Raw genomic sequence first — 67780 nt, forward strand, 5'->3', positions numbered from 1 at the left:
GGCGGAAACTACGTCAAGAGATAGGAACTAGCTTTAATAATACATCACTCATGCTGGGAGGAAGGGAAGGACACGGACGGAAGAAGGTAAGTGGCTCTGCCCAGCGCAGCACTGTCAACGCAGTGCTGGACTTTGCAGAAGCATCCCAGAGGTTCCAAAGCCGCGTCCAACAGCAAGGATAACGTCATAGGCCGTGACGAGGCTCCAAATTCGTCTGCATGTAATTGGCCAATGTAGATTAGACAAGGATAGGTACAGTAGTTGTAGCCTGCATATCCCCCAGGGGAGAGGTCAGGGTAAATGAAATACACACACACATACTGTAGCTTGCGTGGGGAGAGGTCAGGGTAAATGAAAAACACACACACACACATACTGTAGCTTGCTTTTCATCTTGTGACTTCCTAAAAATGCTGGCATTTGAGAGAAGTTACTGTACCTCTGGCACGACAGATATCTCCACTGAATCGGCTTGGTAGCCTAGGCGCACTCTTATTATATTAACCAGTCAGATGTGACCCCTGGTTGGCGCCCCTCATGAGGTTAAGTTAGTGAGTTAAGGCTGACTGACACCTTATGGCACTTACGCTAGGGTTCGGCAAATTTCTATCATTTCGGGAATGGCCTTAACTCTACTTGATGGGCATAAGTCTCAAGGTCTTGATCCCTGGGATGACTTCCAATACGCTCCCACTCCGGGCTACTTGGGCGAAATTTGCAGGCCATCTGTGTGTAGCTCTCCGGGCCAGGTACGGGGTACTTGTCAAACAGTTTAATACGCCAGCACAGGCACAAACCGGCCAACTAGGTTTCATCCCACAGGCCGTTTGGGGTAGGGAAGGGACGTATGATGAGCAGCCACAGAACTGTATACACTACCTGATTGATTGCCCGACGCTCGTCGACGACGTCGGTGACTGGGTTGAGCGATCGTAGCTGGATGGCGTAATTTAGTTTTAGGCAGAGCCTGTGTTAGATATTTTGTATTGAAGCTTGATTCGTTATTTGCACTCTTCAATTTCAATTTCGGCCCTATTAGCCAAGCAAATCTGTATTTAGGTTACAACTTCATTATCCTGGTTCCATGGTCCAATATCATTATGTCACGTGCCAACTACGCCCCGCACTTCTCGACCAAAATATCCACTTCTTACACTTCAATGACAAGGCTACCATTCCATCACCAGCGGATACTATCATTCCAGCCCAGGATAAAACTCTACCACCTCGTCCCAAGATGTCAGGTTTGGAGGTGATCGGCGGCATCTCCGCGGTTATCGCTATCATCGACGCGTCGATCAAGATCTATAAGAGTGCGAAGAAGGACACAAAGTTATCCGAGACATTCAAAGCCACGGGGCGCCAACTACCCATAATCCTCGATACTCTTCAGACATGCAAAGAACAGCTCGAACCGAGTAAAGACTCCATACCCGCTGACGACTGTACTGCCTTGGAGGGGATTATCTATTCCTGTGAAGAAACGGCTGAAAAGTTGAAAAAAGTATTTGACAAGGTCATACCTGGTGAATCCGACACGTGGGAGAAGAGATACACCAAAACTATCCAGAGACTCGGGAAAGGGAGCGAGGTCGAAGAGCTCATGATATCAATCACTCAAGACGTCCAACACATTGTCAACAATCGCGTGGTTAAGTCTGTCAAACCAGAGCAAAATGCCGAGCTTGAAAACATCATCATAGAGATGGAGACTCTCAGGTCTTCGGTGCCCGAGGTAGGAAGCTTGGGAAATACTTTCAACAGCAAGGGCCCAATGACGAACAGTTTCCTCAGGGACAATGCGCAGCAAGTTATCAACAACGCCCGTATTGGAACGCAAAACAATACTTCCGGTAAGAGCTAGCCGTGATTGCGCTTTTCTTTGTTGCTAGCACAGGACCGGGAGGTGATTTGGTCGTGTTTACGGTAGCCTATACATGATGTTTTACATATGTTAATGACGATCGCCCATCGATATTTCTCTATTTTCAATTCTAGAGTCTATTCACTACTTTTAGCAATTTTTATTGTGCTCTTTTGAGCTCATTGTTATTTTGATTCTACTATATAATTCTAAATGCACTCCTTGATAGTTGTTTACAAGCAGAAGGAAGACTTCAGCTTCCGGAAACCAGTGGGAGTCTGTCTCGGTCAGGCACCCCATATCGACCCGGAGCTATTCGTCGGGCGTAATTCTGAGCTCGATCAGATGAAAAGGATTTTAGAACCAGAGGATAATCCCCGAGAGCAACGCCGTCTAGTTCTCGGTGGTGCGGGTGGTATGGGCAAAACACAGCTTGCTATTGCTTACGCAAAACGGTACCGCACCCTTTATACATCAATCTTCTGGCTAAACACAGCAACCGAGACTACTCTCAAGGATAGTTTTCGATTGATTGCCAAAAATATCTTTGATATACAGGACCCTGATATTCTCGAGCCGGATCAAACGATCGTTAGCATATGCCGATGGTTATCTGACGCAGAAAATACGCAATGGCTATTAATCTTTGACAACTACGATGACCCAAACCAGTTTAAAATTGAACAGTACTACCCTCTTGCCTCCCATGGGGCCATTATTGTTACTACACGACGTCCAGATCTCGTTGCCGGAAGGACTGTCCAGATGCAGCCTCTCAAGGACATTGGAGACAGCCTTATGATACTGCAAACCAGGTCGCAGAGGCAAAACACTACATCCGGTATGTTATCAGCGAATACAACTAATATCTACTAACAGCCATCGTTAGACTCTCATGCAAATCGACTAGCAAAGCGACTAGATGGTCTTCCACTAGCTTTGGCTACTGCCGGGGCATATCTTCGACACAGTTCCTTCACTTTCGAGAGATATCTCCAAGAGTACGAGAAACGCTGGAATATTAACCCATGCAGGCCACCCACGCTCGAGGAGTATCAGAATCGCACGCTCTACACAACTTGGGATCTGTCGTATGCTACTCTGGGAAGGGAGGATCCGGACGCAGCCAAGTTACTAAAATTGCTAGCTTACTTCGATAACCAGAGCATTTGGCGCGAGCTTCTGTGTGCTGGTTTAACTGATAGCACTCCAAGCTGGCTGCATGAAGTTATGGACGATGTTGCCTTCGACGGTGCGATGGGAACGCTAACAAAGTACTGCTTCTTGGAAGTTCAGACGGTGGATGCTCAAACGCAGCTAGGGTTATGGAGCATGCATTCCTGCGTGCACGACTGGACATTGGCCACACTCAATAGAGATATTGACGCGGAGAAGTATTGGTACACTTTTGACTGTGTTGCTGGAATAATTGGCTCAGCTGATGATACTGATAATTTGAAACACCTCTCTTATTCTCACTTGGCTGCTCACGCAACACGGCTAGTACATCAGCGCTTCCACCAAAACGATCTCATGGATAACATTGCTATAGGCCGACTTGATGGAGCTTCAAATATTGCACTACTACTTCAGGTGCAGGTACACCTTGTGGCTGCAGAGCAAGTGACTCAACGTGTACTTCGAGGATACCAGAAGGTGTTGGGTGCTGGCCATTCGTCAACGCTCGATACAGTTCATAATTTAGGCAATCTTTATTCAGATCAAGGCAGGCTGGCCGAGGCTGAGGTGATGTATCGGCGCGCTCTGCAAGGAAAGGAGAAGGCGCTGGGTGCTGACCATTCGTCAACACTCGATACAGTCAACAATTTGGGCAATCTTTATTCAGATCAAGGCAAGCTGGCCGAGGCTGAGGACATGTATCAGCGCGCTCTGCAAGGATACCAGAAGGCGCTTGGTGAGGAACAGGTCAAAAGTTTTGTCCCTGCGCTCATTGCCCATCATAACCTTGGCTTACTATACGAACGACAAGAGAGGAAAGATGCCGCCAAGGTAGCCTATCTTGTAGCAGTACAAGGGATTGGAACTATTTTTGAAACTTTAGACAAGCTGTATCAAAACGTCAAGGCTCTTCTATCTGCGCTAGGTAGTTAATAAGTGCGAGCGTAATAGACTTGAGGACTACTAGTGACACCATTTCTGGTTAGATTTCATCAACCGTCAACCCTACATGCCGAAAATGACCCTGCGCGCTTTGTTCTCTTCCACCTATCACATCAACACAGCATTCAAGGAAGCTATCAAAACCTTGACTATGATCTTTCTCGTAGACTTGCCAGTTTCGCTTAATGAAAGCCTTCAGTTTAGTGAAAATTCTTCAATCAGGTTAAGATCTAGTGAGTACAGCCAGCAGTAGGTAGATTAAGTTCACTTTTGCTATCAAATATATATGTTCGATCCGCTCGGAGTAATAAAAGAACGCGTTATCCATCACAAGCACAGAGTTTGATTCTGGCTATCTCCTATAACGTTCGAGAAGCAGCTTAATAAAGTCTTTGAAGGCGGCTACATTGGTCCAACCCTCGAAGACACGAGAGAGAACGATGCTATCCTAAGTTTATATAGGTAGATACTGTATTAGATATTGTCGGATATTGCATCACGTGACCTCATACGGCCCCTAGCATATCCACTTATACACGGCTCATGTAGGGTTAGCCCTCTTACACACACATATATAGAGGCCCAAAATGGCCTGTAGACTTAGATATCATCATCATCATTCATCTATTTTGCGCCCATTTTGAGCTCCTGATCGTAGCGTTCCGGGTTATACAGCATTTCGTTGCTGTTCCGCTGTGTTTCGTAGAGACGCCACCCTACCCGTTGATTGGCCGCCTCTGAGAAAAAAGCATCAAAAGGCTTGGCGAGAGACTGCTACTTATTTAAAATATTCCCTTTGCTCCGAGACAGCCAGACAGCCTGAAAGCTAGAGAGCTAGAGAGCCAGGAAGCCAGTAAGCGACGAAGCGAAGGACTCGCCCGGGTGGAATTATCATAGTGCGGGCTACATGGGTGACTCACCAGTTTGTGAATAAATACATGGCTCCAAATTTAATCCCTGTTCATTCTAAGCGCTCCGACGTTGTTATTTTTAGCGGGAGGCAGACATTACGTCTGGCAGAAATGCATTTATGTATATGTAGACAAATAGAGGCCATGCTTATTATAAGAGGCCCCTCTTCCACGTCCGGAAACTATGTATAAACCACGACGGAGAAGGCCTAAGCAGACGAGCAGTTGGGAAAGAAAGTAGGAGACAAGGAAACTAATATGTAGATAGAAAAATCACATACATGAGTATTATGAAGGTTTCATGAATATAGGCGTCTTAGATGACTGGGTGGCTCTAAAGGCCACCGGGAAAAACGACCACAGGGTCGAACGAACAGATGGATATGTGTAAGGGTTTCAACAGAGCTGGTCAGCCAGTGCAATCATATTGAAATTAGGGGTTGGTTCTAGATACAAGACATAACACGAAGAACGGAATATGTCGGATATGTTGCATCACGTGACCTCATACGGCCCCTGGCCCCCTGACATATCCACCTACACACGTCTCATCGTAGGGTTAGCCCTTTACACACACACATATATAGAGGCCCAAAATGGCCTGTAGACTTAGAGACCATCATCTTCATTCAATATACGCCCATTTTGAGCTCCTGATCGTAGTATTCCGGGTTTTACAGCATTTTGTTGCTGTTCCGCTGTGTTCCGTAGAGACGCCACCCTATCGGTTGATTGGCGCGCTCTGAGAGAATATCTACAAGAATCAAGGGACACGCATATAAATAAGGTGATCACGTGAGCAACGCGTGGTCCCGTGACAGCAACCACAGGGACGAATGACCAGGGGGCTCTGGAGACCACCGGGGAAGTGACCACAGGGTCGAGTGAACAGATTCTGAGGGCATGGCAAGGGAGCTAGGAGAAGGTATACATATACTAATATCTTTCTTTCAATTCAAGATCAAAAACCCTCGAAGGGACGGTCCTGAAGGGGTGGATCTGAAGGGGCAGGCACCACTCCCATGTTATATGGGTTGGCTGGCGGCGGACGAAAGCTACCAACAATAAGTGAGTGCAGTTTGTTGGTGGTAGAAACATTAGTGGAGCAACGCGCGATTAACAAGAGGCGGCATCTTACGTGGGGACTCTGGGCCTCTTTCCTATCTCTTTCCGCCCCTCGTCTCTAGTCCACTGGCGACCGCCGAACGCTTCACGGATTTTCTATTTCTTACAGGACCTCAACCTTTGACTCGCAGAATAAATACTTGGCACACCCATATAGAAACTTCATCTGGTGCGACATGACGTCTAATGCTAGGAAGAGGTGCACTGCTTTCCCTAGCAGTATCGACATTCACGGTGACAGCAACCCAGGGACCAACAGTACCGTAATTCCCAACGAGCAACCAACACTTACTGAGAAGAGGTGTACCACCTTTCTTTCTAGCAGAGATCTCGAACAAGACTGCCTTCTAGAGGGTAACAACACGCCTGAGCTACAGCACAAACCCTCTTCTAGCCTCATTACTGAACTCCCGCTGGAGCCAAAGGAGCATACCAGCGCTACCAAATTCCAGAGGCGCCCAGGATGGAAGCCTCCTCACTTACCCATCTCGGCGAAGCGCACTTCCGCCGAAAGGATTGACGGTACAAAGCGATTTGCCTCCCACTTCCCCGAGAGTGGCTCTCTGTGGGCAAAATATAAGCAGTTTACAAAAGCTCGAGGCCCGGGGAAGGTGGTACTTGCCTACGAGATCAAATCACCTAAAGTAATCGTCGCGATAAAAGAGTGTAAGGCGGCAGACACGGAACGAGCACAGCTTCTCTTCAGAACGTCGCATCCAAACATCGTCAACCTCCAGGACGCCTTCATCGATGAGCGTGATGTATATCTGGCGTATGAGCGTATGGATCTCCCTCTGGAGCAACTGCACTCTGATATAAAGTTAGAGGAGCGCCACATAGCTACTATCTGCAGAGAGGTGAGATACATAGCACGCGACCGAGATTTATTATTTGAAGACCCTCTCTTGATAAATTCATCCTAGGTCCTCCTCGGGCTTTCCTACATCCACCAGCAACTGCAAATATGCCACCTTTCCGTGAAATGTTCTACTATCTTCCTTTCCACACAAGGACATATCAAAATCGGTAATCTGTCCCCGCAGTTCCAGCCAAGTGATAGGCTGACCTGTAGAAGGTGGCATAGGGTCCGCCATGCTCCTGCAACACCCAAAACAAGAGGGCCGGGATATAAAATCCGTTGGCTGGATGATGACGGAGATAATGGAACCAGGAACTGCATACCCTAATCCAGAATCTATATTGCTTGAAAGCCCGGGAAAGTGGAGCCACGATATTCTCGACTTCCAAAAGAATACCGAGCACAGTGTATCCCAGAGCTCCTCTCCGTACGTGAGGCAGTCCCCGAGTCCCAAAAGGAAACATCGCTGACAAAAATTAGCACGTCTTCCTCGCCATTGCCGCATCCTCCAATGCTGGCTCCCTTGTACCCTTGGTGTTGATCGCGATGAAGAATTGGGAGGCCTGACTTGAACGTCGCTATTATATATTTATATCTTAGGTTCTATGCCATTTAAATTTAAATTTATCATAGATAAGCCATATTGACGAACATAAAGGACCTTTAATGCTGTGAGTCTATGAAACGGTAAAAATCCTCCGCCGTGCCTATTACATTCCCTGTATCCAAGCTGGAAGGGTTAGACTTAGGGCAGGCTACCACCAGTTTACAGTCGAGTGCAGCTTCCCAGAGCCCACGTAGTTTTTGGACGACAACTCTGTCGTCGTCTTTAATGACGGTAAAACGGTAGTCCTTGTTGACCAGGGACTGTGCAGAGCTTTTGAACACATCTTGTTGCTCTGGGTTGCTTGAGAACTTTGCGTATAGCCTTAGTTTCGGAATAAAGATTACCACCACTTCTCTGGCTAACCTGAACTGCTTTATCACAGCGGAGGGTGCTTGGTCGCCCTGAATGGGGTAGAACTCATTCATCCCCTGCCCCAGGAAGCCCTCAGACCCCAGGGCGCTGGAAGCTCCATCAAGAATTTCATGCGCCCCGCCAGCATGGTTGGTAGGGTCGACTCGATGCATTCTTCCCAACGGGTCGGGCTTGTCCCCGATCCCGAATGCCGCCTGTCTGGTGGTCCTTCGTCGCTTAGATCCGTAGGAGCACAGCTCCCCGCTATCTCATACCGCCCGCCGTAGTCACTACTGGTATCTGACGCAGGTCTGCCACGGGGGAAACTCGTGTGCGCTTGCCCTGCCTCCTCGGGAAGGTCGAAGTCTCCAAAAAAGGATAGAAAGATATCACGCCGGATAGCGAGAGACGTCACGTGTGACCGCGTGACCGTGGCGTTGCGGTTGCCCCAATGTGTTCGCCAACATACGTTGCAAGCTCGTCGGTACGCTCCTCGTCGACATCATAGCGCTCAGCAGGCCTCAGGTGGCCCAGTAAGTTCCGGGCGACGCCTTTCTCTGGATCTCTTCCAACGAGCGCCCTGATCTCCCGGGTTCGCTCGGTTTCAAAATCCAAGACTGTATGCAAGGTCAGCAAGCCGGTGCAGTCGCTCGAACCTCGAGCCATTGTTTACCGGCCGGACACGCCTTGAATCCCGCAGGGGCGATCGGTCGCTCAAGAGGGGAAAATCACGCATCACCGCAAGGAAGAGCTGCCTGTAACCAAGACGGACGCTGGCCTCCCTTGTGCCTGGACGGCTGAGAAACTCGGTTTCACCGACCTGTATCCGACAATTCCCAGGTGCCTGGTTGACCCCGGTATAACTACGAGAGAACATCTCACGCATCGCCCCCTCGAGCGGTGTGGGTAAGAGCCCGCGCAGGACAAGAGCGCAGGCTTCGAAGTAGAGGAAGTCTTGGAAGAAAGTATGGAACGACAAGATCCTGCCGCGTACGCTGAGAATTCGATCCAAAATCCGGTCTCGGTGGTCCTGCGACTGGACAGCAGGGAATATCTGTCTTCGACTCATCATCTGACGAGCTCGCGCAGCGTCGTGAGATGAGAAGCTTGGAGTCAGTGTCTCGATCTTCGACACCGTCTTCGGATCAAGAAGGCCAGGCTGATACCCCCCAAGGATATGAGTGTATATCCGGTGGATGCGATCGAGATAATGGACCAGCTCCTATAAACGTCAGCAATGGAACGAGCCACGGAATCACAGATGGCTGGCTACCTCAGAGCTCCTCAGCCTAAGGAGGCGACCCAGGTACCCCAGCTTAAGGGCAGACCACAGGCCCTTGAACGGAAGGAGCCGGTCGAAGGCCCTTCTCAATCGCCTCGCCTTCAAGTCCATCCGGTCCAGATCGTCCCGTTTCCCTGATGATAGCCTCGCCCGCCACTTCTCCTCTTCATTCTCGCTTTCACGACTCTGGTAATATCGCAGATTCCGATAGATGTCTCCATCGCAGAATTGGTGGGCGTTGGAATGCTCTTCACGCATCACGGCCTCTACCCATGGCGGTAGGTCTGCCGCGAGTTAGCTACTAGGTGCAGCTCACAGGCGCTCTCACAACGTACTGTCAACGTAGAGGTCGGCAATCCACCATTTATCCCACAGAAACCGCTCGGCTGCCAGCAAACGGTGCCGACCGTGCAAGACCTCTACGAAAGCGTCCGCCGGAAGCTCCAAGTCTCTGGGTTCGGCGTCCCCTAACAGATCCTGGCGCTCCAGCCGTTGGGTCGCCAATGCATGCTGTAGCACATCACTGCTGATAAGAGCCTGCACATAGTTGTCTGGTTTTAGTCGATAGCAGCCATGGTGCCGAAACCCGTTGACCAAATTCTCTACTTGCTTGTCGCTGATAGTCCGAACTTCAGATAGGTTTCTTTCAAAACGAAAGTGTCGCAAGTCAATCTTCGCTCTTCCAACATAGTGGCTTGCCTTCTCCAAAAAGAGTCTTTGGTCTGACATTAGTGTTCGGTGATATTAGAGGCTGCTTGATTGATTGATTGATTTATTCATAGACTGTCCCAGCCGCCTTGTGGCAGCTATGCAGCGTACAACTATGATACAGATGCTCTCGCCAGAAACCAAGCCCTCCCTGTAGGAATTTTCCCCGGTCAGAAGGTCATTCCTATAGGGGGTTACTTCTTTTCTACTCGAGCTCGGATGTCCCTATACCCATAGTCTTTCTACCTGTTCCGTGTCTGTGCACTTGTTAGGCCTCTCTTGGCCTTCCTCTGCTTCTGTCTACCGTAGTCCCCCTGTCTGTTCTGTTTCTCAGTGTCTATCAGGCCTCTCCTGGCTCTCCTCTACTTCTGTTATTACCAGAATTCACTCGTTAACGCTAACTATATTGGAGTAATGTGGACGGGACAGTTTGGAATTGACCCAGGAGCCCGGTCCTTAAGATCATCTTGGAGTTGGAACCCTGAACTGATATACAAGTGTGATGATATTTTCTACTAACTATCGGGAGAAGATACAACTATTTATACTTTTTAGACAGGTGGCTGCCTAATAGGCAGCCACTGTAGTAGAGTGTATATCACGTGACATGGGATTCAACTCTTGGCTGCTTGCACTGCCATAGATGGGCTACAGAGAACACGCTTGATATCCACGCATGGGAGCTTGCCTGCCCACATCCGGTGTCGTTCGTCCGCCCAGTTTCGGCATTCCAGGAGGATGTGCCGCACAGTCTGCGGCCCGTAGCCACATTGGCATTTGTCGGTGTCGGCTTTGTTAATGGCGTGGAGGTATGCGTTCAGGCCGATCTTGCCTGTACGCATCTGTGTGATAGCCGAACTGATCGCTCGGTGTGTACCTCTATGGGTGTCGAGGATCCCTTTTCCCGGTCGGACCCCAAGATTGAAGAGGTCCCTGCCGTGGTTGGCCGTTTCCCAGGCCGTCTCCCATTCGCGTTTCATCGTTTGGCGAATGGTGGTCTTCGTGGTTGCCATCAAGACCCGTAGCTGGTCTGACTCTGGAGGCTGTCCGGTGTCTATTCCTAGGTTCAGGGCGACGCTCGCGGCTTCCTTTGCCAATCGGTCCGCCTCTTCGTTGCCTAGCACCCCGACATGTGCTGGTATCCAGCGGAACTGCACCCACCCAGATGACTAAGCAGCGCTAAACCCAAGAGGTAATATATTTGGTTATATACACCCCTATCTATATCGTAGAGCAGGCCTGCCTGCCTGCACCAAATAAATAATGAAAAAAACGTTGACCTGCCTGCGGTTCGAACCCACGCCCCTTTTACGCCGAGCCCAGGCGTATTTACCGTGGTGCTGGACCTGACTCTGGATCTGACGCCTCTATAGAACTGCCAGCATACTAGGTACGAAAAAACAGGCAAAAAAAGGTGCCAAACGCCTACAATATCTAGCATCAGAATGTGTGCAGTTTCCTCCCAGACTAACACCACAGAGGCGTCAACCTAATGGGTTCGTAACAAGGTAATATGGCAGTATCGTTATATACCAGATATTTTGGGCGGAAGTGACCAGGAGGTTAACCAACTAGGCCACGGGCACGTGATATAAATCACGTGCCTCCTCCGGAAAATATAACCTCCGTCCCGGGGAACCAATCAACCTACGCGCTCCTTTTCCACTTCAAACTTTAACGTGCAAACAAGAACATCACCACCACCAGCACTACCAATACTACCACCAGCGCGCATTTAAAGATGGAGCCTTCAACTACGATATTATCAAGCGATGACATATTCTACAGTCTCCCCGATGGATTGGATGGAGTTGACCACCCAATTAATACCCTTGATCCTGAAGAATCCATGGTTCCTACTATTCTGGATGATGATGAAGATATTCAACAAGATAGCGAACCTGTACCGGCATCTCTCCCAGCATCCCCTTTAGGTTTACCTCCAGTGAGGCTATCTATGCCAGGCCCACTACCAAAATCCTTCGAGAAATTTGAACAAGCAAAATTATATACACAAACGTGGGCCCAGGAGCATGGCTATGCTGTTATTATTAGTCGATCGAATGGGAAAAAAATTAGGGCATTACCGAAGGGCTTATATGATATGTGATCGGGGGGGGACATATCGCAAGTATCAACGGCTTTAAAGCCAGGGAACTCCAGCACAGAGGCGTAAGTGCAGTACCCGCAAGACTGGCTGTCCCTTCCGCGCCAGGCTGGTCTTTTGAGACGGTCAATGGCACGTTGATTGTGTGAATTCTTTCCATAACCATGGAATATCTGCTCCTATTGCCCATCCGTCCCATCACCAAAGAGATATACAGAAGGTTGTCCTAGGCCTTACCACCTACGAAGACGCGGGCTTAAATGCTAACCAAAGCTTAGTATTGGTCCAAAGTACTGCGGAGAGACCTCTTTATATTATACTTCGGGATGTCTATAATATTCGACAGAGACTACGGAACCAGTAGTTAAATGGGAGACTTCCTATCTAAGCAATGTTACTAGAACTTCCGGATGACTTTCTTACCTTCAACGAATACGATGATGAACTCCAGGTTACTCGCCTGGTCTTCTTCTATAAGAGATCATTAGAATATCTTCGCCAAAGTCCAGATGTCCTTATAATTGATGCTACGTACAAGACAAATCGCTTCTATTTCCTATTGGTTAATATAGTTAGCCATACTTCAAACAACAAATCATTTTATGTTGGCGGTGCATTTATTAATGAGACTACAGAGGGATTTATCTGGCTCTTCCAATATATACTCTCTCTATACTAGCCTCTGTCAATCGACTACCCAGCATCTATCATTACTGATGCTAGCCCGGCTATTATCTCAGCTCTTGCCTAAACTCTACCTAATACAAAGCATCTTCTTTGTATCTGGCATGTCAAGAAAGATACTCGAGCCTATATTCGGAAGGAAATCTACAGCTAGGGAGTACAATATGGATTTTCAGGGCTTGATCTTATAGAGCATACGGATAGGAGATGGGAAGAGATAGAGCAAGAAGTTAACAAGGTCTTTAATGCTATAACAGTCCCGGATTATGAAGATAAGTGGCAATCTCTAAAACTACAGTATGAGGTCGAGCTCCCAGTATCTATAGCCTATTTATCAACCCAATGGCTTCAGCACAAGGAGAAGATCATCCCTGCCTGGGTTAACCAATATCTACATCTTGGGAATCAAGCAACGTTAAAGGTAGAGGGATATCATAGAGTTATCAAAGATTTACTACCAAATTCCAGTGGCCATCTCCGAGATATCCTGCGCTCAATTGCTCGCTATCTTCCTACTCATTTTGACAAGCTTAATGCAGAGATCGAGGCTTGCAAGGTTCAAGTCTACCATGCTCATAATATAGCTCTTTTTACAGCATGCCACGGAGTTATTGCCCCTTTTGCCTTCGATCTTATCTTAGAGCATCTAAGATACTTCAATATGAACAGGACTCTGCGACCATGTACCGGCAGATTTACTACATCAATGGGGTTACCTTGTGCACATATTATACAGCCACTACGTGCTACCAATCAATCTCTAACGCCTAACCAATTTATTCCCCATTGGTATATTCAAGCTCCTAGAGACTTTGAGCCTGTTGACTATCGATTCCTTGTTCGGGACCCTGAAAGAATTCGCCCAGTAGGAAGACCACCTAGAGGACAGGCTGTTGGTCCAACTGGTCGAATTCTCTCACGGTTTGAACAGGTGGAACAAGAGATAGAGGCAGAGAGGCAGGCAGAGAGGCAGGGTGGCAGAGGCAGGGGCAGAAGCAGCAGAGCAGGCCGCGCGCGAGGTGGTAGGCCAACCCCTGGGATCACACAAGTAGATGGAGGTGCACATGTCATCTTTCGCTTGTGATAATTATATAGATTGTAACATTTTTACTTAGATACGTTATATAACTCCAATTGTACCCTCTTGAAGCCTTATTACTGCCAATTTGTGACGTTATATCGATTTGTACTTGTTATATGCCTCTATAATATTCAAGCAACGGAGGGTGTATATAACCCTTAGATATATTGCCTGTTGTCAGAATCTTCGTGTGTACGGCGGCTTGGCAGTATCAGGCCAACGCCACCCCCCGCCCTGCAGATCTGTTTGATTACGGCTCATACGTACGCTACGCTTTCCCCCATATATATAGAGGCCAGATATGGCCTGTTTCCCTAGTCATCATCATCATTCATCGATATTAGGCCTATTTTTCGCTCTTTGCTATTGTATCTTGGGCTTATAGGCATTGATTTGCCGTTCCGCTGTGTCCCGTAGAGACGCCACAATCGTACCGATCATTAGCGCGCTCCAATATATAGCCACAGGGGGGGTGCAAATATCCACTCCCTTTGATTTTGAACGAAAGAAAGGTATTAATATATACTCATATAACTTCCCCTGGCTCCCGCGACCTTAAATCTAAATCCAATCTCTCAATCTATATCCAGTCCCCCACGCATCAAGTTTCCAAGTCATAAGTCCCGCACCCGTCAGGATACTGAGATCATCCTCGCCATCGAGAAACCTCATTGCGAGGCAATCTCCGTCCAGCTCAAGGCTCATCGGCTTTAATGCTACAACCAAACCTTGATGTGCATTAGCATCACGCTTCACTTCACTGGCATTGCCGTTGCCACTATTATCGATAACGTCACTTTCATCCCGATCGGCCAGGCGGCACTGCATAGTAGGCGGATAGTATCCATCAACATTCCTCTTGAGGACCTCATTCGGTTCAAGGGGCCAGATATGCACTCCCTTCCCACTTGCGACGGCAATTCGAGTCCCAAGTCTCGAATAACAGATCAATCCACCCGAACGCGAGCCAACTTGATCAAAATCTAGTAGCTTCGCAACGACAGTCCAGCAAGGATAAACCTCTCCATCGTCAGAATGGCTGTAGTACCCGAAGTTATCTTGTCTGCATTGACCGTCAGATCGAAGTAGATACGCTGTGGTCAACATGGTATCATTCGGTTTGTACGCCGTAACGCCAAAGGCAAGACAACACCACCCACATTGCGCCCCTATTCGTGGCCCTATTCGTAGATGAGCCCGGTAGAAAGGGTCACCGACTTCAAGCTGCAGCGTTCTTCGGCAGTTAGGAATTCTAACGGCGAATATGTTGGGTGAGATACGGCTCACTTTGAATTCGTCCCAGTGGTGGAACGTAATGACTTGAGACTTGTTGTGTATAAGAGACGATAAGTGAAAGTAGTACAATTGGGATCTATCGTGGTCATAAAATATCCGACTAATGGGCTCGGGGGTCGCGCGGTTGGAGCCTGACCAGGCCAGCCTTTCCTCTGGCCGAGACGTCGGGATACCCCAGTACCCTTTGTAAGAAATTTCACAAGAGAGGTATTGCATGTCTTGAGTGTATTGGAGTTAGCTTCCTAGCAAGCGCGAATTTCAGGATCTAAACATACATTTGCACCCATTTGAGTTCATAACCCTGCCGTAATGTGGGCGATGCAAGAATAGAGCCCCATGAGTATCATCAAATTTCGGATGTTTCCAGGATATAGCCACGACATCCTCATTCAACGGTTCCATAGCACATGGCAAATAGTCGAAGCCCCAACCGGGGAAACGAGAAAGTGATTTAACAGACCAACTTTTGGCACATCTGCTCCATTTGTAATGCACGAGGTGTATGTTCGAATCAAAAAAAGCCTGCATCGGATCATCTTCACTCCCCACAGGTTGATGGGTCTGACAATAACTCATCTCGTTGGCTGGCTTGTATCGCTGCAACACACAAATCACACGGTCATCAAAATGACAGGGAACAACATGTTATTCATTTAACGGAGCAGTTCACGTTCATCGTGGTGATGATGTCATATCCTCACACGCTTGGCTGAATTCTAATCTCCTCTGCATCATTTTTGGGTTGCGGCGTGGTCTTGAGTTGCACGGCTTTTAAACGATAGTATTTATCAGCCAACCGGCATATGTAGAGATATATAAAACAACCACTACGGCTGCGGCCTTAAATGGTTGAAACTGCATGGCGTCGATGACGAAAGCTACACAGGAGCTTTTTGCATCCACCCTGGGGTTACTTCCATGCACTTGTATACCGCAGGGAGCCGGAAGTATTATTCGAAAAAAATACATAAATAATCTGCATAGTCTGATGGTAAGTTTGCAAATGGTTTCGCCAAGCAAGTGTGTCAAGAAATACATATACGTGAGGCGAGGTAAAGTTACATATGAGTCACCATCACCTAAATCAAGGGTGGGCGGCATGGTTGACAAAGAGGAAAAGAATAAAAGGCGCGAGAGTACCTTGAACGTTCATGTTCTGAGTATTCTACCTTTAGACTGACTTGCTCTACCACTCGCAGTTCATTCAAAAGCTCATCAATATGACCGAGAATCCACGGACATCGACAGAGTATAATATGAATGTTTCGGAGGAGGAAGCGCGGCACCTAACAAAATCCGGTGAAGCGTCTCAATCATCCCGAGGCAAGAAGCGAGAAAACACTCTTACATTGAAACTTCCAACCGATACTGAGGTTGCCCAGCTCGAGGCGTCTGGCGAATCATCGCAGAAAAGCCGGCCTATAACTGGGCAAATTTTGAAAGAGTACGAAGAAAAGCACACATCGTGAGTACCCCACGAATAACCCTTGAACTTTGACTGAGAAGGGTAGTAGTGCCAAATGAGGTCAGTTGGCGTGGATGCGCATTTCCAAGTACCGTGCCCCATCCCGAACGAAATGGCTGCCTCTTTGTTCATGGGCTGCCTTCTCCAACTACGTGTTAGATTGCGATAATGACAGAATTTGACTTGGTATCATATGTGTATGTATTAAGGTGCATAGAGCTTCACCGCATCTGAGAAACATCACCGGCTTGAGGCCAGTTACTTTTATCCCACTCGTTTTGCGCCCTAGTCTCGGATTCCCTTAGCTTTCGTTGAACGAAGGCATCCATTTCCTTATGCTCATCGTCGGTGAATTGGATTCTACTCGCAAGCAAGGCTATTCTCTGCTCGTGTGTTTCTTCCCCGCCGAATATCTTTCGGTCAATGTAGGGCCAGATGATGTCTAGAGCCCAGCTTTTTCGTAGACCGTAATTTACCCAGAAAGCACCACTGTTCCAGCTATTATACATCCTTTCCGAGAGTCGCTCTTCCTCAGATAGTCGTCCATCGCGAATCGCGATATCTTCATGAGACACCATTGCACGAAGAAAGATCTTAAGTCGTGAATCGTAAGTGGCCACCCAGTCCGATATCCCCGACGGCCAGTCTTCTGGTGTCTCCAAAAGTAGCCACCATGGAGGGCTGTATGTGAATTCGGAGGGTGCAGTGTACGTAAATTCCCAGTCAATCACGGCGACGACCTTGGAGTTCTCATCGAGAAGTATATTTGTTGGCCGGAGATCGTCACAGAAAAGCTTGAACTCGCGGTGATCCGGAGTATCCTCGCACGTAAGCTTTGACTTTTCTGCGAGTTTAAGCAGTATCTTTCTGATGGTGTATTTGTTGCGGCAATCCTCCTCCGACTGTATGGCATCGTTACGCTGTGTAGATAGATGTGTATAGTTAGATTCAGCGAGGCTATAGAGATAGTCAGATGTGGATGCAAACGTAGATGACGGCAGCGCATTCTTGGGGTAGCCGCCGAGTTGGACAAGCTCGTTCATATTCATCGTCAAGGGACGTTTCGTGACAACCCAGTCGTCAGGCCCAGCAGCCAGGCAGCCAATCTTGCTAAAGGACTGCCTGGACAGCTGAAGCATGATGTCTGCCATCTGCCCATACAAGAGCTCTAAAGTCGGTTCATCAATATCGGGGTTAAGCATTGGCCGGTCTTCTCTAGCATAGCCGGGTTTCCTCAACTTTGCCGTAAGGTTGGATGCACTGCTGACGAACTCCATTAGGATATACGGGCCCATCTCACAGGGAGCTTGCATACCCCAGTCAAGGATATTTGGAACAGGAATGCTGGTATTTGCTTTGATGAAGCGCATAACAGCAACCTCTGCTTCGGTCTTCTCCTCTGGAAACATGCTTCGTCCGGGGGACGCGAGGCGCAGAAGGGAGGCAAATCCATCATCGAACTCCATGCGGTAGCAGAAATTAAAGGCACCAACGCCTATTATTCGAGCACGATCGTTGGGCCGAGACGACGGGTATTTCTCTGCCATAAATTCGGTGATCGCCATCAGAACGTCCGGACTCGACGCTTTCTTTTTAAAAGCGTCAAAGACCGCGTCGCTTTGTTCCCAAGATATATCGTCATATAGCATTTGCATTTCGGCGGCTATAAAGCAGTCAAAAAATTAGCTTCTAGATTAAGGGATTGTTCTCTAATGGATGGGACGTTCAGAAAGTAAGTCGATCGAATTTTATCACGTGAAACAACCAGCGATATTGACCAACGGGAAGTTTTCCGTTGCAGTCAGTCAGTCACGTTATTCGCAAACACATGGATCTCTCCTCAGCTAACACGTGATTATCTTATTGGCCGTTTCAGGAGAGCCCACGGAGTGATTCCACCAAAAGCGATATTGATCGTTGACTACAAGATTTCGCGGTCTGAAGGAGTTTAAAAGTAGATTCTATTAGTCCTTTTTGGGTAGCGATTGCAGTTTGACGATGGTTTAAGCGGAATTACTGAAGATAAGGAAGCTTTTATATAATCTAGGGCGGGGAAAGTATCCTATGCCGCTGCCCATGAGTCCTGGCTTAGCCCCCAAGATGATCCCGTTTTACTACGAAGCATTGATTAGAGTTGGCTCCGATGTAATAACCATAAGATATGGGATACTAGATAACGCTAGCACGGAAATAGGATTCGCAACAAATTGTCATTGTATAGGGGCAAGGGTTCTGGATTAAATTGGCTGGCCATCAATATACTAAGCACTAGTACATCCCATTCCCAGTAGGGCGGAGAGTCCATGTCTGCATTTGGGTCGTATATTTGAATCAATTTTCCTTTTCCAGTTACTTGTCGTGGGTATTTCGTTTCCTTGAATAGCTTCGTTTTGATATATTCCCACTCTCCCTTCAAAGCCAAAGTCCCCATCTAGAGTTATGCGTTGGTCAGGTTAAGCAAAAGAACAAGTTTCTAGGTCACATACCTCTGCCATGATAATGAAGAGATGATTTATCTTAACTACCTGCGGCGTATGTGTGAAATTGATAGTAAGGCTGTTTTGTTCACAATGGGAGGGTTTACAATGCGGTGTGAGACAAAGTAATGGCGAAGTGATCGCAAGGTCGAGGCGACCACGTGTATAGGCTTGGCCGGTTTGCACATTTAAGTAATCAATATAACGGAGTGTCAATGAGCTTGACTTGGTGGATTTTTATCGTTATAGTGGGCTCCTAGACTTGATAGCGCAATGCGGACAGAAGTGACAGGATACAATGTGATCAATAGGCGGGGAGGCGAATGGGAATTAGATACCAATGCGTTAGGTTTGTCGAGTAATGAATGGGTTGCTCCCAAGGCTTTTTTGCAAGAGTTGTTTTAGAGGTTATTGACCCGTGACATTTTGCCAAGGAGTAAAATATTACGTAATTAAAGCCGGAAATGAAAAGAACTAGGGGTAATTTTAAAGGTGGAAGGAGAGTAAAACTCTAGCTACCTACCTAGGTATCTAGCTACATGTTTAGTTGCTCTTGTAACTTGCTTCGCAAAGCCATAGCCTCGGAGGCTATCTCTCCATCCACCAACCTAGCACCCAGGCAGTCCCGTGACTCAAACGCCCTCTGGCAAAAATCATCATCGAACTCGTGGCTCAGATCCTGCCAGGCACGAATCTCATCATATTCGGTATACTGCTGGTCGCAAGTTTTATCCGGCGAACCGTTCACTCTAGCCTCGTGCCATTTTTTCCACTTGAGGAACTTCTCCACTCCACTCGACTGCACGCGGCTCAGGAATGCTTTTCTTAAGCATGCTTGTTGTTTCACACCGCACTTGAACCTTTTTGCCGTCACAGATACGTATAAATACCTTTACCCTGCACGGTCAGTGCCAATCAAGGCCAACGTGAATAGAATGCGGAGCTTACAACGTCGGGTCCGTCGGGTCAAAGCTAGAACGCGCAGAAGGGTATAAGCAAGGTGACTTCGCTGCGGGGTAGAGGTTGGAGTTAATAATTACTAACCTTGGTATTTCTATAAGATACGCTGCGTTAACCGCTATATTTGCACGGCCAACGACCTCCATTACTTGGGCTACCGGTTCGCGGTACAACGATTCGTCTCCGAGCTTATACCATGTATGCTTTGAATTCCCTAAGAGGACGGTTCCTTCCTTATCCACGACGGACCAGAAAACCTTGAAACTATGGGGGTTGGACCCCGTGTCTCGCTCCGACTCGGATAGGCGGTAGGCAGGCATGATGTGCAATTAGTCTGTTTTTAACCCGGTGTGTTGATACAGGAAGCCATCGAGATAGGAAGTCGTAGGGGTTTATATACAAGAAAAGGGGGAGTACTGGTTAACCACGACGGATGTTTGGGACAAGGCTTGAGGCCCTCGTTTTGCAGTCGTTCCACCTCAATCCTATAACTAGGGTTCCACCCAACTCGTTCACGGCCTTGTACTCCAGCCTCGACGCGAGCTTCGTTTCCTTGTCCGTCTGCGTGTCCGGCCATAAGGAGTTAGTGAAATACTCATTAATTTCTGTACTAAGCCGCTGGGCCCAAAAGGATGCGCCCTCTGGGTCTCCGAATAATAAGTTACTCGTGAATTCCTTAGTAACTCATCGGACCTAAACAGGTTTACTTGATATTTTCTCGTTACATAGAAGCATGAAGAGAAATTGGATAATGTATCTCTGCTCAAGGACCACACAGTGCAAGTACCGGTAGGACTATCGGGGAGGCCGCTTGCGCTTGTCCCCTCTCTCCTAAAAAGTGGGTGACGGAATCTAGAGGTTGATTTGAAGAGCAGTCGTGTAAATTTGTGTTGTCTCAGAGTACCGGGAAAGGAATCGGGCTCTACTTCACAAAAACTTAAAAAGTAAGAGGACAATATAAAAAGTCGGCCGGTATACAACAACAAAAGTATATGGTCTGCAGGATAACCTTGTTGAATCTGCTGCTAGGACAAAAAAGTGGGAAAGGTTTATGGGATCAGTGATAAGGAAAAATCCACAAGCAAAGGATCTCCCTAAGCTGGACAAAAGGCAGAGGATGCCCAGCAAATGGAAAATAATTTATAGATTGACGCTTCTCGCGGCTCGCGCCATATACACAAGGGATGGCCTGTCGTTCACCTGCTATCTAGGCATGCACAATGACGTCCTTCCAGGGGCTTAAGGGTGGAAGTGTGTAGATGGATTCCCAGATTCTCCAGCCCGCATATGTCCTTCTCCAACACCCATACCCGTAGTCTCATATCGCGTTTCATATTGCTCGTGTGTAAGAACACCGTAAAATCCAACGTGTATTTCATCTTGCCTTCGCGAGGAAAGCGAGCACGTTCAAGTCGGCAGTCGTAGAATGTCCCATCCCTGCTATGCTGGTACTTGTCGTCAAGCTGTATTTTCCGCCTTCTTCTCAGGCAACCAGCAATGAGGCATTGGCCATAGTATCTCTTCATGTCGCCGCCAATTTCCCTCTCGTTTTCCAACAGCATGGCTCTGCGGAGACTGATAAACCGTAGCGGGAGATAAGCACTCGACCAGGACTTTTGGTATTTCTCCAACACCACCGCCAGCAAGGGAGCGTCGACGGTCAACCCGAATCCTCCCCTTTCAAGAAATTTTCGGAATGAGGCGCGGTTGGCCACCACCATGTCTCGTGGATCAGACGGATTATGCCACAAGGTGAACGGTTGGTCGATTAGGAGAGTGCGGATGTATGGGGCGTCGTCTACCACTGTAGGCGGGCCAGATGTTGGAGAAAGAGGGCTGTCTTGACCATCATCGTGGCGGTCTAAGGATAGGAACTGCATGGGGAATGAATTATGTGTCCGGCAAAGTATCACCGCGCGAGTAGGAGAGTTGAAGATTTATCATAGGCTGATATTTTGCCTTGTGGATAAACTGGGCGGCATTTTGCTCCCTTTATGCCTTGAACGATTCAGTAGCTTCAAGCTCATCGCCCCTTTGAGACGTAGGATTTTTTCCATATGGTGCCTTGCAGGCTTCTGCTCTGCATACTTGGTCTGCAAATCTCAATTGGACGAGTTCAAAACATGACCGCCTTCCGCCTGATAAGGTTTGTCAGAATGTGTGGCATTCGAGCCGAAACATTAAGGGCGACGCGACTGACCCGCAGCAGACAGATTGGCTTCAAGTACCAGGGGGTAAGTGGTGCAGATAGGCCAGCGATTGCATCGAGGATACATATTGGCCGATGGAAAGGCAGAAATATGTTAGGTATCGATGCGTCAGGCTTAGATGGTGGAATTTTTGAGACGGACAACCACTATTTGGCAAAAGTCGCTCAACCGACCCTACCATATATGATCTCCAAAGCAGACATGCCAAGCCGGCAAAACGCACACGTGCCTCGGAACCGCCCCTCTTCCCCCTCCATAAATTGTCTCGAGAATAATAAATACCTCCCTAACCGCAATTTCTAAAATATTGCCATCAAAATGGGCTTACTACCATCAATCGATCACCTTGAACAGAGGAATCTCGCTAAATCCGGTGATGAAACGATAACTGACTTGCTTCTCAAATTTTCTATATACCTTCGGGGAGCAAAGGTAGAGGAAAGGAAAGAGGGGGAGGCTGCCGCGAAGTTTACCCCGACAAACGAGCTACATGATGCCATTGCGCCACTATTATTTGCCCTAGGTGCTATACCGGTAAATCTAATATTCTAAGAAATAATAAACCCGGCTAACCCATTACCCCAGGGCAAACAGGAATACAATGTGTGGCGCATATACCAGCCAACGACAATTATCTTTTCTCCCAGCTCGGCAGACATAATCCCAGCCAACGTTGGAAACGCAGCATATATCGAGAATAAGCCGCTAAGGTTTGGAGAATATACGCACCTTACAAGAAAGGAGTTGCTGAACCCTGGTGCTGAGCCAGCAGATATTATTGCTCTTCTCTAATCGAAAATATCTGAAGGGCCAAGTATACCCTGGATAAAAATCGATGGTGCAGTTGAAACGTCGGTTTCAAATTTACCACTGAGAGTTAAAGGCTTCAATGAAATGTCTGTATCCTTCATGAGATTTGGCATCAAGATACCAGTATCTGAGTTCTCTGGGTCGTTTTGTATTGTATCTACCATGTCAGTACCATAAAGCTTTAAATCAACTGGGTTACTCACTTTGTTCAGCGAATAGAGCCACCTCACGTGCTCTTGCTGAATTTGCCTCACTTTCACTGGCATTCAATTCTTGTGGATTGACAATAGAAGGATCCAATGCCCGATTCGTTTCCCTTCCGGCACAGGTCACAGTTGCATTTACACCCGACGCAGCTAGCGTATCGTCTAACTATAATTAGCCAAGATGCACAATGCATGAAGAATGTATTATTACCTCGCTCCATCTGCCCATCCACTCTATGTCCTAACGGATCTGGGCATTCGTGCCGGCCGGTTTCTGTTGCCGAACTTTCCTCCATAGGGGGGTATGTGGGAGTGCCGCTGGCGGAAAACTCGTCGCCTACACAACAGGTTAATTGATTCTCTAGGACGCTTGTATGGGCTCATTACCTTCTGTCTCCTCGCTTGATCTCCTTCGCTGCGATACTCGGCGCTGGCTACTATTGCCCGCCGGGTAGGGTCGTTTCTGCTTGTTCGTCTCCTTCGCGCGAGTCTCGGCAGCTTCCGCAAGCGCCTCCAGCCCCCGGGGATTATAGGTGTTCGGGTTCATTTCGGGGGATGGGGTGGGGAAGGCTGCCTCGCTGCGACCTCTTGAGCCGACTTCAGGGTGAGGTCCATAGCCACTAGGATCGGATTCGTACCCGCCTGATGACGACGAGGGCGAGCACTGAGCCTCTGCGGTGCTTCCAGGGCTGTCGTTGATGCTGGAGCGAGCCGTCGTCTCCCCCTGTGAAGGGAGAGGAGGATCCTCTGCAGGTGTGTTCGCGCCACTTGACGCATACCCGGCAGATGGTATTTCGTAGGATGGCCCGCCTCCATCTCCTGTCGAGTTGACCCCCTCGGGGCTGGGCACATAGTCGCCTGGACCATTGGCCCGGTGAGGGTTGCGATATGCCGTCTCCTTGTCCGACCTCGGAGCGTAAAACCGCTCGTATGTCCGGAGGGTGTCGTTGTAATTGTGGGAAAACCGCTTACAGATATCCTCAAGCCTTAAGCACCGTTAGTTCAGGATCATAAGGTGAGGGAGCCGGACATACGAGACAAGTTTCCCAACCTGGCGCTTAACCAAACAAGGAATGGAAATGCACATCTGATCGTCACCCAATGGTACAGGTTTTCCTTTCGCTTTGACTCCCATGATAAAAGCTTCCACGCTCTTATTGTTTGCACAGATAGTTTTGTATTGTGCGGGGGTTTGACCATCTATCCGTCATTAGCTATCTAGCCTTGAGCCATGTAATTTGCGGGATGGAGACATACACCTGTAGAAAAGTTCAGCGGCCCTGTCTCCCCAACCTTGCGCCATAAGTTCCAGCATACATTTGAAAGCCCAGCTTCCTCCTCTTCGATACTCCACGAGAGTTATATCGGTTAACTCTGCGCCATCGTCGCAAATACAAGCCCTTTGTATCGAGTTGACACTGTTGGGTTCGATCCCAGCCTCCAACAGCACAACACACGTCAAGGATACGATGAGAGCACGGAATAATAGTACGTGTCTGATGGTGGCGTTCTTCCTTATCGCTCGGGAGGTATACGCAGCATAGTCATATATCTCTTTTTCGCACGAGTGGTTAAAAGTAGGAGCAGCAACAACCCGAGCTTTCCCATCTTGTTCGCCCCCTTCATCATCGAACAAAACCTCATTGTGAAGCAGTAGCCGGTTTACCTCCTCGAAAGTAATGGCTCCAGACGTGCTCCAAGAATCTGCGTTCGGAATATCGGAGAGAAAGCGATTCAGCTGGGCTCTCCACCTACCGTCATCCCGCGCGGGTTTTGGCGGGCCGGGAGAGATAGTTGGATCGTAAAAAATGAATTCCAGAGGAACTTTGTCTCCCGCATCGGGCTCGTTTGTGGTAATAAGGCTACGTTCGGTTCGATGGTAGGAAGCTTGGGGAGGGCGATTTGTTTCGATCGCAGAAATTGAACCATCTTGAGCTAGGCGGATCTGCTTGCCTGGAGTTGCGGTAAGATCGGAGAGAAATTGCAATGGAGGTCCAAGTCTCATAAGTAGCATTCGCTCTAGAAATCCGCAATATTGATCCACGTCGCCCTCAAAGACAAAGAGTCGCTGTGAAAACATGTCCAGAACCTGTGGCATGATAATATCGCTGCGCAGTAACTGCGCACCAAGCGATGAATCCTGGAGAATCAGTTTTGGCGTTAAACCCAAAGGAGGCCTGAACAAGTTCAGGCCTCCTTTGGGTCTAGTAAAGGGGTAAAATAATCACACGGGAGGGCGGGCCGGGGGGGGCCGGAATATCCACGCACAAGTGGCCCCGCCACCAAACCCAAACTTACATTGAATCCTTGGTCTGGCTTGCCTGAGATGTGACTTGGGCAGATCATCAACGAAATAGCAGCTAGCACACAAATTCAAGGCCACCTTACGAAGCCTGTACGAAGCCCGGCCCAGACCATTCTGCCGACTCGCAAACGGCCCAGCACTTTCGGCTTTACTATCAAGAAACGGCAGATCTATCTATCCATGATCTTGGATGCGATCTATAAAGCAAGTTCACCGCTCTCGGGTTTTTGGACGCCTTTCTGCCTCGCATCCTTCCCTCGACGGTGCCTCCCAGCCTTGCGCCCACACATGATCTCCTATCTTCGTCGCCTGGCGGTCCAGTTGACAAGATGTCCACATTTGATATCTTCTGCTGCTTTCCTTGGCGGGCCGAGCAGCCTCCATCCCCTTACGCTATCCAATATCGACATGCCTTTCCATCGTTAGGGTCGAACGAAAGATCGTCTTTCCTTTCGGACAAATACTGCCCTCCGCCACCCATGTCTACCGGCGGCTGCCCATGCGACTTTACCCCCTACTTTGAGGCGAATTCGGAACGTACAGCTCTACCCAAACCGCCCCCACCTTCCCCAAGAATGGACGCACTATCAACAGATGTGGTGCACCTCAATAGCTACGCCCCATACGAGTGCGAGCAAATCGGTAGCTCCACACCCGATCCACGTCACCCGCCGAACCCACCAAGCGCGGACGAAAGAGCACAGGCGGCGCACGGTTCTTTTATGGACCTTCGAAGCTCCCGGCAGGAAAAATGGGATAAACTTTGTAATAAGTTCTCGAGGCAACCTACCCCGTCGGGCTGGCGGTATATCTCGTGAAGTGGCACGTGTATTTTTCTTCGTTTGTCTGTTTTAACAGAATGGTTTCCGATATCTCTTGTTCTTTACTACCATCCAGCCCGGTGGTGTTCTATTTCGGGGAATACTACAACCCTTACTGCTATACGTACTGCGAGTGAAAACGTGTTATTGCTTGCTTGCCTTCAATCCTCTCGTTCGTTACCGTCCTGTGTGACAAAGATGCATGTCCCTCGCCGAAGGTTTCCGATGAGCCTCACTTCGTGTTACGTAATAGGGAAGGCGTCGATCTGTCATCTGACCCACACGCTTGACTTCCGGGCGGTTAAATGCTCCATAGCGTCCGTGAATGTGTCTTCCTCTGCGCATTCATACGTCCTCTATATCAAAAGTTATCAGCTCCCAGCTTCTCTACCAACTATCCACGCTCAACGTATTATATATCATACAAGCATCCTCAGTCAACTTTGTATGAAGCCGCTGTCATCTATATTACATCCCGAAACAACTGACAGATCCACGTATATATGCCAACCTGCTCGCTGGCCCTTCTGCTACCTACCACGCCGAGAACCCTGTGTCAATCCAGGTATCGCCCTCGGTGCTGACGCTCGAGCTCTTTCGACACCTGGGGTGCCTCTCTTTTCTTTCCATGCACTGTGGATTTCGACAAATACACTCATTGTTGTTCCACCGCTCAATGCACATAGCTAGACGCATTTCCCCAACCATTTCGTTTTTGAGGAAGGCTTTGCGCACGTCTTGTGGGGCCGATGGCTTTTTCGCAGCTACGCCGTTGAATCTTTGGCTAAGCCCAAGACGCGTGTTTTCTGCGTCGTCTGGGTCCAGGAACACGGAACTATCGAGAGCGGGCTCGCTTGGGACCTCGTTGCGGTTCGGAGGCCTGCGGGATGGTAAAACACATTCTATCATTCCAGGCATGGAGCCGTGCAACTTTGGCCGGACACGACGCGTTGGTAGCTTATTGCGGCGCTTTGGCGGCTGCTTCATCGCTTTGGCGGCGGTTGGGGCTTGGGTACGCCGGTGGTATCGTATGCTCCGCGGGCGTCCTCGAGAGGATAGGTGTTTGGGATCATAAGTATAGATGCTCGATCGGGAGGGAGATGGGATTGGTAAAGCACGACGACGGCCAGAAAATCCACGGCCTTTATATCCCATTCTAAAGAATCTAGACGTGATTGTCTCTAGAACTAGACTACAAGGGAAGTTGCACCATAAACCGGTGATCATAAGTAACTACTATCCAAAGCTTCAAGCAAGCAAATAGGGACTGCAACCGCAAACGCCAACACCCCTGGGGAAGGAGATTCCAAGGCGCTTCCCCGGTCTGGGACCCTCGTGTCCAATATGGCGGAGTGGACGGCCCAGGGCTGTATACAAAGCCACAGCAACTACAAATGGCTATTGGCGCATTGTGTTCGAGATCATCCCGGACCGCCGAGTGAGACCAGGGCAATCTAAGTCGGTACCTTGCTTCTGCAAAATGGCTTGATGATATTACTCTACAGCCCCATTGAGGGAGGCGCGTGTCATTTGGGGAGCACCCTAGCACACGATGCTCGCCGCGATCGCCTAAGGCTAACAAGCCAGGATCATCGTTTAGCAGTCTACTTATTTAAAAGATTATGCCTCTAATTCATTTGCCTTCAGGAGAGTAAGTCCGTCTTTTCCACATGTGTACGGAGTACCCATCCACAAACCACAGCGCCTTCGCTCGACCTGTGCCTGAGTGCGCTGCGATTGGCTTTGACTCAGTTCCCAAGGTATGTTTGCCAGTCACAGACCTTTGGCTGATCGGTGGCCCGTACTAAGCTACTTTGTTTCGGACCACCGAAGTGCCAGCATGGACGGATATTCCTACGAGCAAATGGCGGCCCAAGTTTCGAGGAACGATCAGGAGACTCAACCCAAGGGGTATCCCTGTCACGACTGCAATCAATTGTTCACCCATGCCAGTGGTCGCCAAAACTATATTAATTACCACAACAGGCGGTACACCTGCAATATCTGTAAGAAGCCGCTTTATTCAAGCCGAAACTTGGAGAGGCACAAACGGATTTGCAATGATTGGAACCCTAAGCACGGGTATAGGTGCTGCAACCAATGGTTCTCGAATCTAAGTCGTTTCAGCCATCACAAAAGGCGCCGTTGCCCTAAGAACAGACCTGAGGAAACGACCCTGGATCAACCCGTATCGACCTCCGTACCGGCCCAGAGGCCCAGAGGCGGCGACGACGGGGTGATTCAACCTGTTGACCCAGCTTCCGAGCGTATAGCCGCGTCCCCGAGTCCGTATCCACCGGGTTTGAAGGACGGCTCCCGCCGCCCGCCTCCCCACCCCGATCCGAAGGGTGGAAAAGGCACAGAAATGGGCCTGATACCTTCCCATACCAGCTTCCAGTACAGTTGTTCTCCGGGCGGTGTCCCCCAACATCTGCCCCCCCCAGAGCGTAATCCCCGCGCACAAACAACCGACCCTCAGGCATATCAGCTGCGTGCGCCACTGCCTTTGCGCGTGAATACTAACAGACGATATCGGGAGGTAGTACGGCCACGGGAATAGGCACAGGAAACGGTGTGGTGGGGGCTGGCAGGTTGATGGCGTCGGGGGAACGGCTTTTCATCAAGAGCTGCCAAGAGATAGAAAGTATCATGTAGTTAACTAACCTACCTTAACATTCTATGACGTTGCATATGTACCTGCCCTGCGGTTGGATGCTTGGGATCGCTTGTGGGAAGCTGTCCAATTGGGGACTCAGACGCCGTATAACGTATATGTTCTCAAGCCACATTTCCGCTGCCCATCCGGATGGCGCTTGAATATCCGCATCAAGGCATCCGTAGGGATTCGAGCTTGTAGCAAGGGTTGGCCTCTGCAGCTTTTCTTTTTGGTCCAGGCCCTTGAATCTTTGCGTTGGTTGGTAGCTTGTTTCTCTTCTTCCTTCTGCCAACCGTTTCTGTATCGTACACCATGACCGACCGGACTTCTCCGTACAATATCTGTGCTGCTACATGGGCCTTTTACTCATGCTGGCACCACCTACTCCTTGCCATCTCGTGGAATACTGCAAATGACCGGAGCGTGCACATAGGAATGCACAATACGGAGTAGATCAGCAAGGGAAGGGCCGCATGCCAGCTTTGGTTCCGGGCCATTGTGCGTAGCTAGAATCCTGCGGAAGCAGGGCTGGCCGTGTATATAATGCGGCATCCTCCTGCTCCTTCACTGCCCACGATTGAGTCAAGCCTTAGACTACTTTCCCAAATTGAATCAAACTAAATTTTTTTCGAAAATCTTCACCATGGTCGTCACCAAGGTCACTATTGAAAGGGGTAGCGGTGATTTCCCTACTGAAAACGACGAGGTGAAGGTCGCATATACTTGCTACCTTGAAGATGTTGGAAATCCAGAGAACTATTGTAAAGGGAAGCAGTAAGTTCCCTGCTACCGACACTCTTCGAAGACATTATTGACCTTTCTCATAGGGTTGTCCTCCCAGGGCAGCCGGGCGATCTCATATTTCGCATTGGGGATGAAAAGGTTGTTCCCGGTATGTTGACATCGACCACCCGATTAAGTACAGTACTGAAGATGGTCTTCTCTCCCTAGGGTTTCAAGAGGGGGTTTCGCGTATGAAACTTGATGAGCGGTGCATCTTGACCATTCCTAGGTAGGTTGTGTTCCCATCTATGTTTGCAACGGCATGACTCGTTAGCTGACCCAAGGTATCAAGTGAATGCGCATATGGTGACAGGTAAGATGCTCCCCGGTTCTGAAGGCATCATGCTTATACTTTTAGGGGATTCCCCGGGTGTATACCGCCCAACGCGGCTCTAGTTTGGTATGAGTTCCAATACTGTGAACCTTTGGCTGAAGCTAACGGTTTATAGTGAAGTCCGCCTTTGGCAGATCGATAAAGCGCCAGCTCCAGTCTATGGCTGCACGTATTGCCGTAAGCTCTTCGATGCCAAGGATGACTGGAGTCGCCACGAGTTTGCCCACCTAGATGAGGATGATAATATCGGCGAGAGATGGCGGTGCCGCGAACCCAACGAGGCCGGTGGAGACTGCGCCAAGAAACTTCGCTCGATGCACCTTTTTGAACAGCATCGCCGGGATGAGCATGGTATGGACGATACCCCGAGGGAATGCGGCGTGGAAAATTATATGGGGGGCGACTACCACACTCGCTATTGGTGTGGCTTCTGCAAGAAGCTTGTTTCCAATACCACGAAGGGTTTCGAAGCTATATCAGAAAGAAATACTCATGTCGCGCGTCACTTTGAGAATGGGAGTACGATCAAAGAGTGGGTGCACTAGTAGTCTGTTAGTTAAATAGTTCAAGTGGATAATGTGTCATATTTCGGTTTTAAAGCTTGAGAATGGGAAAGGGGAAGCCGTGGGAATAATTCCGTGCCAATGTACCCCATTGAAGGGTCGCCTGTGTCAGCGTATAATCTTGAGTTCAACAGACGGTTCTGGAACCTTTTGCACGTGATCACGCACGACGGTGCTTTCCTCGCGACGCTTTTGAATGTACGACATGCCTATCTATCCTTAATCAAGTCGTTCGCCTGTAACGGCTCCAAGCCAGATCCCTGGCCTCGAATATCTTCTATACCCGCTCGTTTCATCATCTCCTTTTGGCCATGGAACCTGGAACCTGCGAGAAGTGCCTAAGCCGCAGGACAGACCCTCTGCATGACGCAGCCAGGTTTCTCTGCATCTATTGCTGCATGGTATGATTACTACGTGCATGTTGGGTGATCTCTTACTTTGGGAACCGAATATTCCTCCTGAGGCTAGCCAGTTCATTCTTAAAGATATACTGCTTGAATTGGACTTAATTACAGAAACAATGGTTCAAAATCGCCCACCTCCCCAGCTGCCTGAATCCGAGGACATGCTGATACCCTGAATCTATGCGAGCCCGGTCGCCGGAGGAGCTATCTATTCCTGGGATTTGACAATTCGTTCCTCAAGTCTTCTTATCGAAGCCTTGACAGTGACAGACCAATCGTCAGTTACGATGTTGCTGGCGCGCACTCCTTTGTGCGGCCCAGACTACAAGGCATGCATCTGAATCTATAATAGTCAGTTTTTCGCCGTGAAGGGATGCTTGATGGGAACACACAGCTCTACAGAGTGATTGTTTTTGCAGTTGCACACGCAGTTGCATTTCTTATGGTTCCATTGAGTAGACGGTCTTGAAGACTCGGTAGCTTCTATAATATCCTCGTCAGAAGCCAGCGTTGTGATAAAAAGACCTTGTAGTCTCTCGTGAAGGCTCTCAATAGAGAAACGTACCATCGTCAGCGATAGCAAGCTTCTTTCCAGAGGCTCTCTCTTCGGATTCAAGGAAGTCTTGATACTCTTGCGTGCTGGTATCTGTTCCCTTTATCGTATCGCTCTGCATGTCGCCTTTACTCTTGTCAAGGTCTCTAATCCGTTGTATCAACGTAATCTTTTCCGTGGTCAGCATAAGTGCTTTTAGGGGGATTCATATGACGTACTCTGATACTATCAAAATTGATAGCGAACTCATGGGCCGTTTCATCACATCCAGACATGATCTCCCAACTATCCCTTGCTCCCTGGAGATAAGTTTCTCTATCTTCGTTTTTAGCTGCAGGCCCAGACATAAACTGGATCAGCTCCGCAGAAGGTTTCTCTTTGGCAAGATTTGCGCCAAACTGGCATACAACCGCTTCGAGCCGCATCATTCTATCACGGGAAAGCTCGTCCACGATGACTTTCAGCTCTTCACGTTCGATCCGGAGGTCAAGGTGAGTTACAATTGCTTGCAGTGCAGGGACGGCGAGACGATAAATGCGTCCAGATTCGGATATTGAAATTGATGCGGGACGCATCATTGTCCGTTATAAAGCGAGATACCCAGCGAGTTGTTGACAGTAGGGAGATTGGAATTGATCTTGTTGAAGGTTTATCTCTGGCCTCAGAACTTGGGGGGTATCTCGTCCCTTTTATGTCTCGAAAACACCCCCCCTCATCCCTCCGTCCTGTGCTATTCCGTTGTTGGCAAACCATGATAGTAGCGGCATGCAGGCGCCTCAAGCCCGGATGCAATCAAGTTCTAGCTTCGACTGTTATCTAGGGGGTAGGGTACATTCCTGTTTGTTTCCTATATTTTTATTACTAGCTGTTATTTTCTATATTATTTTGGGCTATCATTGTCTGGGTATCAGGGGCCCTATGCGAGACATGTGGCGTGGTAATTAGTCGCAATTCAATAAACCGTGTGAGCCATTCCAGATATCCAGCCTAGACAACTCGTTTCCCCAATATATAAGGGGTGCCCTTGGACGATATGCCTCCAAGGTACGACCCATCATTCGTCCGCTCCTGAGCTCAACGGCCGCGGCCCGCATGATAACGAAGAGATGGTAGACAACACTTACCGGTTGTTCGAGCGCGATACCCGCCTCCAGCCAACCGGCCACTGCTTCTTCTCTATACTCCCCGAAAATCTGAAGACCGAACGGGTGAGCGTGGATTCATCGGCTCCTCCAGAAGAGACCGTGGCTTGGATGCTGATGGACCACGATGCCGTTGCGGTAAGACAAGAATGGACAACACGGCGGATCTATACGGATAGGAAGCTCTGCGGGGTTCCAGAGTTGGTGTCGGTGATATTGATTCAGCAACCACGAAGGTCGGCGGTTATCGTTCCTCTTCTGAATCATAGGGATCCTGGACCTAGACCGGAGAAAATAGACGTTCTATACCTGTGAGTGGAAAGGGTCAAAGGTGTTACCAGCGAATATATCCCTAACTGATAACGATAATAGAGTTGTTGCAAGATCAGCGATAGGTAAGGACCCGGATATTGTGAGCATCAACATATCTCACCTTACCGATCTCATGAGGCTTGCCATCCACGTGATACAACATAGAGAGCTAAAATCTCATCTGTGCGATCTCTACACAAAGTCATCCGAAACACGCGCTGCTCGACTTATTATCGCAATGGTCCGAGGGTACCTCCGAATCAGGCGCTGTAGCACCCTCCAGTTTGCTGCCTCGCCCCGGGTATCGGAAGCAGCAGCTACAGGGAATGACGGTCCGCACCCGTGCGAAAAATGCTCTGAAATATTTGGTTCAGAGGAAAATCTTCTACAACATCATACCAGAGTTCACCGCAAGGAATATTTTACCTGCAAAGTGTGTTTGAAAACCTTTAAATTTATGTGCTATCTTCGACGACATACCGAGGGGGCTCATGGAGACAAAATATTCAAGTGCAGACAGTGCGATTCAAAGTTTTCAACCGCAGAAAGATGCCAGATCCATATCCAATACGCTCAGGGCGCGAAAATGTTTCCGTGCGACAGATGTCCTAAAAGTTATAGTTATCAGCCACAGCTTCGACGACATGTGAAGAGGGCTCACTCATAACGAGGCACCGTGCGAGCTGTGTTCTGCGAAGCTGCCCGAATACGGCCTGAAGCGATATCATGCTACAATCCACGGCGGAGAGTATTGGTCAATCGAATACTCTGTCGTCTCATCTTGTTTACACACAGAGTGGCTAATCGCTAGAGATGACCTCCATATATCCTAGTGCCTACGCGGAGCGTTATCTGGACGCGCTTGGTTTTGATCAGCATGGCTACAAGCTTATTTTGTTTACACCTCTACAAGATCCAAGTTCCTTTCTCCGGGTCATATCCTGTACAATATACTTAATTGCTTTGATAGCCGAAAACTATTCACCTATACTTGCTTGGATTTTTGGGGCTCATGGAGTCCCAAATCGGGTGTGGACATATTCACAGTCATGGACTATATTGAACGGTCGTTGGACACTCACGCTTAACACGAATCTGGAAGGGTGTATAAGGAGCAGAGCTGCCTTGCGGGCGGTCTGTACGAGAAAGTCGGTGCGGCTGGGGACCAAAGTGTACCTATGATACCCCCCTCGTAGAGAGAGTTAGTGACTCGCACCGGTCGGCAACGGCGTCTGGGCGGCCGAGTGTAAGGAGTAAAGGACGGTGAGGCCGTCGAGCCTTGGATTGTCTGCGTTAGACCAGCTGCCTTCGGTGAGATGGCCGTGCCTGGTGCGTCCATAACGCTGGTCAGGCCCGCGGTGGCAGCATCTAAGCTCTTGACGGGTTCTGCGGCGGGTTTTAAGCTGGCGGTACGCGCCGGGTTGAGGGGTTCTGAGGCCTTGGCAGAGCGCTCTTTAGTCACTGGTGGGCCCAATGTGGTGGAAGGCACATACCCTACAGGGAAAGACAGCAAAACTAGTCGACTGAGATTTCAGCATGACTCTATTTAATCTATTATAGGTAGCTTTGAACTGACGGATCTCAGCCAACTGAACCAGGGAGCCAGATGTTACCCTCTAAGTTACGTAACTCAAAGGGCAAAAACCCGTCCTTTCGTTGGAAATTTCCGAAGAGGACCCCTGCAGCACGTGACTGAACCACCAGCACTGGTTGTATGAAACGGAGGCACCTTTATCTGACAAGGCCACGCTTCTACTCGGTGTACCATTTCAATAATGAGGAGTCACATCCTATAAGGAGCTGATGATGGGTACGGCCGCAGCATATTTTGTAGTATTGTGTCTTTCAATAGAGAATCAGATAGTGATCGCCCTCAGTAGGCCCATCTCATATTTGTCTGGGATACCATTCAACTCTTCTCGTTGGATATGATTTTGGAGTTGATTCTGCTGGTTAAGGCAAATCACAATTGCTTGTAGTGCAAGGACTGCGTGGCACATATTTCTCAGCCTTGGTTATAGGGTAATGGTGCGTAGATAAGGGGTAGAGAATGTCTGTCTCGAACAAATAAACCGCGATGTTTCTTTTCCCCTTTTACAATCCCTGGGAACTTATTCTCTTGGCCCTGCTGTCTTCAGCTTCATCGACTATGCACAACCTTGCACTAATTTATTTGTGGCGTTATAAGCAGGTGTAATTCAAGTCAATCTAAGCTACGGAATACGCATGCCCCTACTTTTATAACCACCATACGGGCCGCCATGTCCTAGAACCCCGAACTGGGTCTGGGTTGTTACAGTGTAGGAATATATCTATCCCCCCATCAACTGGGCGTCCAACGCAAACTTTCCCTTTCCCTCATGCTCTAAAGGTTCCAGCGCCTTCAACCCATATGACTTCGAGTACGTACGGGCGTACTACTATTATCCTTCCTACCTATATCGAACCGGCGTTCAAATGTGGCTCATGTGTCAAGAGTTTTTACACCGAAATAAAGCTTCGACAACATATCGGTCGAATGCACGTCAAGACGGCGTTCGAATGCGACCAATGTCCTCAGGAGTATTCCGATAGAAGTGAACTTCAGAGGCACACTGAAACTGTCCACTGCGAGAAGATGTTCGAATGCGTCCAGTGTCATAAGAGGTTTGCCAAATTTGGGCTTCAGGCTCATATGCAACGGGTCCACGGCGAGAGGTTCAAATGCGTCCAGTGTGATAAGAGCTTTTCCAAATATGGGCTTCAATCGCACATGCAACATGTCCATTGCAAGGGATTTAAATGCATCCAATGTGATAAGAGTTTTTCCGAAAAAGGACTTCAATGCCATACGAAACGGGTCCACGGCAAGAAGACATTCAGATGCGGCCACTGCGATCGGAGCTATAGCATCAAAGGCGAGCTTCACCGGCATAGTCAAAGGTCCCACGGCAGGAAATCTTTCAACTGCGGCCGGTGTAAATACAATCAGTGTGATACGGGCCATCACACCGAGCAAGCGGTTCAGCAGCACATCGGTGGGGTTCACAGTGAGACAACGCAACTTGAAGCAACTGATCAAGCAACAACCCAGCACGAGGCGGCTACAATCACAGAGCCCCCAAACCACGGTACATTGAGAAGGATCAAGCGGCCGTGGGAGATCTGAGGCGTTAGGGACAGGGCGGGTATAATCCCCAGAATGCACACCGTGCTTTGTATTTATGTTATCTATTTCTTATCAATTTAATAATGGAAGAATCACGCCTACCACCATATCATCACATGATATCCAATGTAATTTCCCATATATGAACGATTAGGCACATGGTAACTTAACAGGAGCCTTCCGGCGGCGTGTTCGCCTCCTTCCACTCGATGGACAGCTCGTCGACTTCTTATCACACCTAGCTTCAAAGAGATCGTGCAGAGTTTCGAAAAACGGCAGCGGACCCGCTGGGCCAGCGAACTTAACGATCGACGGTGCGGTGTACCAGCTGCTTGGGTGGTCGGTCCCGCGGTCCGTCAGATCAAGACGAAGTAATCCTGTGTTGAAGAGCGATTCCGGGAGATCTTCGCCCAGCTCCCTGATAATCCAGGCGTCCTTTTCGCCAATAAGAGCGAACGGCAACTTGGCATACTCCGCCTTCAACTCTCTCACGACATCCTCGGAAATGGAAGCGTCATGGCCGCACTTGGCGAGGAGCGCGACCAGCTGCCTGGCGAGGGGGTAGGCTGACGGCGGCCGTCCACGGGGTATACGGGCGCTCGGTGGGCCCTTCACTGACTGGACAGACCATCCAAACGGGGCAGAACCATTCCAGATGTCCGTCAGGAGCTCAGTTGCTTCGAAGGGCGGCAGGCCATGGGCCACCGCCATCCCGGCGGGGATCAGCAGCTCTTCCAGGCCTGCTCCCATCAGAATCCCCCAGGCCCGTTTGAGGAGGCTGCGGGCGGTTGACCCCTTGAGCATAGGGTGGTGCGCGGCGAACATCACGTCCCGGACGATTGGCCCACATCGTCCTCGATTTGCAGTCTTCGAGAAGATCAGCTGTACTTCACGGCGGAAACCACTCATGATCTCGCCACCTGCCGCGAACGAGCACAGAGATGAGAGATTGGAGAACGACGGGTCTGCCTTGGGCGACGGGTTGAGGTTGGCAAAGGTTGGCTAGGCTTGCTAGGTGGGCTTCCATCGCGAGAAAGCACGGCGCGTCTGTCTCCGGCGACATGTCAGCTGGGTTGGGTTCGGCCATCGTGGTAGTCGTCGGAGCGGTTGTGGTTGTGGTTGTGGTGGTGGTGATAGACTTCGACGGGGCGAATGGTGCGGATCTTAAAGCCAGCGGTACGAGCCGGGCGGGGCTGGAGGGTCTTCTTGGCGATCCCTTTTTCGGCCGTTCGTGGATCATCAGCGTGCGGGAAGGCACATGCACTACAGGGAGAGAGAGGCAGCAGAATTAGTCAACTGCTATTTCAGATGCTACAGTACGTACAAACGAGTCTATCGAGGCGAGCGCTTACGCTTCTTGTCTCCCGCCTTCTTGTCTTTTCGGAGAATCGAGCGTCTCTGTTGCACGGATGCCCAGCTTCTCCCAGGTAAACGCTCCGCCGCCACTGCCTCAGTCAAGGGCTGACTGTCGTCCATCAGGGACAGGAGGAGGTTTATCTCAGCCTCAGACCATCGCGGTGCCGTACCTCGCCCGTCTGTGCAGCTCGCCGCTTTGTTGCACCCCGTAGCCTCAGGGCCTCCGAGTCTGTCGGGAGCTATACTGCCGGTCACCGCTGGGCTCCCCATCAAGTGGGCGACCACAGCCGAGATGATATCGGACCCCAGCGTCGACGCGTCCACCACGCTATCTGCGACCCTCCCATGCGCCTGTGCATATGCCTGTATATGTTCCGTGATACAAGGGTGAACGACCGAGCTGACTCCAAGCGTCAGCGACACAATGGCGTCCGCCGGCAGGGAGGACGGGCCCGAGGGCGCGCGACAGGCGGACGGCGGGGGTATGGCGACCTTCTGCCGCTTTGATGCTACCGCAGCATCGTCCTCGCCCTCGCTGTCTACATAGCCACTGTCGCCGTCACCCTCGTTATCGTCTGCCTCTCGAGCGATGGGGGCCGATGGACACTGGCTGGAAGGGGCGTGCGGGGTGACACGGCGGACGGGAACCTCCACCGCCACCATGCGCAGCGGCCGAGACGATGATGGCGACGGTGACGGCGATGGCTCTCCCTTTATCCGCTCATCCTCGTCGCGGGGATCTGCGCGAGGCTCCAGAGCACCGCAATCAGGCAGTGGCTCAGTGTGCGCATGGCCTGCGGTACCCTGCGGGCCCTCGACATCGGTTTCGTCGTCATCCGAGTCGATCAGGATAGGTGCTAGGGCACGGATGGAGAGTCAGCAACGCAAGGAGAGAGAGGCTGTGATTCGGGAAAGGTCGGGGCGGGAAGGGAACAAGCTGCAAATCCTACCTAAAGCACCCCCGGGCGTCACGTCCGCCGGCGTCTTCGAGCGCAAGAGGGACGGTGATTCAATCCCGTCTCCAGTCGCAGACACCGCGGGTGAACACTCCAGAGGGGGGGGTTCTGGAATTTCGACGGTCTCCAGAATCTCTGCGTTTCCGCCAAGCTTGAATTGTGTATATTCGGTACCTGAGAAAGGCTCAAGGGACAGCTCGGGCACTGCAGACCGGTTAGCAAACGGCTAGGAGGATACACAGGCGTTCAAAAGGCGCTGAAGCAGGAGCCGAGAAATCAAGAGAGATTGGGTAGAGGGGTTGAGGAGCCGGCGAACGAACCTGAGCGAAGAGCCTGTTTAGATACATCATCCTCGACTGCGCACGCGGGACCATCACAAGATTCAATCCCGGAGTGCTCGAGGCCCGTTAAGTCAAGAAACTCGATATTTCTGAACGGGCATCCAAAATCAATCTGCTTCTTTGCGGACTGTTGGGCCCGTTCATCTGTGGATTTAGATTCAGGGACGGGAGAAAACTGGGGCTTGGGTGGCAACGGGTGCTGGGGGTGCGAGGAGTGCTGAGGAACGGCCTTTGGGAACAGCGCAGGACGTGGCCCCGCGGGTGCTGGTGCCGACAACAGTTTGAGGGGAAGGGAATCTGGTGATATTGGGAGGGACGGGGGCTGGAACGGGATGATCTTGTCTAGGCTGATGGCCATTTTCGCTTCTTTGAACTGGGCTTTCTTTCACGTCCTGTGGGATGAAGTAGATTGATTGATTGATTTGAGAACTCAACGATCTGTGGGAAGTCAACCCAACTTATATAGACGGTCTGGAGGAACAGGGCTCGCACATGTCGCTTGCATTTCCTGCCTCGCGCGGCCATCGCCGGCGCAATGTTCTGCACCTGGCCAAAGTCGCAGGCCGGACCCGCGCTGCATGCACATTCAGCTCAATGGGATGCATATTGGATGGCCATTCTTCTCCCGACGTCCGTTCGTATACGATCCAGCTCATCTAGCACGCACATAATCTCAAATTGAAAGCCTGAATGATTGAAACGGGCCAATCGAGCCTCCCCTGATCCCAATCACGCAACCTCCGCGAGGAATGGTAGGCAACGGCCCACACACACTCCTATCCTGGATCTCATGAAACACCAGCCCCGCACTCATCATGCAATGTTCAGGTGAGAGTGCAGCACGCTCAGCTGCCAAGGGTCCGCATTTCCGTGCAGACATACGGGCGCAGTAGATATCGTCCTGCCTTGCCCGCAGCCTCGCCACACCCTAGTCAGTCTGCGTGGTGACACCCTCATGCGCTCGGTCTCGCCGACATGAGGCATTTTTGCAATTGGTCGATGCCGCTTGCACGCCGTCGAGCGGCGTAGAGGGCAGGCCGAGCTGACGCAGCTGCTTATGCCGCATCAGCCCGTTTCAAGGATGCGCATGCGCCTGAACTCCGCCGGCATGAGGCATTTTTGCCATTGGTGAACGGAGCATTGTGCGTGCGTAACCGGGTCTCAATGGGAGACGGGGGGATGGGAGGGAAGTAGAGAGAGGGCGGCCGAGAAAACCAGGCTCCGTTGAGAGGGGTGATTGAATGCGTTCGGAGAGAAGAAAGCGCTACAATTGTAGATGGAGGCCAGGGCAGAATAGACGACAAGAACCAGGCGCGGATAATTGGCCTCCAGGGAGGCGAGCGTCTCTCCAAAGAATGTGAACCGCAGGAGGGCAGGCAGGAACGCCAGAGGGCCGGGGAACAGCAGGTAGATCCGGGAACGAAGGTCGGCAGAGGGGAGATGAGGGGGAGCCGCGAAAAGGGGTCGACGAAAGGGGGAGGGATCGATTCAGGAGCAGAGGTTGAGGGAAATCAGGAAGATGGAAGTGCGTGGAGATGGGAGGGAGAGCAGCGAGCCTTATATAGTAGAGGGGAGGACGACGGATGTACCTTCAGGCGGCGTGAGGCCGGCGACGCCAAACCCGATCGGGTCAATGAGGCCAGACGGGGCCAATGGGCGGGGCCGCAGCCTACGAGCCAAACCGAGTGCGGACGGAGGCCAAGGACACGCCAGTCCGGATCGGGACGAGGGCCGCCTACGGCCATGTACTCACCGTTGGGAGTTTAACTAATTTATAAAACTATTATATTTTTTTAACTATTATTAATATAAACTAATTAATAAATAACTTTAATTTTATTTAAATCTATTTAAATTCTTTTTATTAATATAATATATTTTAATGCTTTAAAGTAAAGCTTATATTTTTTAAATTTCTTAAATATTTATCTAATTTTTTCTATATAATCTTTTTAAGTTTCTTTAATAAATATTAAAATATTATATAAATATATTACTATAAATATATTTAAATATTTATATAATATATTATTAATAAGTATTTAAAATATTATTAGTATATTAATTAATTTAAAAAATATAATTAAGAATTTATATAATCTAAATTATATTCTAAATACTATTTTCTATTCTTTATTTTCTTTTATTTATATTTAGTAGTAGACTTTTTATATATTTAATATTATAAAGTATATTATTTTCTTAAATTTATTTTATATCTTATTAGTAAATAGTAATAAATATTAGTTTTTAATTATTATATTATTAAATTATTAATAATTTATATATAATTATAAACTTCTATTTTTCTTTAATATAAAAATAATTAAATATTTTACTAGTAATTATAATTATTATATATATTTTTTATTAAATTATTATTAATATATTTTTATAATATTTTAAGTTTTATTTTAGTTAGTTTATATATAAGTTTATATATAGATATTATCTTTTCTATTAAAGATATTTATAATTCTATATTTAGTATTCTAATAAACTTTTTCATAATTTTTATTTTTTGAATACTTTAATTAAATTATAATATTTCTTTAATATTTATTATTATAGTTTATTTATTTTAGTAGCTTTCTCTATTTAATAAACTATTTTTTACTTCTTTATTAATTAATTATTTATAGGTTTTACTATTTTTATTTTAATTTAAAGTACTTTATCTAATATTTAACTTTAATTCTTTCTTTTAAGATAAATAGTTATAAAGATATTAGTCTTCTAATTAGAATAGTAATTTCTACTATTTAATTATAATATATTATTTTTCTAATTAATAGTTAGATTATATTTTACTAATTAAAGGTATTTTAAAATTATATTATAACTTTTTAAATTTATTATATTAAAATATTCTATTTCTTTATATTATTTTTTAATATATATTTTTATATTTTTAATTTCTTTATTAATTCTTTAATTCTAATTTTTATTAAAATCTTTTAGTTTATATAGTTTCTTCTTTATTTAAATATAAATCTTTAATTATTTTATAATTTTTAAATCTATAAAGTTTCTAATAGTTTTTAAATTAATTAGTATTTATATATTTAACTCTATTAATTAGACTATTATTACTAAATAATTTTTTCCTTTTATTATAGCTAAACTTCTATTTATTTTAAATCTTATAAACTATTAAAATTATCTATTTTTTAGTATTTTAATTTATTAATTATAAGTTTTATTCTATAGTTCTTTAATATTAATTAAAGTCTAAATTTTCTTATTTAATTTTTTCTAACTAAGTTTATTAATTAAGTTTTTATCTAAATACTCTATTATTTATATTATTTAATCTTCTTAATTCTTTTAAAGCTATAATTATTTTTATAAATATTATATTATTTTTAATTAATTGTTAGAGCAAAGCAAAGACTATTTAGTATAAAATAAACTTTCTAGATAGAGTTAGAATTCTATATTTATAAATCCTTTCTAAATTATATAATTAGCTAGCCGGAACACCACTCTATTAGTTAATAGGACCCTATTTGATTAGACAATTAGATTTTGCCAAAGTTAAATTTATTATACACCAGTTATTGGTTTAGGGGCCCCACCTAACCTCTATTTAGGCCCCTATCTAGGCCCCTATCTAGCATCAAATAAGGCCAATATCTAGCATTAACCAGGCCTGATATCTAGCATTAAATAAGGCCAATATCTAGCATTAATTGGGGCCGATATCTAGCATCAATTAGGGCCGATATCCAGCATTAAATGAGGCCAATATCTAGCATCAAATGAGGCCAATATCGAATACCTAAGCAAATACCCAAGCAAACACCCAAGCAAACACCCAAGCGAACACCCAACTAAGCACCTAACCGAGCACCCAACCAAGCACCCAATCGAGCATCAAACTGAGCATTAAATAAGGCCGATATCCAGCATCAAATACACGCGATATCCAGCATCAAATGGGGCCGATATCCAGCATCGAATAAGGCCAATATCGAACACCCAACCAAACACCCAATCGAGCACCCAACCGAGCATATCACAGGGGTGGAGAGGGTGTCTGGGGATGGCATCCAGTCAGGCCCGATATCAGGCTGAATGTCAGCATCAAATTAGCCTAATATCTAGCATGATATCCATCACCCAGGGGGCCCGATATCATGCTGGATATCAGCATCAAATTGGCCTGATATCCAGCATGATATCCATCACCTAGGGGGCCCGATATCAGGCTGGATATCAGCATCAAATTGGCCTGATATCCAGCATGATATCCATCACCCGCCGGGCCCGATATCATGTTGGATATCAGCATCAAATTGGCCTGATATCAAGCCTGATATCCAACACCCAACGGGCCCAATATCATGTAGGATATCCATCACCCAGGGGCCCCGATATCATGTTGGATATCGGCATCAAATTGGCCTGATATCGAGCCTAATATCCAGCACCCACGGGGCCCGATATCATACTAGATATCAGCATTAAATTGGCCTGATATCGAGCCTGATATCCAACACCCAACGGGCCTAATATCATATAGGATATCCATCACCTAGGGGCCCCGATATCAGGCTAGATATTAGTATCAAATTAGCCTAATATTAAGCCTAATATTTAGTACCTATCGGGCTTAGTATTATATTAAATATTAGTATTAAATTAGCCTAATATCTAGTATAATATCTAAAACCCGCTAGGCCTAATATTATATTATAAGTATATTATGTGATTTTAAATCAACGCTTTGACTTAGTATTAAAAGCTTACTATTAATAGGAGAAAGCTTTAGCTTTAAACCTCTTAGTATCTAATTACTATTTTTCCTTTAAACTATATAGTATATCCTTTATACTATATAGTAATTTATTTATTTATTTTTTTAATATAGAACTTCTAATTATTTATATAGTATTATATTTTCTTAGTCTATTATATTAATACTTTTTCTATCTATTTATTCTAAATACTTATTAATATATACTAGGTATTCCTTATTAATATAATATCTTTAATAAATATCTTTACTATTTTTATATAATAGATATTTTATATAGTTTTTATAATAAAATCTTTATTTTAATTTCTATATTTCCTTAAAGATATAGTATTTATAATAGTAGTTCTATTTATATTTATTATAATATAAGTACTTAAGATCTTTAACTTCTATTTATTTTCTCTTATTATATTTAAAATATAGTTCTTTTTCTTTATATACTATCTAGTATTTATTAGATATCTAATTATTATATTTTTCTTTTTATTTCTATAATAGTTTATAACTATCTTTAAATATTATTTATAGTACTTTATTCTCTTAGTTATTTATTTTCTATATATTTTTATACTCTAATTTAGTTTCTCTTTTTAAATTTATTTATTTTAATATTCTAACTCTTTAATTTAGGCTCATTATTAAATTATATATTATTCTTTATCTTAATATTATATTTTATTATATTAATATTAATTATTTTTATTCTTTAATTTATTTATTCTATCTTTATTATTCTTATTATTATTATATATTAAATATTTATTTATATATATTATTAGGTTTATTTTCTAATAACTATAGATAAATAACTTTTCTTATTACTTTAAAATATTATTTAATATTCTATAAGTCTTAGTATCCTTCTTTACTTTATTCTTTTTTATAGCTACTAGTTTTAGATATAGTAGTAGTATTAAGGTATTTTTTAATATCTTCTTATTTCTTTTTATAGTCTTTTATAATATATCTTAATTTCTTATAGTAGAAATATAACTTCTTATCCCTATATCTCTTACTCTTTTTAATATTATAAAATTATTTTTTAGTAATATTTAATTCTATAAAGGTAGTACTATAATTATTATATTTATTTAATTCTTTATATTAACTTTTTTTTTAAAAAGTACTTTTTCCTTATTATATATTTTATTAATATATATTACTATCTTAATTATTTATTTAAAATTATTTATTTAATTCTATTTTAATAGTTTTATATTAAGTTTTTAATTTAAGTTCTTATTTAAATATAGTTATTTTCTATTTATTATTATTAATTTTTAGTTTTTAATAGATTTATTATAGTTACGTTATATATTATACTATATTTTTAATTTATTTAAGTTTCTATAGTTTATATTATAAAGTCCTTTTTCTATTAATATCTTTAAAGAATTATTTAAATATTTATTTAAATTATATATAGTTATTAAATATATCTATATATAATATAAATTATCCTTTAGTATTAGTCTAATCTTTAAAATATAGTTTAAACTATATTACTACTACTTTTTATATATAAGATTCTATAAAGATAACTTTTTTAGTATTAATAACTTCTAGTTTAAGTATTAAGTAGATATTATATTCTCTTAAGAAATATTTTAATTTAGTATAGTCTCCTTTATAAGTATTAGGTTTATAAATTTTAATAGTAGTTTTTTTATCTTTAGTTCTTACTTTAAGTATATTAATAGTATCTTTATATTCTTTAACCTATTCTATAGTTTATTTAATAATATCTTTATAGTCTTTAAGTAGTTTCTATTACTCTTCTATCTATTTATTAGTTTTATTTAGTTATTTATTATTAAGTTAATCTTTAATTCTTTTTTCTAATTTAATAATCTTCTCCTTTATTTATATAAATAGAGTATTAATATTAATAGTTAGTCTACTTACTAATAATATATTAACTTATTTTACTTTTTAGCTTTTTAAATATATTTTTATAGTTAGTATACTTTTAAAGATAAAGTAATATATACTTAGTTTTATCCTTTTTAATATATAATTATAAGTTATTTAAATTAGAGTATCTATAATAATATAGTAGTTTTAGTAAATTAAAATTACTTTTATCTTTTTATAACTATAAAGTTAAAGTAATTAATATTATAAGCTAATAGTACTCTTTAATTATTTAAAGGTAATTAGAGATTTATATTTACTATAAGATAGAAAGTATAAAAATCTTAAGGAAAGCTTAAATTAAAGATAAGTTATTATAAAAAATAACTTAGTATTAAGGTAAAATAGAATACTATAGTAAAGCTATTTTTTAGTTTTAAGTATAGCTTTAGTTAGTATCTTAGTTAAATAAAAGCTAAAGGTCTTTATAAGTAATAAAGATAAAGTTATTCTATATTAATAGGTAAAGAGGTATTTAGTAAATATAATATAAAATAACTAGAATAGTGCTTTATATTAAATAGTATAATAAAACTATAGTTAATTTAATTATAAATATAAAACTTTTAATTCTAAAGTAATAAGTATCTTTATATATATAATATATATTTAGTAATAGATATAATAGTTCTTTACTAAAAGGTTTCTATTATTTCTATTAGTTATTATAATAGTATTAATAGAAAGCTATTAAGCCTATCCTATTAGTCCTATCGCTATTAGTCACGTGACTAGTGCCCTTAAGGTCTGGCCTATAATCCTTCTATCTATGTTACAGACCACCTGCGGCGCAGCCCCAGGATATACACTCATTGGACGGGAGGATCACGGGCCAGACCTTGAGGGCACTAGTCACGTGACCAATAGCGATAGGACTGATAGAATAGGCTCAGCAGCTTCCTATTAATACTATCACAACAACTAATAGGAGTGATAGGAACCCCTTAGTGGAGAACTATTGTACCTATCACTAGATATATACTATATATATAAAGACGCTTATTACCTTAGGATTAAGAGTCTTATACTTGCGATTAAACCAGCTACAGTTTTACTATACTGCTTAATACAAAGCACCACCCCTTTGCCCATTGATGTAGATCAACTTTGTCTTTACTGCTTATAAGGACCTTTAGCCTTCATCCAACCCAGGCACTGACTAAAGCCACACTTGGAACTAAGGGATAGTCTTACTATAGTATTCTATCTCACTCTGGTACCGAGCCGTCTCCTATAATAACTTACTTCTAACCTAAGCTTTCCCTAAGACCTTTGTACCTTCTGTCTTACGGCAGGTGTGAACCTCTAATCATCTTTAGATAATTAAGGAGCGCTATTAGCTTGTGACATTAATCGCCCCGACTTCACAGTTACAAAGAGGCATAATCAATTTCAACTTGATAGAGCCCCAACTTCACGGTTACAAAGAGGCAAAAGTAATTCCGATTTACTAGAGCCACCATACTGTTATAGACACTCTGACCTAAGTGACTTACAATTATATATTAAGAAGGACAAAACTAGGTACGTATCACCCTACCCCTAAGAGTATACTAACTACAGGAATATACCAAAGCAAGACGAGCCAATATGTTATTAGTAAGTGGACCAACCACCAATACCAACACCTTGTTAGGGCAAATGCGACAGAAAATCATCAAGTTGGAAAAAAGAGTTAAAGAGTAACCCAATGATGAGTAGCTAGATAAGACTAACAAATAAGTGGAAGAATAATAAAGATTATTTAATAAATATAAAGATATTGTCAAACAGACTTTAGAACAAGTTAAAAGTCATAAAGATGCTATTAACGTACTTAGAGTCAGAACTAGAGATAAGAGAACTACTATTAAGATCTATAAACCTGATACTTATAAAGGAGACCGCGCCAAACTAGAATACTTTCTAGGGGAATATGATATCTATCTGGCAACTAAATCAGGAGTTACTAATATAGAAAAAGTTATCTTTATAGGATCCTATATGCGAGAGGTAGTGGCAACATGGTTCAAACCATATCTCGAGGACTGGACTAATATTGAAAGACGACCCATACTATACGTGGATGTACTCAACAGCTACATATGATTCAAACAAGTACTCAGACAATTCTTTAGAGACACTAACAGAAAGAGGACCCTATAACACAAACTACAGGGACTCAGACAAACCAGGGACGCAGCGCAGTACGCAGCACAACTATAGTAAATCTATCAAGAACTAGGAATCCACGACAATGAGCAGAAAATAACTATATTTAAATAAGGACTAAAACCAGAAATCTAATACAAAACCATCAAGATAGGACCATATAACAGTTTCAAATGAATGGTTAAAATAACAATACATATCAATAATCAACTCTACAACCTACAAAATATATAACAAGGAAAGAACACTTTCTAGAAAGTAAACCAATACAAAGGGTCAAACAAGCGCAACTATTACAGCACCACACCCATAGAATTAGACGCCACTAAAAAACGACCTTATAATACTAAGAAAAGCAAAAGATGTAGGGACAAGAAGCTATATTTCTACTATAAGAAACCCAGGCATATCACAAAAGACTACAGGAAGAAATAAGGGGATACTAAGAAGCACCTCAACGCTACCACTATGTCTAAGACTAGTAGCCATAAGAAGGAATAGGGTAGAGGAGGCTACTAAGACTCATAGAACGTCAGATAATACCTTAGGGTAATAAGGAAAGTCACCTATCTATAGCCACCAGAAAATGAACTTGACGACATATATAAATAAGTACCTAATATATAGCAATAATAAGGATGGCAGAAACAGGATAAATAGATTGAACAAGGAAAATAACTAATATTAATATAATAGAACGCGATGATAGGATAATGAATATATAATCCAGCAATAAGCCTAAACCAAGGAATTGTGACACTAGAATAAATAGACTTAGAAGGAGAAACTAAATCAGAATATGAAGATACGCAGGAAATAAATAATTAGAAAAATAAAGCACTATAAATAATATTTAAAGATAGTTATGAACTACTATAGGAATAAAGAGAGAAATGTAATAACCAGATACCTAACAAACACTAGACAGTGTGTGAAGAAAAAGGACTATATTTCAGACACAATGAGGAAAAACAAATGGAAGTTAGAGACCCCAGGCACCCATACCACGACGAATATGGGTGGGACTACTACTATAAATACCATATCTTTAAAGAAATATAGAAATCAGGACGAAGATTTTATTATAAAAACTATATGAAATATCTATTATATAGAGATAGTAAGAACATCCACTGGAGGTACTGTATTGATAAGGAATGTCTAGTATACACTAATAAATACTTAGGATAGATAGATGGAAAAAGTATTAATATAATGGATCAAGAAAACATAACGCCACACAAACAACTAGAAGTCTTATATTAGAAAATAGGTAAATAAATCACTATATAGTATGAAGGACACATCACATAGTTTAAAGGAAAAGTAGCAGCATAATAATAGCTAAAAACTACATGACACCTATGAAGACAGCTATAGCTTTAAGAGGGTCAAAAGGACTGAGTAATATAGACAATGGAGTACCTGGACGAGGACTTAATAGACAAACTTAGTTGGGAAGAACTGAATAAGGAAATTCAAACTTTAACTAGTACTGAAGGACCGCAGAATAAAGCTTATGATTAATAAACTAAGATGATAGGAAATGGATGATTTCAATAGTCTATAGGACTTAAAATAGGTAGAAGTCTAACTATGATAAGAGGAAAGAATTACTTGGTAATAGTAGTCTAATTAGTAGGGCTAAACGCGTGAGCACTGATTAATTTAGAAGCTACTAGGAACTTTATAGATCTAGAGTTTATAAAGTAGTCAGGGATTTATACTCAAATAAAAAAGGAACTATACAAACTGGGAGGACTTAATAAAGACTAGAATCAAAGAATTGACAAGGAAACTAGAGGTATGAAGGTACACGTTAAAGGATGGTATAAGGGAATAGAATGTTTCAATATGATAAGCCTAAGGAGTTATAATATGGTCTTGGGACACCCTTGGTTAGTAAAACATAACTTAAGTATTAACTAGAGAGACAGTATATTGTGACTAGATGGTGGAAACCGCCACTCTGACTAGAAGGCTGATACCCTTATGGCCATCTATACCGAAAGAAAGGATTAAGGTTAGATACTAGGTAAGACGCCCTAGGTCAAAATGGGAATAATAGGAACTATAAATGATTAATTAATAAAGAAGCAGGAAATAGTTTACTAAATGGAGGAAGCTACTAAAATAGACAAACTACAATAATAGATACTAAAGGAGTATCACGATCTAATCGAGGTATTTAGAGAACAAGAACCATCAGAAAGCTTACTAGAATATCAGGCATGGGATCATGATATACCCCTAGTGGAAGGGAAGATGCCTACATATAAACCCATATATAGGTTAACTAAGACAGAACTCAAAGTATTATAAAGATATATTAATAACAACTTAGTAAAAGGATATATACGACAATTGCAATCACTAGTAGAATACCTAATTATCTTTGTATTAAAGAAAGATGGAAGTCTACAATTATGTGTAGATTACTGATAACTTAATAATATAATGATTAAGAACTGATACCTATTACCACTTATTAATAAGATATAAGACAGATTTAGAGGAATAATATACTTTATGGCATTAGATATATAAGAAGTCTACTACTAGATATAAATGAAAGAAGGCGAAGAATAGAAAATAGTATTTAGGACACGACTTAGATTATATGAATTCTTGGTTATACCTTTTAGATTAATTAATATACTAGTAATATTCTAGGCGCTTATTAACAACGTGCTATATGAATATTTGGATATATTTGTGGTAGTATACCTAGACGATGTTCTGATATTTACTAAAGGAATCTGAGAAGACTATATAGAAAAAGTTAGGTAAGTATTTAAGAAACTTAAAGAGTACGAGCTTTACCTTAAAGTATTAAAGTATGAATTCTACAAATAATTAGTTAAGTTCCTAGGACATATTGTGTTAATAGAAGGAATCTAGATAGACCTAGATAAGATTAGAGCCATTATCGATTAGCCTACGCCGACAATAGTCAAAGAAGTATAACAGTTCTATAAACTAGTGAATTATTATTAACAATACATATATAAATTCTTAGTAATAGTGAAACCCCTGATAGACCTATTTAGGAAGGCAAAAGAGTTTATTTAGGGAACTAATAAAGAATAAGTATTTAAAGAACTTAAGGAAAAGTTTAGTTAAGGAGACATGCGAATACACTTCGATCTAAATAAAGAGAGTTATCTTAATATAGACGTATTAGACTATATGATTAGAACATAGTTATAATAAAAAGATGATATAGGAAAACTAAGATTAGTTATATACTATGTAAGAACCATAACCCCTGTAGAATAGAATTATAATATCTATAATAAAGAATTACTGGCAATTATTATAGCATTTAAGAGATGGAAATAAGAGCTTTAAGGAGCAAGGCATCTGACCATAGTTATTAGCAACTACTAGAATCTGATATACTTTATAATAACTAAGGAACTCACTTATTAATAGTTAAGATAATATACTAAGGTACTAGCCTACTATAACTTTAAAATATAATATTATAAAGGAATAGAGAATGCCTTCGCGGACACGTTAAGTAGAAGACTAGATTTAATAATAAAGAAAAGAGAATCTAGAGCAATATTATATCTAGATTTAGATACTAAGGGTATGATCTTAGATTAGTAAGTATTGAGAGCTACTTAAATAGTCATAACTAAGGAAGACACTCTAACAAATAAAATATAAAAAGTAATAATAAAAGATCCTTTATTTAAATAAATTAAGGACAATAATAAAAAATATAAAAAGGAAAATAGAATACTTCTATATTAAGGATTGATATATATACCTAAAGAAGTACAACTATAAATACTAAGAGATAACCACAATATAAAAGTTGTAGGACATTTTGGAATTAAAAAAACCATAGACTAAATTATGTAAAACTACTATTGGCCAGGAATATAGAGAGAGATTAGATAATATATCCAGGAGTGTGAAGTTTGCTAATAAAATAAATCAGAATAACACACGCTATATGGACTCCTATAGCCTATACTATATAAGGAAATAGTATAGAAATCAATAGTAATGGACTTTATAGTCAAGCTACTAAAGTTAATAGAGCCATGAATAGGCATTTAATACAATTCAATACTTATAGTTATAGATAGACTAATAAAGTATACTTATTTTATACCATTTATTAAAAAGACCACATTATTAGAGACAATATATATCCTATTATAACATGTCTTTATAGATAAAGGATTACTAGATGAAATTATATTAGATAAAGATATAAGATTTATATGTAAATTCTAGATAATACTTATTAAAAGAATAAGGATTAAATAGAAAGCCTCAACGGCATATTACTCATAGATAGATAGATAAAGTAAAAGGATAAACTAAATAGTGGAATAGTACCTAAGATACTATATTAAATATAAATAGGATAACTAGGTTTCACTACTACTAATAGTATAGCTCGCCTATAATAGAGTGAAGAACGCCTTAACAAGTATAACACCTTTCTTTATAAACTATAGAAGAGAAATAGAAATAATAAAAATACTAAAAGAAGGTAAGATATACGCCTTAGAAGCAGAGGTTTTAGCAGAATAGATATATAAACTCTATAAATATCTATAGTTAGATCTTAAATTCTTAAACTATAGAATAAAATACTATTATAACTAACAGCACGTGGAAGCGCTAGACTTTAAGAAGGGGGAAAAAGTATTCCTACTTTAACAAAATATTAAGATATTAAGACTAAGCGACAAATTAGACCACAAGAAACTAGGACTATTCAAGATTTTAGAAAAAATTGGACAACTCAATTATAAACTCTAACTCCTAGAATATATATAAATATACCTAACATTTCATATCTCACTAATTGAAAAAGCACCCCAGAATACCAAACCATATAAACTAGAAATATAACCAGAAAATTAAGAAAAAGAATATAAAGTTGAAAAGATCCTAGATAAGAAAGTGATTAGCGGATAAACTTACTACTTAGTTAAATAGAAAGGATATAACTTCTTAGAAAACACTTATAAGCTAGCTAGATACTTAAAGGATTTACTACGCCTAGTAAAGGAGTTTTACTAGTAGACTTAGTGTTAGGAGAAGAGACTAGCAAAGTAGAATCTAGAAACAAAGTAAGGTTAGACGAAGAACTTAGTTTATTTAGAAGCTATTAGAAGTTATACTCTTAGAGCTTAGCTAGATAACTCTCTTCTTCCTCTAGCTTTTCTAACTCCTCTATAGTCTTGATAGACGGATTTAATAAACTTACTAATATAATTCTAAAGAAACTTGTGCTAATAAGTAAGATAATTAAGATAGATATCAGAATTATTTAATACTTTTTAAAAGGCTTTATAAATTTGCTAAGATTCTTCACAAGCCTTATGCTCTTTTAACTCTAACTTTTCCTTTTTACGCCAAACTTTGGCCTAGTTAGATAAAGAAGGTGCACAATTATGAATATAAGGATAACCTATATAGATACACTTTAAACACTTTGTAGAATAAGATAATATAATATAGAGGTCACTATTCTCTAAATAATAAATATAATAGAAAGGCATCGCGACACTAGTTTTTATAATATTTTCTTTTAGTACATAAGTATGGATGGAGGAAGAATCTTTAGAAGACTTTAGAACATTAGTAATACCCTTAGAACAAGCTATGGCGAGGCATACTCAAGAAAAATATAATAATGAATCAAGGAGAGGAAAACTAACCAGGTTTATATATGCGCGCGTTGGGACGACTTGTTGAGAAAGGAGGGGATGATGTTACAGACCACCTGCGGCGTAGCCCCAGGATATACACTTATTGGACGGGAGGATCACGGGCCAGACCTTGAGGGCACTAGTCACGTGACCAATAGCGATAGGATCGATAGGATGGACTTGGCAGCTTCCTATTAATACTATCATAATAACCGATAGGAGTAATAGGAACCCCTTGGCGGAGAACTATCGTACCTATTACTAGATATATACCATATATATAAAGACACTCATTACTTTAGGATCAAGAGTCTTATACTCGCGATCAAACCAGCTACAGTTTTACTATACTACTCAATACAAAGCACCACCCCTTTACTTATTGACGCAGGTCAACTTTGTCTTCACTACTCATAAGGACCTTTAGCCTTCATCCGACCCAGGCACTAACTAAAGCCACACTTAGAACTAAGGGATAGTCTTACTATAGTATTCTATCTCACCCTAGTACCGAGCCGTCTCCTATAACGACTCACTTCTAACCTAAGCTTTCTCTAAGACCTTCGTACCTTCTGTCTTACGACAGGTGTGAACCTCTGATCACCTTTAGGTAATCAAGGAGCGCCGTCAGCTTGTGACAATCTAATAAGTATATATTTTAGGGCTACGCCACAAATGGTCTATAACAACTACTCTATAAAATTATAATTTCTAAAATAGTTAAATAGCGTAACTCCTTTATACTTATAAAGTCTAAATTAATATTTATTTTATAATAAGGTCGATTTATATTTCTCCTACTTTTTAATAATAGTAAATATATTTAATATAGCTTTATTTAGTATATACTAAAGCTTAATTATCTATTAGTTTATCTATATAAGGCTATTATAAAAAAGAAGATAATAGACCTTTTATAAAGACTAATCCTACTTACTAACTAGTAAATTTAATAATTTAGTAACTAGTTTAACTATCTTTAGGCCTCTTTATATATTTTATATATTATTATATACTATTAAGGCTATTTAAGTATAAAAGATAGACTATATCTCTTATTTTATATAGTACTTAGCTATATATTTAAATACTTAGAATAGGCTAATTAAAGAAGAAATATCTATATTTATATTTTTATCTATAGTTACTAAAGTATTAAAGTACTATAGTAATTTATTATTATATACTAGTAAGAACTCCTATAATATATATTAGCTATTCTCTTTTAGGGTTATAGCGGCTATAGTCTATAGCGTTTTAGAGTAATTAAACTAATATCTAAGCTACTAGATATATTTATCCTTTCTTATATAGTATACCTTTAAATATTATATATATTAATTAATATAGTTTAGTATAGAGGTTAATCTATCTATTATATTTTTCTATATCTATTTAATCTCTATTAATAGAGTATATTTATAGATATTATCCCTAAATAGGCTTATTAGAGGGTAATACTAACCTATTTATAAAGAAGTATTAAGTATAGATATTGTGCGTTTAGGGCTCTATATAGATTTAGATTATTTATAGTTAAGAATATTAACTAGTATTAGGTGAGCTCCTATCTTATTTTATAAAAAGATATATTTAAATATAGAGCCTCTTTATACTAAATAAATTTATAGATATACCTACTACCTTAAGATTACTATTTATATTAGAACTACTAATCTATAACTTTAAACTTTAATTTTAAAACTTTATTATAGAACTAGTTAAAATATAGTTTTAAATACTTTATAGTAATATAAAGATTCTTCTATAAATTACTATTAGTAATCTTGAATCTCTCCTAATTATTTATAGTAGCTCTCTACTTATTATAATATAGTATATAACGCTATAGATTCTTCTACTAAATATTAGCTATACTAAAAATAATAAAAGGTAGTTAACTTTAAGCTATTTAGTAATTATCTTAAGTTTATATTTTTTTATATTCTAGTATAGCTATATTCTTTTTATTAGTTCTATCTATTATATTATATAGTATAGGAGTGGCGAGTTATTATTATTAAGGATTTATTCTCTAATATTATCTATAATAAAGTTAATTATATTAGGGTTTTATTTTATATACTATATTATAGCGCGAAATATTTACTTTTAAAATAATTAGTTAAAGATAATATAATAGAACTTAAAGTAGTAAATAAAGTAGCTATTCTTATACTAAAGTATATAGATAACCTATTTATAGAAGGTTATACTTTTAGATTAGTTAAGACTATAGTTAGCTATATTATTAGAAAAGAGGGAGGAGAAAATAAAGGAATAAAGCCACTAACTTTAGATAAAATTCTAAATTAGTATAGATTATATAGAGGGTATATTAAGTACTAAAAAAGGGCCACCTTTATTAGATTATATATTTAGATACTAGACTAGTAGGTTTTAGTATTTCTTTATATTATTAATAAGGTTTAAAATAATACTAGAGCTAATTTAAAGTTTATTTTACTAAACCTAAAATCTATATAAGTTAATAATTATTTAATAGTAGAGCTAAAGTTAATAGCTATTATATTAAAGATCTTAAAGGTAAAAGTAATTATATTATTTATCTAAATCCTATTAGGGTTATATAGGCTCTTAAAAAAGTACTTAAATTATCTCTTTAATTATTTATCTATAAAGCGGAGACCCTTTGTGTATCTAGTACTATTATAGTCTTATTTAAACCTTATTAATACTTTAACTAATAAGATAGAGAATAAATCTAATATCTTAGATACTCTTAAGCGCTTAGTAGAAGGAGCTAGGGTTTAAGGTATTAATAGCTAAAGTTTTTATTTTTTATTTATATCCTCTTCCTAATATATAGCTATTTTAAAGTAATAAGTTATATTATTATTATTACTAATAGATCTACTATTACTATTAAAGAGGTTAAGAGTAAGATTATTAAGTTTACTATCCTCGTTATTTTCTTTAATAATGTATATTCTCTTTATAGTAGTATTATCCTTATCTATAGTAATAGAGTATTTAGATATATATTAATAAGGAGGTTAAAATACTAATATCTAAAGGGAATATACTATAATTAATAATACTAAATTATATATATTAAGCTAAAGGGACCTAAAGATATTAGTAATTAACTACTTAGTTTAAAGGCGGTTAATATATTTAATAGGGTAAAATATTTATTATTAATTAATTATAGAGGTACTTAAAGAATTAGGGTTACCTTAAAAGGTAAAAGAAGGAACTATCTATAGAGTAGAAGTATTATTATTTTTTTTCTAATAATATAGCTAGTTAAGAAATAGGTACTATAATATAAGAAATCTTTTTAATAGTTAGTAGATTAGTTTACTTAATATAAGGTTCTTAGTTCTCTATTATAGTTTACTCTAATATAGAGTTAGAACTAATAGATATATAAATAATGGATAGTACTACTTATAGGTTTTCTATAATAGGTAGTTTAGTAGTTAGTAGTTTAATAATAGAAAAAGGAATATTTTAATTATATATTATAGGCGTCTCTTTATTTAAAATATTATTATTAACTACCTCTTTATTAATAATTAAAAGGTTATCTAACTTATTATATACTATAGTATTCCCTTCCTCTTTAATACTCTTTTAGCCACTATTATCTTAATCTAATAAAGGCCCCCCTATTAAGGTCTTACCTACTAGGTTTATAAGATTAATTAATAAGTTTATATTCTACGCGGTATTCTATTTATAGTAAAAAACTAAAAGTAGAAGACCCTATACTATATTAATATAGGATAACTAACTAGATAGTACTACTAGTATAGAAATAGATAAAGCTAGAATAAAAAAATAGCCTTTAGTAAAATATATAAAAGTATAGGCTAGGTCTTATCCTTATTATAAGTATTTACCTAAATAAAGGTACTATCTATATTTACTTAATAAGTTAATAAGTTAGGGATAATATATAGAGGTAGTAGAGAGTACTAACTAAAGGAGAGTATAATAAATTTCTTTTAAGCTATATATAGATTAGCTATAACTTAAGTAGTATATTAGGCTAGGTAAACTCCTTCTAAGATATAGTAGCCTTCATAGATTATTATATACTAATAGCTCTAATAGTTTACTATAGTTAGAGGTCTAAATAGAGGCCGTTTGACCCTAATATGTCCCTAAATATTAAAGTTAGCTAAAAAATATCTATCCCTAATATTAGGTTTTATCTCTAAAATAGTATAAATAATAAGTATATTATAAATATATATATAATAAGATAGGAAATATTTAATTAAAGTAGTAAGTATAAATATACTAAAGTAGGTAACTATTATAGTAGACTTCTAATCTTTATCTATATCGAATTTTATAGATTATCCTTTAGGGCTTTTTATTATCTATTTATTAGAATAAAGTAAGTTCTCGGCCTAGTTATTAATATTAAAATATTTTTAGTATACTATAGATTTAATATATTTAGGAGCTATTAATACTATTACTTATAGTAATAGTACGGCCTTTTTATCTTTAACTTTTTTACCCTTTTTAACTATAGTATCTTCTCCTTATTTCTCTTTCTTTTTAGTATCCTTTAGATTATTCTTCTAGAAACTATTATAGAACTACTCTATAAAGTATACCTTCTTCTTCCTTTTTAAGGCGTCGCGGCGTATTATATTAGTTATAAATATATTATAAAAAGAAAGGTAAGATAAATTAATATAAAAGCTTAGCTTAAAATAAGGTTATATAAAAATATTAATAAAAAAATAATAACTAAGTAGAAATAATATAATAGAATATAGTAAGGAAATATAAATATATACTAGATATAAGGGATAAAGTATATAGATAATAGAATATAAATAGAATATAACGCTATTAAATAGAAAATAATATAGTAGAATATAATAAAAAAATATAAGTATATACTAAATATAAGTAGTAAAGTATATAAGTAATAGAATATAGGTAAAATATAATACTATTAATAATATATCTATCTTCCCTAATATCTTCTTTTTATAAAGGCTTTCTAGATATTTAGTATATTATTAATAATTATATTTATTAATTCCTAGGTAGAATTAGTATAGCCCTTCTATTTAACTAGTATATAGTCCTAACTATCCTTTTTAATAAGCTTTTTAACTTTATATTTTTTATATCTATCTACTATAATAAAGGGAATATTATCTTTATTACCTATAGGTATTATAGCTAAGTCTCCTATAAAAGGTTCTAAGTAAACTACTAATATTACTAGATATATTTAATAACCCTAGGGTAGCTTTAGTCTATATATTAGATTAGAGATCTTTATCTATATATAGAAAGGTCCCTTCTTAATAGTAAAAAGCTTAAAAGTATTTAATAAATAATAGCCCTTTTCTATAAAGTAGATAAGCTATAGAAAAATATAATTACCTTCTTTAAAGATAAAAAAATAGTATTTAGTATCTAATTAAATTACTATTTTTATAGCTATTAGATATATTATATTTTATAAAGAATTTTATAGTTTAATAACTAATAAGATAATATTAGTATTAAGAGTAAAATCTAATAAAAGGTAAAGCTTTAACCTATATAGTACCTTAAAGAGAGAAATATCTATTATAGTTACTAGTATTAAATTTATAAAATACTAAACCTCTAATAATGAAAGGAGCTAGGCTAATTTATATTTATTTATTAATATATAGTATAGAAAGACTTCTATTAAGAGGTTTATTCTCTTACTCTACCTATTAGCTAAAGTATTATATACTATATTTACCTAGCTATTAATCTTTAAATTAATTAATATTTATTTCTATAGATAGCTAAAAAACTTAAAGTTAATAATTATAAATTATTAGTCTTAGAAGCCCTTAATTATAAAAAATATTATTATATAAGGCTTTTATCTATTACTCCGCCATTTAGTCTTTATATCCTACTAATAATTTAACTACCTTAAAGAACTTTTTAGTTACTATAAGTATAATATTATAATTACTATTCTCTAAAAGTCCTATAATAAAGTTAAAAGTAATTACTTTAAAAGGAGTATTAGGTATAAAAATAAAGTATAATTTACTAAAAAACTTAATATTCCTTAGCTTAACTAGATAATATACTAAATAAGCTAGAATATAAGCTTATAACCTTATATAAGTATAATTAATAAAAAAATAATTAGTTAATAGCTATATTACTTATTTTAGTTTAAAGTAATTATAATTATTATAAATAAGTTTATAGATAGAAGGGGCTATATACTTATAAATATATACCTATTTTTAAAGGTTAGATAGTACTAAGAAATATAATAATTTATCTATAAACTTAAAGCCCCTATAAAGCTTTTTAATTTTCTATATCTTCTTAATAATCTTTATAAAGACTAGATCTATTAGAATCTAGCTCTTAATTTCTACTAAGAGGTTATTTTATAATTAGAGTATAGTAAATAGATTAACTAAAATATCTAACTAGTTAGATATTAAATTATTATATACTACTTTAGTAATTAAGTTATTATATAACTTAACTACTAATAGTAGTATAAACTTAAAGAGATTATATAAAAGTTTAGTATAGTTTAAGGGAATATTTTTAGTATTAGTTAAAAGGGGAATATAAGATAATATATCTATATTTAAGTAGTTAGAGCCCTTATAGTACTTAATAGTAATATATAGAAAATAAAATACTAATAGTATTATTTAATTATCTAGCCTTATTAAGTAATATCCTATAACTATAGTTTTTAACTAGAAAGCTAAAATAAATACTAAGTAATTAGTAATTACTATAAAGTTACTAAAGTTAAAATACTAGGAGAAATAAGTTAATATTTAAGTAAAGTAGTATATTTAAGTTTAATTATACTATACTTAAACTCTATAAGAAATAGCCCTTTTAAAGTAAATATTACTAAATATTTCTATCTATCTATATCCTTTTAATATATAGTAACCCTAAATCCCTAGGCCTTACTACTATCTATATATAAGATAAATAGGTTAGAGAAGTTAAAATACTTTAATACTAGTAAAGATCCTAGGCGCTTTTTTAAGAACGCCTATACTTATTATATTTAATTAACTAGATCTCCTAAATTAGTATCCTTTAGTAATAGGGAGGTTCTAGCTATAAAGTTCTTATAAGCCTAACCCTTAATAGATAAAGATTTTAATAAAAGAGTCTTAAGCTTAATAAATAGTAAAGTAATAGCTAAAAAAAGATATAAAATAGTAATAATACCTAAAGAGATTAATACCTATCTTAAGATTAACTAGATTAGTAAGAAATAGTAAGTCTATAATAGTTATAATTTTTTAACTCTATATAGCTATACCTAGTCTATTAATCTAATATCCTAGTAGTTTTACTAATTTATATTTAAAATAATACTTATATAAAAATAGTATAATACTAGTCTAGACTAGAGTAGATAAGACTTAGTCTAAATATACTAAATAGTCCTCCTTTAAATATAAATATATAATAATATTATTAATATAAATTAAGATAAATATCTAGAGGTAGGCGGCTAATATAGAGTCTATCTAATTCTAAAAGAAAGATAGATAAGTTATTAGATCTTTATAGAGACTATAAAATATTCTAGGCCTCTATACTAAGTAGTAAAGGTTATCTTCTACCTATCTTCTAATTAAATCTATTATTAGAAGAACCCTTTTTTAATATTAAGTAAAAAAAAAATAATAGCTCCGCCTAATATATTAAGAATATTATCCTATTAGGGTAGTAGATAGGCGTTAGGTAATAGTTTAGTATTTATCTTCCTTATATTTATTACTATCTAGGGCTTATTATCTTTCTATATAATAAAGGTAGAGGATATAATAGAAGTATACTTATTTAGAGAAACCTTCTCTATCAATCCTCCTTTCTATATAGAATTTAGTATAAAGTCTATAGCTACTTAGTCTTTAGGTATCTATTTATAAACTACTTAGTAGAACCTAAAGAGGTTATTATTCTTCTAAGAAATGAATATTTCTATTCTATTATTAAACTAGCCTAACTTTAATCTAAATAGAGCTATATATCTCCTTACGATCTTATATAACTATTTTATATACTTTAGCTTAAAGTTAGATAAAATATTAATATTATTAGTCAAGGTTTATATTTCTAGAGATAATAGAATAAAGGGGTTTATATTATAGAACTATTATTATTAAGCTAACCTACTAGATAAATATTAGCTAGTAATTTAATAATTAGCTAAAGAGGAAGAAGCCTAATATAGCTAAATAGCTATCCCTTCTATATATAGACCTAAGAGTTAACTAAATTAGTAAAAGATAAAAAAGTAATAATACTATTAATAATAGTATAAGATAGTAAGGTAAGTATATTAATTATATGAAAGTAGATTAAAATTAAAATAAAATATTAAGGAATACCTAGCTTAAGATAATATATAGAGATAATAAGGTTATAACTATAATATAGCTAGATAGTAACTAACTTAGCTACTATAACTAGAATATAGTATTTTTTAACCTTTAATTTAATATATAGCGTTAGTAACCTTATATAGAAGGAATATAAGGTAGATATAGTAAATATATAATTAATATTAAATAAATTAATAGTAAGCTTATCTATCTAATAATTAATAATATATCTTAATAGATAAAGAATATTATTATTAAATAATATATTATAAGGAAAAGATAAGATAATTAAATATCACGTAGGAATATAGAAGAATAAAAATAATATATTATTAAAAGATACTAATAAATTAATAGCTATAGAAAATAAAATAGATAATCTCTAAAAAAACTTAAGTAATATTAAGGTAACTAAAATACGTATTATAAAAGAAAAATAGATAAAGAGATAATAATTTAAAATTAAGAAAATACCTAAACCTATATTAAATTATTAATATATAGCTTAAATAGAGATATTATATTATAAATTATAGTAAAAAAGATATAACTCTCCTCCTTCTTAGATATAGCTTTTTAGTTTTTTATAAAGGCTCTACGCATATATTCTAAGATTAGTACCTCTATTCTAGTCTTATCTAATTATTTCTTAAAGAAATAATAGTATCTAAATTATTTTTATCTAGTACTAGCTTATTATTTACTATATTAATATTTTAAACCTTATTTTAATTTTCTAATTCTTCTTTAATCTAATATATAGGCTAAACTAGCTATATATCTTAATAAGTATAATTATCTCTATCCCTAATCTTATTATTCTTTCTATAATTATTATCTTAGTCTCTTTTTAATTCTTAACTATTTTAGTTATCGTTTACTCTATCCTCTATTTAATTATTTAAACCCTGACCGCCGGTATATTAGCCCTATTAATCTCCTATCTTTCTATTACTATTCTTATTATTTCTATTATTCCTATTATTTCTATCTCTCTTATTATTCCTTATATATTGCTTCCTAGCTTCTTTAAAGTATTGGTTTACCTTCTTCTCATTATTATAGACGTATTATACTACTTTATTATTCTTTAAATAGACGCGGAAGGTATTTAAAGACTCCTTTTTAACTACTAGAGTAATTAAAGCTAAATATAAGTTAACTCCTTCCTAGAGTAGATATTTAAGTACTTTAGGGTCTTATATACTAGAGCCCTATAGAAGGGTAAGCTTCTTAATAATAGTAAGAGAGTCTCTATAGAGCTAAATATAAACTTAAGAATAAATACTTAGCTAAAAACTAGTAATAAAGCTAGCTTAAATTTATTCTCTAACTTAGATAACTAGATACTTAAACTATTCCTTATAGACCTCTACTTCTCCTTAAATAGGCTAGTATGCTATTTAAGAGCTCTACCCCTTAAATATAAGGGTAGGACTCTAAGTATTACCTCTTCTCTATCTACTAATTTAAGATACTTTAGTCTACTAATAAAGATAGCAATATTATTCTCCTTTAGATTATAGTATATTATATTATATAGTTATAAATAAGGTTTCTATAGATAGCTATTACTATTTAAATAGTAAGAATAAGGGGAGGGATTATATAAGTTAAAAACTAAAGGCCTAGGCGAGCCTAATTTTTATAAGCCTAGTCCTTCTAAATATATAAAATAGTTAGTTTAATTATATTATAAGTTAATATTATATAGTTTATTATTATATAGATAATTACTATATATATTATTTATATTCTTCTAAATAAATAGCTCCTTAATAGGGTTTATAATTATATACTATTTAATTTTAGTAACATAGAGTCTTAAGATAATAAGGAATTTATTAAATCTAAAGAATAGATCTTTATAGTGGTTAATATAGCTCTCTAGAGGCAAGGCGTTAGTATCTATTATAGAGGTATGGGGAGTATCTATAATAGAAGGCTAAAGGGTGGCAATTTAAGGTTTAGGTATAGATAGTATAAATAGTATAGATACTATACTTATTTAGTTAGAGTACCTATAGCTGCGATAAGGTAAAGACACTCTAGATTATATAAGTTCTATAAGTAGATTAACTCCTTTTAATAAAGAAGTTATTTATATTTTTCTAGCTTTTATATAAGGCCCTAAAGATTAGCTAGGGGTAGGGAATAGTTAAATATAGATATATTAATATCCTTTAAGGATAGATAGTTAATAAATCTATTATAAAAATATATAACCCTTTTTAGCTACTATCTAATAAGCTACTAGAGTATCTTCTTAGTATCTTAGCCTTCTATATATAATAATAGTTATTTTTTATCCCTCTAATACTAATTATTTAATAAATATAAGACCACCCCTAAGGCTTTAGTAGGGTCTCCTAGTTCTAAAGTATTAAGGAAAGGCTACTAAATAGGGCTAGCTATTAGGAAATCTTTAGCTTTCTATATTTTAATAATAAAGATAGTAGTCTATTAGTAGACCTTTATACTCTTAATATTTTCTTCTATTAGTTAAATTTAAACTAATATTAAGATAGAATAGGAACGCGTTAGTATAGCTAGTTAATTATAGTATATTAGGTTTAAGTATAATAGATAAATTTACTATAGGTTAGTAAAAAATAGTTAGCTATATAGAATTAAAGAATAAGTTTAATCTCTTTAAGTAATAGTTCTTTAGCTTCTTAAATAATAAATTAGTTATAGTAGTTTATTATTAAGAGGAAATATAAAGAAGTTAAAAGAGGGGTAATAAGCTAGTAAGAGTAGTAGTAATAGTAGTCTAATAGTAAAATCTATTTATTAGTAGAATATATGATAAAGGAAAGAGTAGATAGAGAACTATAGTTACTATTACTACCTTTAATAGGAATAATACTATATATTAATATAAGGAATATTAATAAGGGGAACATCTATATAGCGTTAAAGCAGATAGTATTAATAAAAAAGAACAGACGTTAGGTATAGAGATAGTAATTAATATAATATAGCGTAGTAAATACTATATAGCTATACTATATAGCTAAATATAATAAAATATTATATAGTTAGATATAGGGTAAAAAAAATATATCCTTAAATAAGCCGCTATAGGACCTTAAGATATAGGTTTATAACTACTAAAGGCTATAGAAATATATTTAAATATAGTAATAATACTACTAAGGGCTATTTATTAATATAGATATTTATAGATATAGGACCTTAAGTTAGAAAATAAGGATATACTATTAATATAGTAGCCGCTAGGTAAGTAATTAGTTAGTATATGTTTGTAGATATTGCTTAATTACTATTTAATACTATAAACACATAGGGTTAATATACCTTGAGATAGGTCACGTACTACTTACGTGGCCTCTATATATATATATATATATACGATACTAAGTAAGCTCTTCTATATAGCTAAAATCTATACTAGCAGTAGTATAAGCTATAATATTAACTCCTAGATAGTTTAAAGTACTAATATAGTATTTAAATAGACTTTTTAATTATATAGATACTTAGTAATCCCGCTATTCCTTATTTTATTACTTATTTTAGATATAGAATCTAGATAAGAAAGATATTAAATATTATAATAATCTTCTATTATAATACTTTTTAAAGCTACTAATATTATACTATTTAATCTAGATACTATGGAAGTTACTATATTTATTAATAGATCAAGATTTATAGTAAAATATATTAGTAAAGAATTTATTTTATAAATTCTATTTATTTACTTAAAGGGTTATACTTTAGATTAGTAGACTAGCTTATTAGAAGAATACTAGTTTAAACTAATAGATATAGTAGAGATATAAATTTAGATATTAATAATAGAATTTAATATAAACTTAATAGTAGTATAGAAAAAAGTATTAGTATTTAAGTTTACCTTTTTAACTATAGATATTTTAATACTACTAATTTACCTAACTAAGAAGATTATACGTTTTTAGGCTATAATAGTAATAAAGAGCTTTATATTAAAATAGCTACTTTAGAAAGAATTAGATATATATTTAGCTTATATTATTTTATTAATATATAGTAAGTCTTTAAAACTATTTTAATAGTATATTTAAGATAATAAGGCTTTAGCTAGGTATACTTAGGCGGCCTATTTAATAGTAAGTAAATATCACTATTAAAAGTTAGATAGTATCTAAAACTAGACCTTACTAGTAGCTAGTATTAATAAGGACCCTTTATAAGGTAAAATATTATCTATAAAAGATAAAGTTACTTTAAATAGCTAGTACTTAGACTATCTAGCTATTAACTATTTAAAGCCTTTACCCTATACTTATTATATATATAGTACTATATACTAATATAAGGACTATTTATTATAAATATAGATTATTAATATTATTAATATTAATAGATAGGTTACTATAGATACGCTATTAGATATAAAGTAAACTAGGTTAAATAATAAGAACTTAAATACTATAAATAGTAAGTTAAGAAATTAGTAGGCAGCCCTAATATAAAAGTACTAATAAATTTAAAAGACTATAACCTTTCCCTTATAAAGGAATATAACTAATATATATTCTTAATATTTATATATTACTTTTTAGATATACTATTTTAATTTTATTTTAACTTATACTCTAATATATTATTAGTTTCTAAATATTATTTATTAATATACTTTCTACTAGCTCGCTATTTACTAATAAAGATAGTTCCTCTTACTATATTTTAAGGAGTATTAGCCTTAATATCTTTTACTATATTACTTAATATATCTCTTAGATTAAAAATAGGTATCTCTATTTTACTATAAGTAATCTACTATATTATTTTATTTTTACTTTATAACTTTATTATCTCTAATAATATATTTAACCTAATAGGCGCTATTATTAACTATAAGATATATATAGTTACCTTTAGTAATAATATTATACTAATATATATTTTTATTTTAAATATAACTAACTACCTAACCTTCTATATATTTTACTTAAGTATTTATATTAGCTATTAGTTCGCATATCTATACTAGTTATTATTACTTCTAGCTATAGAGCTATACTACTTATTATATATAAATTTTTTAATCTAGGTATTATCTAGTAATTTAAATCTCTCTTTATTATCTCTATACCTAATAATCTCTTTACCTCCGTCCTTTTTATATTTATTTTATTTAACTTATATACCTTACTAATAGCTAATCTTAATATAGCGCCTATTTATATTATAAAGGGTAGAATTATTAAATATATAGTCCCTTTTAAACTATAGGCTATAGTATATCTTAATATATTAGTAATATTAATAGGCTTAGAAGTAGTAAAAGAAGGAGATACTAACCTATTTATAATATTAGTATCTAAGGTCCTAGTAGATCTATTATTAATAAATATCTCTAATAACTTTAGTAATAAATTTTAAAGTAAGATTAGGCGTATTATAGAGTTATATTATTCTTTATTTTACTCTAATTTAGGCCACTTTAATAATAGTATTAATATACTAATACCTTTAAAAGATAAAATAGACTTTATTAGGCTATATAAACCTATCTATTATCTCTTTCTATAGAATTGTAAAGCGGCTAATACTATCCTAAATTCTATACTATACGCGGGTTAGATTAAGAAGATTTTACTTAAAGAGGTATACCTAATATATCACAAGCTGACGGCGCTCCTTAATTATTTAAAGGTGATTAGAGGTTTACACCTACTATAGGATAGAAAGTATAAAGATCCTAAGGAAAGTTTAGGTTAAAGATAAGTTATTATAGAAGATAGCTTAATATTAAGATAAAATAGAATACTATAGTAAGATTATCCCTTAGTTCTAAGTATAGCTTTAGTTAATACCTTAGTTAGATAAAGGCTAAAGGTCTTTATAAGTAGTAAAGATAAAGTTAACCTATACTAATAGATAAAGGGGTATTTAGTAAATATAGTATAAGATAACTAGAATAGTACTTTATATTAAGTAGTATAGTAAAACTATAGCTAGTTTAATCGTAAGTATAAAACTCTTAAATCTAAAGTAATAAGTATCTTTATATATATACTATATATCTAATAATAGATATAATAATTCTCTATTAAGGGGTTTCTATTACTTCTATTAGTC

General features: G+C 39.5%; 13 protein-coding genes across 13 annotated transcripts; 3 read left to right on the forward strand and 10 right to left on the reverse strand.

Moving 5' to 3' along the window:
- Nucleotides 1–1237: 1237 nt before the first annotated feature.
- On the forward strand, nt 1238–3426 carry GIQ15_04325 (kinesin light chain; the record flags this gene model as incomplete). Its single annotated transcript, XM_033551742.1, has 4 exons — nt 1238–1853; nt 2094–2705; nt 2754–3264; nt 3417–3426. The coding sequence occupies 4 exons, from the start codon at nt 1238–1240 to the stop codon at nt 3424–3426; spliced, it is 1749 nt and encodes a 582-aa protein (XP_033405472.1).
- A 2771-nt stretch (nt 3427–6197) lies between these two features.
- On the forward strand, nt 6198–7447 carry GIQ15_04326 (uncharacterized protein; the record flags this gene model as incomplete). Its single annotated transcript, XM_033551743.1, has 4 exons — nt 6198–6878; nt 6945–7047; nt 7097–7311; nt 7361–7447. 4 exons carry the CDS (start codon nt 6198–6200, stop codon nt 7445–7447), a joined length of 1086 nt encoding a protein of 361 aa, XP_033405473.1.
- Nucleotides 7448–7543: 96 nt separating this feature from the next.
- Nucleotides 7544–9849, reverse strand: GIQ15_04327 (uncharacterized protein; the record flags this gene model as incomplete). The annotated part of the gene is made up of 5 exons (XM_033551744.1): nt 7544–8066; nt 8308–8455; nt 8571–9060; nt 9112–9404; nt 9456–9849. The coding sequence occupies 5 exons, from the start codon at nt 9847–9849 to the stop codon at nt 7544–7546; spliced, it is 1848 nt and encodes a 615-aa protein (XP_033405474.1).
- Nucleotides 9850–10442: 593 nt separating this feature from the next.
- On the reverse strand, nt 10443–10808 carry GIQ15_04328 (uncharacterized protein; the record flags this gene model as incomplete). Its single annotated transcript, XM_033551745.1, has 1 exon — nt 10443–10808. One exon carries the CDS (start codon nt 10806–10808, stop codon nt 10443–10445), a length of 366 nt encoding a protein of 121 aa, XP_033405475.1.
- Nucleotides 10809–14261: 3453 nt separating this feature from the next.
- GIQ15_04329 (F-box domain-containing protein) lies at nt 14262–15212 on the reverse strand (the record flags this gene model as incomplete). The annotated part of the gene is made up of 1 exon (XM_033551746.1): nt 14262–15212. One exon carries the CDS (start codon nt 15210–15212, stop codon nt 14262–14264), a length of 951 nt encoding a protein of 316 aa, XP_033405476.1.
- Nucleotides 15213–16682: 1470 nt separating this feature from the next.
- On the reverse strand, nt 16683–18116 carry GIQ15_04330 (uncharacterized protein; the record flags this gene model as incomplete). Its single annotated transcript, XM_033551747.1, has 1 exon — nt 16683–18116. One exon carries the CDS (start codon nt 18114–18116, stop codon nt 16683–16685), a length of 1434 nt encoding a protein of 477 aa, XP_033405477.1.
- Nucleotides 18117–19473: 1357 nt separating this feature from the next.
- GIQ15_04331 (uncharacterized protein) lies at nt 19474–20218 on the reverse strand (the record flags this gene model as incomplete). Its single annotated transcript, XM_033551748.1, has 3 exons — nt 19474–19798; nt 19887–19910; nt 19983–20218. 3 exons carry the CDS (start codon nt 20216–20218, stop codon nt 19474–19476), a joined length of 585 nt encoding a protein of 194 aa, XP_033405478.1.
- An 876-nt stretch (nt 20219–21094) lies between these two features.
- On the reverse strand, nt 21095–21778 carry GIQ15_04332 (uncharacterized protein; the record flags this gene model as incomplete). The annotated part of the gene is made up of 1 exon (XM_033551749.1): nt 21095–21778. One exon carries the CDS (start codon nt 21776–21778, stop codon nt 21095–21097), a length of 684 nt encoding a protein of 227 aa, XP_033405479.1.
- A 1118-nt stretch (nt 21779–22896) lies between these two features.
- GIQ15_04333 (uncharacterized protein) lies at nt 22897–25470 on the reverse strand (the record flags this gene model as incomplete). Its single annotated transcript, XM_033551750.1, has 7 exons — nt 22897–23075; nt 23122–23286; nt 23336–23461; nt 23512–24110; nt 24159–24324; nt 24382–25264; nt 25423–25470. The coding sequence occupies 7 exons, from the start codon at nt 25468–25470 to the stop codon at nt 22897–22899; spliced, it is 2166 nt and encodes a 721-aa protein (XP_033405480.1).
- Nucleotides 25471–26784: 1314 nt separating this feature from the next.
- Nucleotides 26785–27237, reverse strand: GIQ15_04334 (uncharacterized protein; the record flags this gene model as incomplete). The annotated part of the gene is made up of 1 exon (XM_033551751.1): nt 26785–27237. One exon carries the CDS (start codon nt 27235–27237, stop codon nt 26785–26787), a length of 453 nt encoding a protein of 150 aa, XP_033405481.1.
- A 2312-nt stretch (nt 27238–29549) lies between these two features.
- Nucleotides 29550–30568, forward strand: GIQ15_04335 (uncharacterized protein; the record flags this gene model as incomplete). The annotated part of the gene is made up of 6 exons (XM_033551752.1): nt 29550–29680; nt 29734–29798; nt 29858–29918; nt 29982–30002; nt 30048–30089; nt 30139–30568. The coding sequence occupies 6 exons, from the start codon at nt 29550–29552 to the stop codon at nt 30566–30568; spliced, it is 750 nt and encodes a 249-aa protein (XP_033405482.1).
- Nucleotides 30569–31342: 774 nt separating this feature from the next.
- On the reverse strand, nt 31343–32121 carry GIQ15_04336 (uncharacterized protein; the record flags this gene model as incomplete). Its single annotated transcript, XM_033551753.1, has 3 exons — nt 31343–31386; nt 31556–31712; nt 31762–32121. 3 exons carry the CDS (start codon nt 32119–32121, stop codon nt 31343–31345), a joined length of 561 nt encoding a protein of 186 aa, XP_033405483.1.
- Nucleotides 32122–35461: 3340 nt separating this feature from the next.
- Nucleotides 35462–39156, reverse strand: GIQ15_04337 (uncharacterized protein; the record flags this gene model as incomplete). Its single annotated transcript, XM_033551754.1, has 6 exons — nt 35462–36080; nt 36384–37027; nt 37077–37408; nt 37498–38358; nt 38452–38661; nt 38778–39156. The coding sequence occupies 6 exons, from the start codon at nt 39154–39156 to the stop codon at nt 35462–35464; spliced, it is 3045 nt and encodes a 1014-aa protein (XP_033405484.1).
- Nucleotides 39157–67780: the final 28624 nt, after the last annotated feature.

Source organism: Arthroderma uncinatum (genome assembly GCF_011692745.1).
Source record: "Arthroderma uncinatum strain CBS 119779 chromosome Unknown scaffold3, whole genome shotgun sequence".
Classification (NCBI taxonomy): Eukaryota; Fungi; Ascomycota; class Eurotiomycetes; order Onygenales; family Arthrodermataceae; genus Arthroderma; species Arthroderma uncinatum.